Here is a 72,089-nt window from a genome sequence, read left to right on the forward strand (position 1 = left end):
TAAATAGTGCCAAAAATTTTAAGTCTTAACATTACAGACTTTGCTTAACTTGTCGAAATCAACTAAAGATCAAGTTTAAATTTGGTCAGAAATTTCTGGGTCGTCACAATTTATCTGGGATACGATCGACTCGACGGGTCCCGATGATTGTTCTACATCTCCACTAGGTGTAGTTACATTTTGTTCCTTATCAGATGCAGCCTGCTTCAAGAGTCAGTATATGAAGTAAATAAACATCACCGCCATGACCGAGTACAACAAATTAGTGTAAACAGAAAAACAAAAATAAACAATAGAAAGAAAGTTCAACTTCTTTCAGTCTACCCATAAAAATAACAACTCACAGAAGACAGAAGAGTGTAAATTTAATAGGACCTGAAGTTATTCGGTTTCGGTTTCGGTTGTTACACCATCAATAGTGACAATTATAAACCACAAATTAAGTTCAAAAGACAAAAGTCAGCATAAGAAGGGGTTCTATGATATGAACAGTTATAAACTAAAATTTATACATGTCACAATATAAATCAATAGTATGAACAATATACCATTCAAGAGTTTGTGGAACAAAATCATTTTACAAATTGTGGGTATTACAATTAAATAGAATCATTTTACAAATTGTGGGTATTACAATTAATTTCATTGAGAACTCAAGAAACCCGATTATTCAGTCGCCACCGCACAATCTACCTCGATTAATTAATTTACTTGTTATTATTAATCTACGGATGAGTTTTTTTTAAGCTTTCACTAAAGCTTCATCTTGAAGATGATGAAGATGATCTTTGTTGCAATCTTTTAAAAAACTTTAGGGACCAATCATGTATTTTTGACTAACTGAGAGTTTAACAAAGTTAAAGCAGGGACTAATTTGAGACGTTATTTGATATTTAAGGATGATTTATGCAGTTTTATTAACACATGGACGATTTGGACAAAAAACCATAAACACATGGACGATTTGAGAAATTTTTTCTTATAAAAAGCTTTGAGAAATAATGAAAAAAACAAAACATGCAGGTCACATGCAGACGGTGCAGCAAAATATAAGTCACATCATCAATGGGTCAGGTCGGCAAGACGACGATCCGCATAATTGTTGGTTTCAAACCTTCGGGCAATATTATCATTTGTTTTTTTTATCGGCGAATATATATATATATATATATATATATATATATATAGATCGTAAAGATCCGGTAGTACATACGAACGATACAATTGAAAGGTTCCGCTCTGAACATCCTACATATAATGGACGATAACATTGAAAGAGAGCGAACGCTTGAAAATGAAAAGGCGATACAAACATAAAACCACCAAACCTAAGACTAAATCTAAATAACACATAAAACCCGGCACGTATCTAACGTCGCAATCACCACTACTCAATAACCGCATAACGAACATGAACACCGGGCACTTCAGCAGCACTTAAACCGAGGCCTGCAAATCAAAGTAACATCTCGTACCCGAACAACCCCGTAACATCTCTGAGTCCAGAGAAACACAAGCTTGTCGAATAAGATCAAATCCCTGTCCGAGCAGTAAAAAGGACCCCGAGAGAACACTCCAAAAAACATCAATTTTCCGAGGTCAACTAAGTCAACACACGTCGGCAACGACATCGAGCCCACCCCAATAAATTTGACTACGGGAAAAGTATGAACATAACCGTGACGCAACAACCAAGCAGTGTAGAACCCAAAGTCAAACCAATAGGAACCAGGCCATCATCGCCGAATTGTGAAGTTATAACACTAGTTTATAACTCGCGATTTGGTGAAGTTATAACACTAGTTTATATTCAGTTGTTATAACACTAGTTTATAACTCGCGATTTCGTGAAGTTATAAAAAAATTGTAATTAATTTAATTGATGAAGCTGGTATATGTCAAGGCTGATCATTTTATTTTTTTGGGGACAGCGAATAGGATTACCCGAGGGGGTCTAAACCACCCGTTGCGATCATCTCCCGTTTCGACTATGCCGATTAAGCGATAATAACCCCGCTCCATCGCTGCCCGGGAGGAAACCTTGAAACCGATCCAAGGGCACAGCCAAGTAAAACCCCCCTCCCATTTACTCTCCCAAACGATATGGGAAAGGTGTCATGGGTGGATACTTCATGGCAGAGATGAAATTGTGTTTTCAAATATGTAGCCAATGGGGGTCGAACTCCTGACCTTCCCTAAAGGAGGCAGACCACCAACCGCTGGACAACATCACAACTTTCTCAAGGCTGATCATTTTATAAACGATTTTATTAATATATGGTATCACGTGGTTCATTATATATTTTTGTAATTTGATATAATGTATTTAGTATTAGATAGATCGAATGGTTTGTGTTAGTTTATTTTTGGATGACTATCTCTTTTGAACAAAAATTAGGAATTTTTTTTTTTTTTTTACATCAGTTTGGGATCACCTAGGGTGACTTAACTACCCACGCGTTAATTTTTCATAGTTGCATAACCTGCTCCCAACTACTTCCCTGGAGGAAACCCGGACCAATCTGAGGGCATGACCGGTAAAACCCCTTCCCCGCTGCCACCGCACTAAGCGAAAGGCGATCTGGATGAATACTTCCGACCACGGATAACATTGAGTGCAATATTTCAGCACATGGGAGTCGAACTCCCGACCTCTCGCTAAGAGAGGCAAGCCACTACCAGCTGAGCTACAGTTAATACTTTTTGCACATGATAGAGTTGATTCTAGAAGATAAACTCACCACACTCCGATAGTGCACTCAGCATTCTAGCTAGCTGTCTAGAGCTAACATGGTTACAATTGAAGGCCACCCATGTAAAATTTTACAAGACGTTACTTTCAAAATTATAACTTATAGCATTTAACTTATAGTTGTACAATTTTATAAGCATAGGCTTTTTGTGTAATCCTAACGATTGAAGGCCATCCATTGTACAAATTTATCCCAAATCAAACCCATAAGTAAATGGATCAATAAGAGTTGCATGTTGAATTTATAAGAGGCTACTTTCAAAATTACAACTTATATATAGTTAAATTAACGTTTGTATATGTAGCTACTTTCTATAACACAAACTATTGATTTTATTTACAGTTTTGTTATTCAAACAAAAGCCATGATGATACTGTAAATCATTCATACAATAAGTTCAGTCACTACACAACCCAATAAATAAATCAAACATTAACATGAAAAATTAAAATACTCCATAATAATCTAACCACCAATAAAAAACCTTGAATAAACAAATCTGGCATCAATACAAGTCACACAAACTCGAACTGCTGTCCACTAGGAGTGGTTATCAACAAAGTACATATAAAGAACAAACAGTTATTAATTAGATTCAATGTTATAGCATAAACATCACATTCCATATAAATGTAATGTAAAATATACAGAAGTCACATGGTACAAGTTCTCAAGGGCAATAATAGTTGACAAGGTTGCAAAAATAGCTAATCAGGGATTAACCGGCGTTAACCTTGGAGGGAGTAATCAGTAAATCGGGGATTAACTGAATTGGATTTTTTATACATTAAATGGTAAATTTCAAATATTATGTGTAAATATAGAAAAACCCATAGTCAGGAAAATAAACGTTAACATAATTGTCTAGAAAAAATAAATATAATCTTCATTTGTTCAAAAATCTTAAATTCTAATTCATTCATATTATACTGTTGACCAATATTGACGTTGACCAAGTTGATATATATAAATCGACTAAATCCGACTTTGACCCGTTGACTGATTTTGACCAATAAATTACACGGATTTTGGAAAATTGGATCGGTCGGTTCCAACGAAGGATTAATTTTTTTTAGACAAGCAATGTTAGAGTCAATGACGGGGGTCCACACTATGTGGAGGACCCACCACCTTTTCATCCTATAACACATGTCCAAGAGAAACTTGTTCAACTCGAATTCGGATCACGTATTTCGAGGTAAGTAAAACCCTGGGTGAGAATCGAACCCGGGTCACGTTCTTCGATTCACTCCTTGATTACCACTCAACCAAAGGCTCGGTGGTCCAACGAAGTATTAATTGGGGAGTAATCGGCATTAATCGGGTGTTTTACATTAGCGATAGTTGGCAACGGTAATTAAAAGCTACAAACTTGAATAGTGAACTGTCCTATAAACAAAAACAATCAATATAATATAGCAACTTTTAATACATATGGCAAAAGTGATTATACAAAAATTCTCTCGAAAGTCCTTTCTAATCGAATTAGGAAAGTGGTATCAAGTGTTGTGGGAGAAGGCAGAGTGAATTCACAAGAAATCGTCATATTGATGGAATCCTTGTAGTTAATGAAGCCGTGAATGATATAAGTGGTAATCGCAAGAAGTGTTCCACTTTCAAGGCGGATTTTGAAAAAAGCTTTTGATAGTATAAACTGACTTTCTCTTCGAAATAATGAGTGCAATGGGGTTCGAGAGTATATGGATAAAATGGATTCGAGCTCGTCTGCATTCGGCTACGATTTCAGGTTTGGTAAATGGTTCCCTAACAAAAGAATTTGCGTTAGGTATGGATGTTTAACAAGGCGATCCTTTGTCTCCCTATCTTTTTATAAATGCGGCCAGGGGTTCAACTGTATGATTAAAAGTATGGTGAAGCATCAGCTATATAAAGGAGTAGCGACCAGTTTGAATAAAGTTCTCCTCACTCATCTCCAATATGTCGATGACAAGGTGTTCTTTGGGGAGTGGAGCAAGAATGATCTCCGTAATCTAATTAGATTGATGAAGTGGTTTGAGATTACATCGGGCTTGAAAGTGAATGTTGGTAAGAGCTGTATCATTGGTATTGGGTAAACAAAACAAAAATAGATAGTATGGCTTCGTGGTTGGGTTGTAAAGAGGAAAAACTAACCTTTATATACCTAGGTCATCCAATTGGCGCAAAAATGAAAAGAACGAATGATTGGTCCCCGGTCCTTGAGAAATTCCGAAAACATTATCTGATTGGAAAGCAAGATCTATGTCATCTGGAGGTCGATTAACACTTGTACAATCGGTCTTGAGTAGTCTTCTATCATATTTCTTCTCTCTTTCGTGCCATGCTTTGTGAAAAAACTAGAAGGTATGAACCACATCGTTATAACTAAAGGGATATCACAAGGCGCATACTATTTATTTATGTTGTAGATTTTTATCATTATAAGGGGATATCACAATGGTACAAAAACTACAAATTGACAAAACGATCTATAGAGTGCCATTTCGTATATATATTTAGGGAGCAACGGAGCATATCACTACACCAATTTTGACTTTATTTCACAATGTTGCATTTCACAATTTTAAGGAACGGGGTAACCCTTTATCAAAAAAAATATAAGCAACGGTTGTTTAGTTTCTACTTAGCTTTTCTAACTGCTTTATTTATATATAATATATAATTAAAATAATTTCAGTAACATAAATCAAGACTGGGTGTTGAAAATGATTTACTGAAAAAATATATTAGCAGCTCTTTAAATGCTACTAGACTTTGTTAAATACTTTTACAACTAAAAGACTTGGTAAATACATACTTTAACTACTAGCATCTCTTTAAAAACTCATAGAAACATACAATTTACAATTTACAATACAATGCAATATCAGGAAAAGGTAATGATACTATGTCCCCGTGCTTTTATACCTAGTTATAATAATAATACGGAGTAAATATATACTCTGTAACTTAATAGCATACAAACGAGCTAAATGACGCTTTGACATGGTTTATAATTGTTGAATTGAAGCATAAATATTCCCTAATCTCCGTATACACTAATAAATTACTCAGAGGCGGTTTGGAACAAAGCATTTTCAAGTGCTTATAAACACCAACACACCTTTTTTTATCGTCTAATAGCCTCCATCCATCCAAAATTAAATTAAATGTCTATTTTTATTATTATTAGTCCCAATGACTTAGTTTTTTAAATATAAATCCAATAAAAAAATTGTTAGGAATTTAATGTGATGTAGAACGGAGCGAGTATTTAAGCTTTCCCAAACCTACGATAAAAACCTGGTAGCAAAAAGCACAAAAATAAAAAGAGTGCGAGTATTTGTTAAAGAGAATGTAAGCTTTTGACCCTCTGAATGGCTTGTTTAATCTGAGTAGACGGTTCATCCTTGAGATGGACTAAAAACTCTTTCTCAAATTTGTCTGCCATGCTCGGTTCCCCAATAAAACCACGAAAAGATTCTTCAATACAAAACCTTAGGGACCACCAAATCCATCCTCCTTCCAAAAAGAAGACGCATCTACCACCACATAAATCTTTTGCAAGCTCCTTAATTCCATTTGCTAGCATATAAGACGTTCTGTTTGTCATCTACAACTCACTTGTTGGATCCATATAATGCCCATCGTATCTGATCAAAAACATAATAATAATAAATATATAAATATAAATAATTAAACAATAATGTGTGTGTGTGTGTGGTTTAGATAAAGGATAGAAAGTAATTACCCTGCGGATACAAGAATTATATCCGGCTTAAATCTTTGTACACAAGGTACAATTACTTCATCAAACGCAGTTCGCATTGCAAAATCACCAGATAGTTCAGGTAATGGGAGATTAAGCGTTGTACCTTCCCCATACCCATATCCGATATCATCAAACCTGCCCGTATTAACAGGGTAGCATCCGTCCTAAATTATTAACAAATATATTGATAGATATGTATATGAATATTGAGAACATAATCATATGTATTTAATCATATAGGATGTTTTCTTCATTTGTAGTTTACTTGGTGAGTTGATAGATAGAACACGTCTGGGTCATCATAAAACACATCACTAGTTCCATTCCCATGATGCGCATCGAAATCGATAATGAAAACACGTTTTAGTCCGTGTTTGCGTTGAGCGTATCGAGCTGCAATTGATACGTTATTAAGAAAACAACCTCCCATGAAACTATCTCGACCCGCATGATGTCCAGCAGGTCGTATCAATGCGAAACCAACGGGAGGGTTCTCACTCATTCTTGATGATGTCACCTACATTTTCACATAACTAATATTCATTATTCACTTATTCTTGATGATGTCACCTACATTTTCACTAGCTAACGCAAACTTATAATTCGGGTTAGGCTTACCACAGCATCAACCAACGATAAGCCTGTTCCAGCAGCAATCAACGAATCATTAAGTGTCTGCGTGGATTGATTTCAATAATTAAAGTGAATTTCTCCAAATTCTCAAATTGTACAAGTCAACAAACGTAATAAGGTTTATTTGATCCCCATTAAAGAAGCTCAAAAAACTAAATAGTGCACAAAGAATGGTCTTACTGTGTGAGTGATATAAGTGGGCAGTTTACACTTTTCAAATTCTAACAAGCCCTGTATGGAATTGTCAACATCTTCCACGGTCTAAAAATATATAAACAGATTTACAAAAAACAAAAGATCATTAATTAATAAGTAAAATATTAGATGCAAATCCATATAAAACATGATTACCTTCTGAAGGAATAAATAGTAAGATCTAGAATGCACATGTGTTACTTCATGAAATGAAGCTTCTCTCTTATTTATAAGTTGTTTGATCTCAGATCCTCGAAACTACATGCATATAAACAAAATTTTGTTTTATCACAAGATTATCATCAGTTAAATAACTAGATAATACAAATACTACTGTCGGTAAGCAGATTGACTAATATAATAAATTAATTAAAGTAAAGTGGAATACTTAATTGTAACCTAGTGAAACAAGAATACCTCTGGAGTGAGTTTAGCTTGATCTAGGGCACTCATAATATACTTGATTCTGGTAGTCTTGTCGTTAGTATCATATTTTTGGTCATGACCCCTAGCATGAGCTAAGCTATAGATCACCTTTGGCATATCATCGTTTGTTTTAGTAGCCGATTTAGCCGAAGCTACACAACACTTTGTCCTCAAAGATAGAAAGAAACGACGACAAGCTGCAGAAACAGGAGGTACACGAATATTCAGTTGGACTGTTTACACGCAAAGAGACTCTGATTCTTCATTAATTTCAGTTTGCTTGCTTGCTTGCTTGCTTGAATTAACTGCTTCCAAAGTGAAGACTAATTTACTAAAGAGCTCTGCTTTTTTGTTTAATTAGAAAGAAAGAATATATGTACTCCTGAACTATTAGGACTTGTATTTAGTTTTTGTGTTTGAATTGGGTCCATGTAAGTATTTGGATGCTTATAATATCTAATATCATCTAGTGATTAAGATTTTAAAACCCTAAACGTAGTAAGTTACAGAATTTACTCCTCAACTTCAGCGTTGAAAGCTCAAGCTCCAAATTCAAACTAGTACAAAGAATATATATGTAATTCTTATATAATTATGAAAATGAAAGATTGGGGCTTTATTCTTTTGTTTTTAATAAAGAGCTCTGCTTCGCTATGGCTCAACTTCAGACTTGAAAGCTCGAGCTCCAAAATAAAACTAAAAAACTATTAATTAAAGTAAAATTAAAAATAACAGTAATTAGCAGAGCACAGACGAAGTATATATACCTGATCGATAATGATGATGATGACGATAAAGATTATTCATCTTCTTCTTCAGGTAAAGAAATTAGGGTTCAGATCAGATAAGTTTGGGAGGTAAATATACGGGGGGTCGTCACATAAGGTGTATAAAATTTCACAAATTATTTACATTTTTACACACACTAGTTGAAATTTTCAATTCCCATCCCTGTAACTTCAAATAATAACTCCTCAACTTTATCGTTTTCAACTTTTCATGATGTCTTCATTGTTTCAATCCATGATTGCAAGAATTGCTACTCAAGAGTACTTGGTCATGACTTTTCAGGGAGTTATCGGAAACTCGGTGATTGAATTGGACTATTATTTTTTATTTTATTTTTTGAAAGGCAAACAAATAACATTTATTAATTAAATAAACTAGAGTCTCACAAGGTTACATCACAATGAAGCCAAGATGGCTACAATATATACATTCAACAACATAATAATGAAAACAACACACCGAAACTATGAGATGAGGGAACGAGTATTGTGAAGCCAATTATGCCAATCGATAGCTTTGTCTTTGCATCGTCTCCCAACCCACTCAAAACTCTTAACTTGCACCTCACAAACCGCCATCGGCACGCTCCAAACTTTGTTTTTGAAGACCTTCTCATTACGATTCTTCCACACTAAATACACACACGTCCATAATACCGCTTGCCAAATGTTTTTTTCCACATCCGTAGAAAATTGCCCCGAGTTTAAACTTAATAAAGGGCACAAATTTAAACTTGGGGGACGAGGGATATGCCACCAATCAAAGATTTTGTTCCAAGTATCACGAACCTTATCACATAATAAGAGGGAATGGCTAATACTTTCGATATCATTGTCACAATTGGGACAACGAACCGAATGTAGGTCGACACCCCTCTAATATAATTCCACCAAGACCGGGATTCTTCCTTTATACATTTTAATTTTAATAATTTCAAATTATATGCGTAAAAATATACAAGAAATCTATTAACATAAACATAAATGTTAACATAATTGTCTAGAAATATAAACAAATCTTCATTTGCACAACAACAACAAAAAAAAAAAAAAAAAAAAAAAAATTGTTAATTTACATTAATATTAAAATGTTGACAAATATTGACTTTGACAAGTTTTGACTCAAAAAATCCATTTTTGGCCACCTAAATCTGATTGATTTTGAGCCATTGACCAATGTTGACCAATTAATTACTCAAATTTTGAAAAATCGGCTCAACCGGCTCCTAAAAAGGAGTACTCGGCATTAATCAGGGAGTTTTACAATACTATTTCAACTTTTTCAGCATTTAAAGTTGGTGAGTTGAGGTTTCTTATTCTAGTGGTTGCACCTTCAGACAGGAAACATAAATTAAGACTTGGTGTTGAAAATGATCTACTGAAAAAATATATTAGCATCTCTTTGAAAGCTACAAGACTTTGTAAATACTTTTACAACTACAAGACCTAGTAAATACTTATTTTAACTACTAGCATATCTTAAAAAACTCATAGAAACATACAATTACATTTACATTACAATTTACAATACAATGCAATACACGAAAAGGTAATGATACTATGTCCCAGTATTTTTATAACTAATCATAATAATACAGAGTAAATAAATAACTTAATAGCATACAAACGAGCTAAATGAGGCTTTGACATGGTTTATGATTGTTGAATTGAAGTATACATACATATTCCCTAGTCTCCAAAAATTTAAAGGTTGTTTGGAACAAAGCATTTTCAAGTGCTTATAAACACCAACACACCTTTTTTTTTTATCTTCTAACAGCCTCCGTCCTTCCAAAATTAATTAAATAAATGTCTATATTTTTATTATTATAGTTCCAATGACTTATTTTTTTTATATATAAATCCAATAAAAAAATTTGTTAGAAGACATTTAATGTAATGTAGAACGGAGTGAGTATTTAAGCTTTCCCAAACCCACGATACCAACCTAGTAGCTAGAAGAGGTGGAGTTAAAAAAGAGCACGATTATTTGCTATAGAGAATGCAAGTTTTTGACTCTCTGAATGGCTTGTTTAATCTGACTAGACGGTTCATCCTTGAGATACTCATCATACTCTTTCTCAAATTTGTTTGCCATGCTCGGTTCCCCAATAAAAGCACGAAAAGATTCTTCAATTGAAAAACTTAGGGTCCAATAAATCCATCCTCCTTCCAAGAAGAAAACGCATCGACCACCACATAAATCTTTTGCAAGCTGCTTAATTCCATATGCTAGCGCATAAGACGTTCTGGATGTAACTTGCCAACCGCTAGGTACGTCCATATAATGTCCATCGTATCTAATCAAAAACATAATAAATAAATACACTCATGAAGGGGGGACATATATAAATAATGTGCGGGTGTGGTTTAGGCAGAAGAAATTAAAGTAATTACCCTGCCGATACGAGAATTATATCGGGCTTAAATCTTTGTGCACAAGGTACAATCACTTCATCAAACACAGTTCGCATTGCAATATCACCAGTTAGTTCTGGTAATGGCAAATTAAGTGTTGCACCTTCGCCATTCCCACATCCGATATCATCAAACTTGCCCGTATCAACAGGGTAGCATCCGTCCTAAATAAATATAAATAGATAAATAAAATATGATTATTATTTAGAAATAGTAAAATTAAATGCTCAGTAATAAGTACTATTTATAGGAAGTTTTCTTGGTTGGTTTGTTGCTTACTTGGTGAGTTGAAAGATAGAAAACGTCTGAGTCATCATAAAACGCATCATTAGTTCCATTCCCATGATGCGCATCAAAATCGATAATGAAAACACGTTTTAGTCCGTGTTTGCGTTGAGCGTATCGAGCTGCAATGGATACATTATTAAAAAAGCAACCTCCCATGAACCCATCTCGAACCGCATGATGTCCAGGTGGTCGTACCAATGCAAAACCAACGGGAGGGTTCTCACTCATTCTTGATGCTGCCACCTACATTTTCACATAACTAAGGTTGCGTGTGATAAAATTGATGATATATAGCGTTAAATGGTTCATAACCTGAATGATTCAAAGGTAGTGAATGAAGTTGGTTCTGAATGATAATAACCTGATTGATAATCATTTTGAATGAACAATATGAATGATGTAAAATTACTTTATTAATATTTTGCATTAATAAAATAATAATATAGTTGTTTAATAAGTAATCTTGATTCGATTAAAAGAATATATAATATATAAATTTTAGGTGCTCAATGGTTAACAAAATATTTCAACGGCACAATATGTCATTATGTCATTCAGAGGTCATAAACAAACACGCTTAATATTGAATGGTTCAACATTTAATGCAAAACCATTCCATCAAGAGGTAATCAAACACACCCTAATATTCATTATTACATATGTGGCTACTAGCTAACACAAACTTATAATTCAGGTTAGGCTTACCATAGCATCAATCAACGATAAGCCTGCTCCAGCAGCAATCAACGAATCATTAAGTGTCTGCATGGATTGATTTCGATAATCAAATTGAATTTTTCTGAATTTAAATCATACAAGTCAACCAACGTCATACGGTTTATGCGATCCTCATTAATGAAACTCAAAAAACTGTGAAACAGATAAAAGAGTTTTAAATTGTGCACAAAGAATAGTCTTACTGTGCCAGTGACATAAGTGGACATCGCATATTTAGACGATTCAATTTCTAAAAAACCATCTTCTGAAGCCTTGGCATCTTCCACGGTCTATATATAAACAGATTTACAAGAAACAAAAGACCGTTAATTAATAACACGTATATATTAGATGCAAATCCATATAAAACTTGTATTAATTACCTTCTCAAGGAAAGAATAGTAAGATGTTGAATGCACACTTGTTATGTCTGCCAATGTAGCTTTTCTAATATTTATAAGTTGATTAATCTCAGATCCTCGAAACTGTATTATGCATATAAACAACATTTTGTTGTATCACAAGATTAACATCAGATGAATAAATACATAAAAATAAATACTACTATTGGTAAGCAGATTGACAAATATAAAAGTAAAGAAAGTAAAGTAAAAGACTTAATTGTAACCTACTGAAACGAGAATACCTCTGGAGTGAGTTTAGCGCGATCAAGGGCACTCAGAATATAGGTGATTCTGGTATTCTTGTCTTCAGGAACAAATATTTGGTTATGACCCATAGCAGGAGCTAAACTATACATCACCTTTGGCATATCATCATCATCATCATTTGTTTTGGTTGCAGGTTTAGAAAGAGCCACACAACACTTTGTCCTCAAAGATTGAAAGAACCGACCACAAACTGCAGAAACACAAGGAACATAATTATTCAGTTTGATTCTTCATTGTTTTCTGTTTGCTTGCTTGAATTAACTGATCCCAAAGTGAAAGACTAATTTACTAAAGAGCTCTGCTTTTTTTAATTAGAAAGTTTATATGTACTACTGAAAGATTAGGACTTATATTCTTTTGTGTTTGAATTGGGTCCATGTAAGTATTTGAATGTTTATAATATCTAATATCATCTAGCGAATTACAGTAGATTTTATTTAATAACCCTAAACGTAATAAGTTACAGAATTTCACTCCTAAACTAAGCTCCAAATTCAAACTAGTACAAAGAATATATGTACTCCTTATATACTTATGGAGATGAAAGATTAGGGCTTTTATTCTTTTGTGTTTTAATGAAGAGCTCTGCTTCGCTCATGGCTCAGCATTAACATTAGAGTTAAAAGCTCAAGCTCCAGAATAATAAAACTTAAAACTAGTAATAAAAGTAAATTAAAACTAGCAGTACTTAACAGAGCACGTACAAGGTATATATACCTGATCGATAATGATGATTATGATGACGACGATAAAGATTATTCATCTTCTCCAGGTAAAGAAATTAGGGTTCCGATCAGATAATTTTGGGAGGTAAATATACGTGGGTATAAGTTATAAAAATATTTACATTTTATACACCCTCTAGTTCAAAGTTTCAGTTCCCGTCCCTGTAACTTTAAATTTTAACTCCTCAACTTGACCGTTTTCATGTATGTGTTCGTCGTTCTAATCCATGATTGCAAGAATTGTTACTGAGAGTACCTCGTCGCGACTTTTGAGGGAATAATAAACAACTCGGGCAGTATTTTGGATTGGACTTTTTATACAATTAAATAGTTCCGAATTATTATGTAGAAAAATTATACAGAAATCTATAAACATAAACATAAACGTTAACATAATTGTCTAGAACTATAAACATAATCTGCATTTTTTCAAAAATCCAAAATCTAAAATTAAGTTCATATTAAAATGTTAACAAATATTGATTTTGACAGGTTTCGACTCAAAAAATCCGACTTTGACCACCTAAATCTTTTTTTGACCCATTGACCGATTTTGACCAATTAATTGAAAAATCGACTTGGCCGGTTCCTAAAAAGGGGTACTCGAGGAGTACTCGACATTAATCAGAGAGTTTTACAACAATGTTACAACCTTTTCAGCGGTTTAAGTTGGTGGTTTCAGGTTTCTTATTCCAACGGCCGACCCTTGGACGCAAAAAATATGTTGTTTGGTTTTGGTTTGGTGGTTATGTTTGTGTGGGCTTCAATGTAGTTTGAGTGGGTTCATAATACTGATTTTAACAATTGGTTTTTGCGGGTGGTTTTCTTTGGCTCTTTCTTGATTTCACCTTGTACAACTACTGGTTTAAAGCCTAATACATTTTATTGGTTGTTTTCATTAGTTTCAGTCTAGCACTAGTAGTTCATTGTGTGGCATATATTTTTTCATTGTGAAATTGTAATGGAGACAGAAATATGTCTGACTGAAAGGAGCATACTAGGTACTAGAATTGATGCTTACATTATTAGTTAATGTATATCTAATTCTTAGTTTAAAGACAAAATTACATGGGGTCCCTGTGGTATGTTCAAAATTACAACAGGAGTCCAAAATAATTTTTTTGACTTGAGGAGTCACTGTGGTATGCATTCGTTTCATGGGGAGTCCAATTCACAAACAGACGTTATAAATCTTGTTAAGTTCACTCACATGTTGTGCACATGAGGGTAAAAATGTCTTTTTCTCATTTTTTTTTTTCTACCCTTTTTCCTTTTCTTCATTATTCCTACCTCATCTTCAAAACCCTAATTTGAAATCCAAAAACTTGAGATTCAAAAACTTAATTTCTTCCCCTAAATCTTCATTAACTCCTTTTCTTTTTCATTACTTCAATCTTCATCATCTCTTAATTTTTCCACATATGTTATACACAACTGCTGCTTTATCGACATTATTACTCTTGAAATCATCCAAATATATTAAACCCATGTCATCCACAAATCAAAAACCCCAAATTGAGTCTGTGTTATCTTTCCATTGATGTGAAATTAAAATGTTAGAAACAAGATTAGTCACAATATCATACGGAGTAATAAATTAAAAAACCATCACCAATTCAATGCAATGCAATGCATCACTGTAACTTTTATAAACCTTTGAATCATCATCAAATTAGTTTATAAAACTATTATTAAGGATGTACGTCAGTACATATGTAAAAATATATTAACCCAAATACAATACCTTTTGTTGAAAATCAAAATTCAGTACAACCAAAATTCAGTACAACCCATCAAGATTCACGTTACCTATAGGTTGTGGACAAATCACAACTCTATCAAAATCAGCATGATAAACATAATCATCACACCAAACCAATAATTTACATACTAACTTTGTCTCCATTCGATGGGTGTTTGTATACAGATCCGGTGGAGATTCCGACCAGATCTGAGTTATCTCCACCATCTCCGCCCTCCCACCCTCTCCGAATTAAACAATGGTGATGGCGATGAACCTTCCGTGTAAAGTGCGACGGTCGCCGGTGATTGTAACGGAGGAGCTTGGACGGATTTTATTTCATTAATTTTTAAAGGTTTTGAAAAAAGAAGGATGATGAAATCGGATGCTTTCATATGAGAAAATTGAAATCAGATGCTTTCATATGGCATATTTCAGCAAATTCAATTTGTAAAGGTTTTGTTGTTTCTCGTGCTTTTCAAGATTTATTGTTTTTTTTTGACAAAATTCTCAATTTCGTCCCTGTGTTTGTTCCATTTCTGTTTTTTAGTCCCTCCCAATGAATATCTGCAAAAACCATCCTTATTTCCATTTTTAAGTCTCAATTTGGTCCTTCTGTTAACATCCGTTTATAGTTGCCGTTAGTACTTGCTAGTCACGTGACATTTCACTTGCTATATCAGCATTCTCCGGTTGACTATAAGGGATCTTGTGGGCCATACACCATTGCATTATTAAATTCCTTAAAGCCCGTACAAGTTTCCTATGCACAAGAACTTCCCAGTTTTCGGGCAATTACAATGACCTTCTTCAATCCATCTCGAGATCGAACTAAGATCAAAAGTTTGACCGATAGATATAATCACAGGACCAGTCATCAAATCTAACGCAATCGAGCAACAAAAATCTTTAGGAATCGTTATAAACGTAAGATCAACCCACCTATTTTCTTCCCTCTTTTAAATCTTTTATTACTATACTATTATTACTATTTCCTTTTAAGGTTTCAACTTCATCTTCAAGGAATCCAAATAACAAGTATCTACAGTACCTAATTATAGCTATAAACCCACCAAGTATTGAACTTGATGGTTCAAGATCACTATCATGATTCACTATTTGTTCTTCCAAATACTCGATTTCAATTCTACAAACCATAGCATCAGATACCCCCAACCTTTTTACAAATATTTCATAAAATTCATCAAAAGTTGGAATATTTCCTATCCCCAAATTGATTCAATAATTAAAATAACTTCAACCTTAACACCTCGTCATGTTTATCTATAAACACTTTATTTGTAACAAATATATCTGTTCTAAAACATCACTACTAATTAAATGATTCAAAATATCAATTGGGAAGACATCTAAAAGTGTTGTAATTTCTTGACTAAGATCATGAAAATGACCTGAAATTAAAGGGTTTTGAAGCAAAAGCCATAACTTACTAGACTGATAACAATAATCAAGTAGTATTTTAGACCTGTAAAGCAGAAGGTACAACTCCTTAAAGCATAATACAACCGTTGAGTACTTGAGTGTAAGTTTGTACACCAGTCACCAGAATCTTGAATGGAATCCAACAACACAACAAATAATTCAACTTTCCGGAGTAAAGATCTAGAATTCTTTTTTGAAACGGCATTGTTTTGTGAGAGAATGATACGATGAGTTCCGATGAAATTGTTGTTAAGGTTTCTAATAATCTAACGACGGTGATCTGCTCTGACGTAAAGATGAAAATATGGCAACCGATGCCATTTTTTTGGGTGAAATTTAAAAAGAAATGGTTAAAAAGAAATGGTTTTTATAGATGGGATTTTGGTGAATTTGAGTTATATATAAAGAAAAATTAAGGATTTTGATGATGGAAATTGGGGATTTTATTTGATGATAGTGAGAATCCACGTGAAGACTTATTAGAGATGAAACAAAATGTGAAAGAAAAGAGTAATGGCAACTTTAAACGGATGTTAACAGAAGGACTAAATTGGGACTTAAAAATAGAAATAAGGATGGTTTTTGCAGATATTCATTGGGAGGGACTAAAAAAAGAAAAGAAACAAACACAGGGACGAATTTGGGAATTTTGTCTTTTTTTTTTCTTTGAAAACTCTTTAAATAGATAATTAGATGGTGAATGCTACTAGTACAGTACACAGGTAAGTAGTAAAGGGGAATGGAAAGAGAAAAAGTTTAATGACGTTTTTACCCTCACATGCACTGCACATGGTTGGATTTAACAGAAAAATTAACGTCTGTTAATGAATTGGACTCCCCACGAAACTAATGCATACCACAGTGACCCCTCAAGTCAAAAAAATTATTTTGGACTCCGGTTGTAATTTTGGACATACCACAGGGACTCCCATGTAATTTTGTCTAGTTTAAATTACATTTCATTGATAACTACAAATGAGTCAGGTGTAGAAAACGCATATGGTGTTCTTGTCTTCAGGAACAAATTTTTGGTTATGACCCATAGCAGGAGCTAAACTATACATCACCTTTGGCATATCATCATCATCATTTGTTTTGTTTGCAGGTTTAGAAAGAGCTACACAACACTTTGTCCTCAAAGATTGAAACAACCGACCACAAACTGCAGAAACACAAGGAACATAATTATTCATTTTGATTCTTCATTGTTTTCAGTTTGCTTGCTTGAATTAGCTGATTCCAAAGTGAAGACTAATTTACTAAAGAGCTCTGTTTTTTTTAATTAGAAAGTTTATATGTACTACTGAAAGATTAGGACTTATATTCTTTTGTGTTTGAATGTTTATAATATCTAATATCATCTAGCGAATTAGAGTAGATTTTATAACCCTAAACGTAATAAGTTACAGAATTTCACTCCTAAACTAAGCTCCAAATTCAAACTAGTACAAAGAATATATGTACTCCTTATATACTTACGGAAATGAAAGATTAGGGCTTTTATTCTTTTGTGTTTTAATAAAGAGCTCTGCTTCGCTATGGCTCAACATTAGAGTTGAAAGCTCAAGCTAAACTTAATACTATATATATAACAACAATAACAACAATAACCAATCCCGCGCATGCGAGGTACGAGGGAGGTGAGATGGAGTAGTAATATATATATATATATATAGTAATATAATAATAAAAGTAAAATTAAAACTAACAGTGCTTAACAGAGCACGCACAAGGTATATATACCTGATCGATAATGATGATTATGATGACGACGATAAAGATTATTCATCTTCTCCAGGTAAAGAGATTAGGGTTCCGATCAGATAATTTTGGGAGGTAAATATACGGGGAGGAGGCGGGGGGGGGGGGGGGGGGGGGGGTGTTATATATGAAGTATAAGTTATAAAAATATTTACATTTTATACACCCTCTAGTTCAAATTTTCAGTTCCCATCCCCGTAACTTCAAATTTTAACTCCTCAACTTGACCGTTTTCATGATGTCTTGGTCGTTTTAATCCATGATTGCAAGAATTGTTATTGAGAGTACCTGGTCGTGACTTTTGAGGGAATAATCGACAACTCGGGCAGTATTTTAGATTGGACTTTTTATACACTTGAATAGTTCCGAATTATTATGCGGATAATTTATACATAATTCTATAAACATAAACATAAACGTTAACATAATTGTCTAGAACCATAAACATAATCTGCAATGTTTCAAAAATCTAAAATCTAAATTTAAATGCATATTAAAATGTTGACAAATATTGATTTTGACATGTTTCGACTCAAAAAATCCGACTTTGACCACCTAAATCTGTTTTTGACCCATTGACCGATTTTGACCAATTAATTACTCGGATTTTGGAAAATCGACTTGGCCAGTTCCTAAAAAGGGGTACTCGTGGAGTACTCGACATTAATCAGAGAGTTTTACAACAATGTTTCAACCTTTTCAGCAGTTTAAGTTGGTGGTTTCAGGTTTCTTATACCAACGGCTGACTCTTTAACACAAAAAATATGTTGTTTGGTTTTGGTTTGTATTTTAGCGTTTTCTGTGGTTATGTTTGTGTGGGCTTGTATGTAGTTTGAGTGGGTTCATAATACTGATTTTAACAATTGGTTTTTGTGGGTGGTTTTCTTTGACTCTTTCTTGATTTCACCTTGTACAACTGGCTTAAAGCCTAATACATTTTATTGGTTGTTTTCATTAGTTTCAGTCTAGCAATAGTAGTTCATTGTGTGGCATATATTTATTTCATTGTGAAATTGTAATGGAGACATAAATATGTCTGACCGAAAGGAGCATACTAGGTACTAGAATTGATGCTTACATTATTAGTTAATGTATATCTAATTGTTAGTTTAAATTACATTTCATTGATAACTACAAATGAGTCAGGTGTAGAAAACGCATAGTGTGTTCTGACCATAGTTGGCTCTGATTCAGGAGCTGGTGCAGGCGGATCTTATGAAATGTCACGTTCTTATTGATTAAAAATGTTCCATATTAATTGATTTCGTTGCGAGGTTTTGACCTCTATATGAGACGTTTTTCAAAGACTGCATTCATTTTAAAACAAACCATAACCTTTATTTCATCAATAAAGGTTTAAAAAGCTTTACGTAGATTATCAAATAATGATAATCTAAAATATCATGTTTACACACGACCATTACATAATGGTTTACAATACAAATATGTTACAACAAAATAAGTTTCTTGAATGCAGTTTTTACACAATATCATACAAGCATGGACTCCAAATCTCGTCCTTATTTAAGTATGCGACAGCGGAAGCTCTTAATAATCACCTGAGAATAAACATGCTTAAAACGTCAACAAAAATGTTGGTGAGTTATAGGTTTAACCTATATATATCAAATCATAATAATAGACCACAAGATTTCATATTTCAATATACATCCCATACATAGAGATAAAAGTCATTCATATGGTGAACACCTGGTAACCGACATTAACAAGATGCATATATAAGAATATCCCCATCATTCCGGGATACCCTTCGGATATGATATAAATTTCGAAGTACTAAAGCATCCTGTACTTTGGATGGGGTTTGTTAGGCCCAATAGATCTATCTTTAGGATTCGCGTCAATTAGGTTGTCTGTTCCCTAATTCTTAGATTACCAGACTTAATAAAAAGGGGCATATTCGATTTCGATAATTCAACCATAGAATGTAGTTTCACGTACTTGTGTCTATTTTGTAAATCATTTATAAAACCTGCATGTATTCTCATCCCAAAAATATTAGATTTTAAAAGTGGGACTATAACTCACTTTCACAGATTTTTACTTCGTCGGGAAGTAAGACTTGGCCACTGGTTGATTCACGAACCTATAACAATATATACATATATATCAAAGTATGTTCAAAATATATTTACAACACTTTTAATATATTTTGATGTTTTAAGTTTATTAAGTCAGCTGTCCTCGTTAGTAACCTACAACTAGTTGTCCACAGTTAGATGTACAGAAATAAATCGATAAATATTATCTTGAATCAATCCACGACCCAGTGTATACGTATCTCAGTATTGATCACAACTCAAACTATATATATTTTGGAATCAACCTCAACCCTGTATAGCTAACTCCAACATTCACATATAGAGTGTCTATGGTTGTTCCGAAATATATATAGATGTGTCGACATGATAGGTCGAAACATTGTATACGTGTCTATGGTATCTCAAGATTACATAATATATAATACAAGTTGATTAAGTTATGGTTGGAATAGATTTGTTACCAATTTTCACGTAGCTAAAATGAGAAAAATTATCCAATCTTGTTTTACCCATAACTTCTTCATTTTAAATCCGTTTTGAGTGAATCAAATTGCTATGGTTTCATATTGAACTCTATTTTATGAATCTAAACATAAAAAGTATAGGTTTATAGTTGGAAAAATAAGTTACAAGTCATTTTTGTAAAGGTAGTCATTTCAGTCGAAAGAACGACGTCTAGATGACCATTTTAGAAAACATACTTCCACTTTGAGTTTAACCATAATTTTTGGATATAGTTTCATGTTCATAATAAAAATCATTTTCTCAGAATAACAAATTTTAAATCAAAGTTTATCATAGTTTTTAATTAACTAACCCAAAACAGCCCGCGGTGTTACTACGACGGCGTAAATCCGGTTTTACGGTGTTTTTCGTGTTTCCAGGTTTTAAATCATTAAGTTAGCATATCATATAGATATAGAACATGTGTTTAGTTGATTTTAAAAGTCAAGTTAGAAGGATTAACTTTTGTTTGCGAACAAGTTTAGAATTAACTAAACTATGTTCTAGTGATTACAAGTTTAAACCTTCGAATAAGATAGCTTTATATGTATGAATCGAATGATGTTATGAACATCATTACTACCTTAAGTTCCTTGGATAAACCTACTGAAAAAGAGAAAAATGGATCTAGCTTCAACGGATCCTTGGATGGCTCGAAGTTCTTGAAGCAGAATCATGACACGAAAACAAGTTCAAGTAAGATCATCACTTGAAATAAGATTGTTATAGTTATAGAAATTGAACCAAAGTTTGAATATGATTATTACCTTGTATTAGAATGATAACCTACTGTAAGAAACAAAGATTTTTTGAGGTTGGATGATCACCTTACAAGATTGGAAGTGAGCTAGCAAACTTGAAAGTATTCTTGATTTTATGTAACTAGAACTTGTAGAATTTATGAAGAACACTTAGAACTTGAAGATAGAACTTGAGAGAGATCAATTAGATGAAGAAAATTGAAGAATGAAAGTGTTTGTAGGTGTTTTTGGTCGTTGGTGTATGGATTAGATATAAAGGATATGTAATTTTGTTTTCATGTAAATAAGTCATGAATGATTACTCATATTTTTGTAATTTTATGAGATATTTCATGCTAGTTGCCAAATGATGGTTCCCACATGTGTTAGGTGACTCACATGGGCTGCTAAGAGCTGATCATTGGAGTGTATATACCAATAGTACATACATCTAAAAGCTGTGTATTGTACGAGTACGAATACGGGTGCATACGAGTAGAATTGTTGATGAAACTGAACGAGGATGTAATTGTAAGCATTTTTGTTAAGTAGAAGTATTTTGATAAGTGTATTGAAGTCTTTCAAAAGTGTATAAATACATATTAAAACACTACATGTATATACATTTTAACTGAGTCGTTAAGTCATCGTTAGTCGTTACATGTAAGTGTTGTTTTGAAACCTTTAGGTTAACGATCTTGTTAAATGTTGTTAACCCAATGTTTATAATATCAAATGAGATTTTAAATTATTATATTATCATGATATTATCATGTATGAATATCTCTTAATATGATATATATACATTAAATGTCTTTACAACGATAATCGTTACATATATGTCTCGTTTAAAAATCATTAAGTTAGTAGTCTTGTTTTTACATATGTAGTTCATTGTTAATATACTTAATGATATGTTTACTTATCATAGTATCATGTTAACTATATATATATATATATATATATATATATATATATATATATATATATATATATATATATATATATATATATATATATATATATCCATATATATGTCATCATATAGTTTTTACAAGTTTTAACGTTCGTGAATCACCGGTAAACTTGGGTGGTCAATTGTCTATATGAAACATATTTCAATTAATCAAGTCTTAACAAGTTTGATTGCTTAACATGTTGGAAACATTTAATCATGTAAATATCAATCTCAATTAATATATATAAACATGGAAAAGTTCGGGTCACTACAGTACCTACCCGTTAAATAAATTTCGTCCCGAAATTTTAAGCTGTTGAAGGTGTTGACGAATCTTCTGGAAATAGATGTGGGTATTTCTTCTTCATCTGATCTTCACGCTCCCAGGTGAACTCGGGTCCTCTACGAGCATTCCATCAAACCTTAACAATTGGTATCTTGTTTTGCTTAAGTCTTTTAACCTCACGATCCATTATTTCGACGGGTTCTTCGATGAATTGAAGTTTTTCGTTGATTTGGATTTCATCTAACGGAATAGTGAGATCTTCTTTAGCAAAACATTTCTTCAAATTCGAGACGTGGAAAGTGTTATGTACAGCCGCGAGTTGTTGAGGTAACTCAAGTCGGTAAGCTACTGGTCCGACACGATCAATAATCTTGAATGGTCCAATATACCTTGGATTTAATTTCCCTCGTTTACCAAATCGAACAACGCCTTTCCAAGGTGCAACTTTAAGCATGACAATCTCTCCAATTTCAAATTCTATATCTTTTCTTTTAATGTCAGCGTAGCTCTTTTGTCGACTTTGGGCGGTTTTCAACCGTTGTTGAATTTGGATGATCTTCTAGGTAGTTTCTTGTATAATCTCCGGACCCGTAATCTGTCTATCCCCCACTTCACTCCAACAAATCGGAGACCTGCACTTTCTACCATAAAGTGCTTCAAACGGCGCCGTCTCAATGCTTGAATGGTAGCTGTTGTTGTAGGAAAATTCTGCTAACGGTAGATGTCGATCCCAACTGTTTCCGAAATCAATAACACATGCTCGTAGCATGTCTTCAAGCGTTTGTATCGTCCTTTCGCTCTGCCCATCAGTTTGTGGATGATAGGCAGTACTCATGTCTAGACGAGTTCCTAATGCTTGCTGTAATGTCTGCCAGAATCTTGAAATAAATCTACCATCCCTATCAGAGATAATAGAGATTGATATTCCATGTCTGGAGACGACTTTCTTCAAATACAGTCGTGCTAACTTCTCCATCTTGTCATCTTCTCTTATTGGCAGGAAGTATGCTGATTTGGTGAGACGATCAACTATTACCCAAATAGTATCAAAGCCACTTGCAGTCCTTGGCAATTTAGTGATGAAATCCATGGTAATGTTTTCCCATTTCCATTCCGGGATTTCGGGTTGTTGAAGTAGACCTGATGGTTTCTGATGCTCAGCTTTGACCTTAGAACACGTCAAACATTCTCCTACGTATTTAGCAACATCGGCTTTCATACCCGGCAACCAAAAATGTTTCATGAGATCCTTGTACATCTTCCCTGTTCCAGGATGTATTGAGTATCTGGTTTTATGAGCTTCTCTAAGTACCATTTCTCTCATATCTCCAAATTTTGGTACCCAAATCCTTTCAGCCCTATACCGGGTTCCGTCTTCCCGAATATTAAGATGCTTCTCCGATCCTTTGGGTATTTCATCCTTTAAATTTCCCTCTTTTAAAACTCCTTGTTGCGCCTCCTTTATTTGAGTAGTAAGGTTATTATGAATCATTATATTCATAGATTTTACTCGAATGGTGATAATGCTAAAAACGAACATATATTTCATAGCATTATTCCTCAAGAAAGACAAGCTTTTAGTTGCAATTGTTCTATTTAAAAGTGATATTCGTTTAAATAATAAAAGGTGAAGACAAAAGATAGATTCGACGAATTGAAGACGCAAACGACCAAAAAGCTCAAAAGTACAAAAGACAATCAAAGAGGTTCCAATTATTGATAAGAAACGTCTCGAAATTACAAGAGTACAAGATTCAAAACGCAAAGTACAAGATATTAAATTGTACGCAAGGACGTTCGAAAATCCGGAACCGGGACCAGAGTCAACTCTTAACGCTCGACGCAACGGACTAAAAATTACAAGTTAACTATGTATATAAATATAATATAATATATAATTAATTATATTAATTATATATATATATTATATATATAAAATAAATCGTCGGCAAGAAAGACTCCAAACATGGGTGAGCTGTAAAAGTAAACTCCGCGACTCGCGGAGTTTGAAGGCCAAAAAGGCCGCGAGTCGCGGAGCCCCAATTTCAGAAAATCCCTATAAAGCTCGCGCATTCTGATCGTAATCATCATCTTTTTCTTCTCCTCATTCATACGTAAAATATATATATATATTTATAATTTATATTTTAATTTTAATTATAATTCTAATAATAAGGGTATGTTAGCGAATGTTGTAAGGGTGTAAGTCGAAATTCTGTCCGTGTAACGCTACGCTATTTTTAATTATTGTAAGTTATGTTCAACCTTTTTATATTAATGTCTCGTAGCTAAGTTATTATTATGCTTATTTAATCCGAAGTAATCATGATGTTGGGCTAATTACTAAAATTGGGTAATTGGGCTTTGTACCATAATTGGGGTTTGGATAAAAGAACGACACTTGTGAAAATTAGACTATGGGCTATTAATGGGTTTTATATTAACTAAACAATACCTTGTTAATTTAATATACAAACTTATAATTCGACGTATTTATATATTACCATATACACTCAATCGGACACGATGGGCGGGGTATTTATATGTACGAATAATCGTTCATTTAACCGGACACGGGGATGGATTAATAGTCAATGGACTCATTAAAACAGGGGTGAATTACATTCAAGGGTAATTGGTGTAATTGTTAACAAAGTAGTAAAACCTTGGTTTACACACAGTCGATAACCTGGTGTATTCATTAAACAAAGTATTAAAACCTTGTTACAATTCGAATCCCCAATTAGTGGAATATTTAACTTCGGGTATAAGGATAATTTGACGAGGATACTCGCACTTTATATTTTTGACTGATGGACTGTTATGGACAAAAACCAGACGGACATATTAAATAATCCAGGACAAAGGACAATTAACCCATGGGCATAAAACTAAAATCAACACGTCAAACATCATGATTACGGAAGTTTAAATAAGCATAATTCTTTTATTTCATATTTAATTTCCTTTATTTTATATTTAATTGCACTTCTAATTATCGCATTTTTATTGTTATTGTATTTAATTGCACTTTTAATTATCGTACTTTTTAATTATCGCAAGTTTATTTTATCGCACTTTTATTATTCGAAATTTCATTATCGTTATTTACTTTACGCTTTAATTTAAGTCTTGTATTTATATTTATTATTTTACATTTGGTTTTAATTGCGACTAAAGTTTTAAAATCGACAAACCGGTCATTAAACGGTAAAAACCCCCCTTTATAATAATAATATTATTTATATATATATATATATTTGTATTTTTATAAAAGTAAACTAATATAGCATTAAGCTTTGTTTAAAAAGATTCCCTGTGGAACGAACCGGACTTACTAAAAACTACACTACTGTACGATTAGGTACACTGCCTATAAGTGTTGTAGCAAGGTTTAAGTATATCCATTCTCTAAATAAATAAATATCTTGTGTAAAATTGTATCGTATTTAATAGTATTTTCTGTAAAAATATAAGCTATTTTATATACTACCCCGCTGCACATCAAGTATTTTTGGCGCCACTGCCGGGGAATCTCTTAAAAGCCGGAAGCGCAACGCTACAAAAAAAAAAAAAAAATTTTATGTATTTTTAAGATTTTGTTAAATATTTAAGTTTTATAAAGTTTCTTTATTTTTATATAAGTTTTATTTAAGTATTTTGTTTTTATTTAAAAACATATAAAAAAAATATATATAAATCTAGTTTTAAGATTTTTATTTATAAAATTATAAAGTAATTCTATTTTTATTTAAGTTTTAAATATAAGTTTTTATTATACACATATTTTTTTTATATAAACAGAAAAAATTAAAAACAGAAAATAAAAAAAATAAATAAATAAAAAAAAAACGCGTAAAATTTAAACTGTTCCAGGGTTGAAATTTGGAACCCCGCGACTCGCGGGGTTTGTTGCTTTGAATACCGCGACTCGCGGAGAAATTCTGACACCGACAGAAACCCTAAACATCATTAATTACGGAGTTATTATTATTATTATTTATTAATTAAAACTCTAATTATGTTTTTAGTTTTTAATTAGTTTTTAGTTTTTATTATTATTTTGTATATTTTGTTTAAATTAGTTTAATTAAATTATAAAATTAATAGTTTTATAAAATAAATAATATAAAAATAATATTTTTATAAAAATTGTACTTTTTACAACTTTTTGTATATTTTTATATTTTGTCCCTTTTCAATCGTTTTAGCGTAATATTTGTATTTTTAGCTCATATTTAGTTTTAAACTTAGATTTTGCCATAGTTGTTTTTACTTCTAGATTTTTTAGGCTTTGCCGTAGAATTCCTTAAGTTTTTTTTTTTTTTAGACTAAGATTTAAGTGCTTTAGAATTTTGCGACGCCTTTTTAAGTTTTAGTTTCTTTTTAATTCCATTTGGGATTTAGTTTTTCCTGTAAGCTTTAATATTTTTAGACACCTTTTACTATGTATCAATTATCATTCCAATTAGTAATCTCAATTTGCGATTATAATTTTAAGTTAGTTGTAGTAATAAGGTTAGGTTAGTCAAGTACTTTTAATTTTTATAAGTTTCTTTTAATTTTTTCGTCACCTTTTATTTTTCAACCATTTTTATTTTTCGACCTTTTTCGACGAACTCTTTTTCTTTCTTATTTCTCGCTATTCTAGTTTTTAGGACATAGATTTTTTCTACTTCTTATCTAAATTTCTTAAAATTACGAAAATTTATTTTAAGTGGTTAAATTGATAGACATCAAAATTTTCTGGTTCGTAGTAATAGTTGGATTTGTACGTGGACCGGGTTATTGGAGCCAAACAGTCCTCAATTATATTGAGACCAAACGAATCCTGCCCCTCTGCTGCATCTTTTGGCTATTCGAAACGTAGGCAAAATCAGAAAAGTCTATTGATTGAATAACTTATTATAATTTTTCTTTCCTTTTAAAAACTAATAGGATATTCAGTGAATGCACCGAGCAAGACGATCACCACCTTTTGTACGTTCACCACCTGTAACTAGATCAAGACATTTAGCAAATATAACCGCCGTTGATTTTTCTTTAGAATCGTCATCCAGTCGACCAAGTACTTCAGTTCAAATTTCCGATAATCCATTTTTTGAACCCGACCTCACAATTGAGAATCCGGAAAATATTCAGGAACGGTTCGTAGATCCTGAACCACTAAACTTTCCTCCGGAACCACCAATCATTCAAACAGAGATTGTTGAGGAACGAACCATTAAATCAGAATCCTCTAGTGATTCCGATTCAACAAATTCAATTATGGAGAATCTGGAACCTTTAAGTATGGAAGACCGAATGAGAGCTAAGCGCACTGGCCAAGGTCACGCAATTACTCATCCAGACATTAATGCGCCAGATTATGAAATCAAAGGACAAATTCTACACATGGTGACTAATCAATGCCAATTTAGTGGTGCGCCGAAGGAAGATCCAAATGAACATCTACGTACCTTTAATAGGATCTGCACACTATTTAAAATCCGAGAAGTAGAGGATGAACAGATATATCTCATGTTATTTCCCTGGACTTTAAAGGGAGAAGCCAAAGATTGGTTGGAATCGTTACCTGAAGGGGCGATTGATACATGGGATGTTTTAGTTGACAAATTTCTTAAACAATTCTTTCCTGCATCTAAAGCCGTAAGACTTCAAGCAGAAATTGTTACGTTTACACAGAAGCCAAATGAAACTCTATATGAGGCATGGACAAGATATGGAAAGTTGTTAAGAGGATGTCCACAACATGGTTTAGACACCTGTCAAATAGTACAAATATTCTACCAAGGATGCGACATCACTACAAGAAAAGACATAGATATAGCAGCTGGTGGTTCTATTATGAAGAAAACCGAAACTGATGCTTACAAAATTATTGATAACACTGCTTCCCACTCACATGAGTGGCACCAAGAAAAAGATATCGTTAGATCATCTAAAGCAGCTAGAGCCTATTCTAGCCATGACTTAGATTCCATTTCCGCAAAGATAGATGCTGTGGAGAGACGAATGGAAAAGATGACTAAAGATATTCACTCAATACGAATTAGTTGTGAGCAGTGTGGAGGACCACATTTGACAAAAGATTGTCTCAGTATTGAATTAACAATGGAACAAAGAGAGAATATTTCATACATAAACCAAAGGCCTGGAAATAATTATCAGAATAATTATCAACAGCCAAGACCGATTTACAATCAAAACCAGAATTATAACCGAAATATTCCATACAACAACCAACAAGGTCCTAGCAATCAACAAGTATCCAATAATACTTACAACCAGCAAAGACCTAATTTTCAAAACAAACCACCACAACAAACCGATGATAAAAAGCCGAATTTAGAAGATATGATGACGAAGCTAGTTGAAACTCAAACGCAGTTTTTCACATCTCAGAAACAAACTAATGAACAAAATGCTTAAGCATTTAGAAATCAACAAGCTTCTATTCAAAATCTGGAACAAGAAGTAAGTAACCTAGCAAGGTTAATAGGTGAAAGAAAATCGGGAAGTCTACCTAGTGATACAAATGCTAACCCCCGGAATGAAACAGCTAAAGCCATTACCACAAGAAGTGGTACAACACTTAAACCACCTGAAATACCTGTAACTTCTGATGAAGCTATTCCTACTCCACAAGAACCACAACCTGATCAAGATAAGGAAAAAGAACCGGTAGTTGAAAAGGTTAATGAAGATAACACAGTTAAGGCTAAACCTTATGTTAAACCATACCAACCACCACTTCCTTACCCGAGTAAAATGAAGAAAGAGAAACTTGAAGCCGAGCAATCCAAATTTTTGGATATGTTTAAACAGATAAATGTAAATCTTCCTTTCATTGATGTGATTTCAGGAATGCCTAGATATGCTAAATTCTTGAAAGATCTAATTTCAAATAGAAAGAAAATGGAAGAACTCTCGGCTGTTACTATGAATGCTAATTGTTCAGCAGTGCTGTTGAATAAGATACCAGAAAAACTATCTGATCCAGGAAATTTCACAATTCCATGTTTTCTGGGAAGTCTTAGTTCAATAGAAGCATTGGCAGACTTAGGTGCCAGTATAAATTTAATGCCGTATTCACTATACACTAAACTAGACCTTGGAGAATTGAAACCAACAAGAATAAGCATACAACTAGCCGATAGATCAATAAAATATCCTAGAGGGATAATGGAGAACATGCTAGTTAAAGTTGGTACTTTAGTATTTCCAGTAGATTTTGTTGTTCTGGACATGGAAGAAGATTCTCAAGTTCCTCTCATATTAGGAAGACCATTCTTAAACACGGCTAAAGCAATGATAGACGTGTTCGGTAAGAAACTGACCCTAAGTATAGAGGATGAGAGTGTTACCTTTTCAGTTGATAGAGCAATGCAACAACCACAATCTGCAGATGATACATGTTATTATATTCAAACTATAGATGCACATGCAGAATTATTAGAAGAATTTCCAGAATTACAAGGAACAGGAGAATGTTCATTAGGAGAAGGTAATGAACCAATTGATGAAGCTGAAATGTTAGCTACACTTATAGCTAATGGATATGAACCAACAACAGAAGAAATTCAAATGCTAAAAGAAGAAGACATATATCGATACAAATCATCGATAGAAGAACCTCCGAAATTAGAGTTAAAGCCACTTCCAAACCATTTGGAATACGCTTATTTACATGGTGAATCTGAATTACCTGTAATAATATCGTCTTCTCTTACTGAAAATGAGAAATCACAACTCATTTCTGTGTTGAAAGCTCATAAACCAGCCATTGCATGGAAGATTCATGATATTAAAGGAATAAGTCCTTCGTATTACACACATAAAATCCTTATGGAAGAAGGTCATAAAACGTATGTGCAACGCCAACGAAGACTAAATCCTAATATGCAAGATGTAGTAAAAAAAGAGATTATTAAACTGCTAGATGCAGGTCTAATTTATCCAATCTCTGATAGTCCATGGGTAAGCCCAGTTCAATGCGTGCCTAAGAAGGGTGGCATGACTGTCATTACAAATGAGAAAAATGAGCTTATTCCTACTAGGACTGTAACAGGATGGCGTGTGTGTATTGATTATAGAAAATTAAATGATGCCACCAGAAAAGATCACTTTCCCTTACCTTTCATAGATGAAATGTTGGAAAGATTAGCCGAAAATAGTTATTATTGTTTTCTAGATGGATTTTCCGGATATTTTCAAATTCCAATAGCACCCGAAGATCAAGAGAAAACCACATTCACGTGCCCTTATGGTACTTTTGCTTACAAACGCATGCCATTTGGACTTTGTAACGCCCCTGCAACCTTTCAAAGGTGTATGATGGCGATTTTTCACGACATGATAGAAGAATGCATGGAAGTTTTCATGGATGATTTTTCAGTCTTCGGTGATACATTTGAATCATGTCTAGTTAATCTGGAACGAATGCTTATTAGATGCGAACGATCAAATCTAGTACTTAATTGGGAGAAATGCCATTTCATGGTTAAAGAAGGCATCGTTCTTGGTCATAAAATTTCAAAAGAAGGAATTGAAGTGGATAGAACTAAAGTAGATGTAATTGCTAAACTTCCACATCCCACCAATGTTAGAGGAGTTAGGAGTTTTCTAGGGCATGCCGGTTTTTACCGACGTTTCATAAAAGATTTTTCTAAAATTGCCACTTCTATGAATAAACTCCTAGAAAAGGATGCGCCATTCATCTTTTCAGATGAGTGTATCAAATCTTTTAATATTCTTAAAGAGAAACTCACTAATGCGCCGATCATGATAACACCAAATTGGAATCTACCATTTGAACTAATGTGCGATGCAAGTGATTTTGCAATGGGAGCCGTTTTAGGACAAATGATTGAAAAACGATTTCAACCTATATATTATGCTAGTAAGACGTTACAAGGAGCACAAACAAACTATACAACTACTGAAAAAGAACTCCTTGCTATTGTCTTTGCTTTTGACAAATTTCGATCATATCTCGTTCTAGCAAAAACGGTGGTCTATACCGACCATTCTGCTCTTAGATACCTATTTTCAAAACAAGATGCTAAACCAAGATTAATCCGTTGGATCTTACTCTTACAAGAGTTTGATATTGAAATCCGAGATAAAAGAGGAGCAGAAAATCTCGCCGCTGATCATCTTTCTCGTCTTGAAAATCCTGAGTTAGAAGTTCTAAATGAATCGGCCATACAAGACAACTTTCCTGATGAATATCTATTGAAGATAGATTATAATGAAATACCATGGTTTGCAGACTATGCAAACTATTTAGTATGTGGATTCCTTGAAAAAGGATTATCGTACCAAAGACGAAAGAAATTCTTCAGTGATATAAAACACTATTTCTGGGAAGATCCACATCTGTTTAAAAGTTGTCCCGATGGAATAATACGCCGATGTGTATTTGGAGATGAAGCTAGTAAAATATTAAACCATTGTCACACAGGACCAACAGGAGGGCATTATGGGCCTCAACTAACAGCAAGAAAAGTTTATGAAGCTGGATTCTATTGGCCTACAATTTACAAAGACGCACACCTTCTTTGCAAATCCTGCGATGCTTGTCAAAGGGCCGGAAAAATAAGTCAACGTGATGAAATGCCACAAAATGTCATCCAAGTATGTGAAGTATTTGACATTTGGGGTATTGACTTTATGGGTCCATTTCCAAAATCTCATAATAATCTATATATACTCGTAGCCATTGATTATGTATCTAAATATGCGGAAGCACAAGCTCTCCCAACTAACGATGCACGAGTTGTAGTCAACTTTTTAAAACGTCTTTTTGCAAGGTTTGGAAGACCGAAAGCTTTAATAAGTGATCGGGGTACTCATTTCTGTAATAATCAACTTGAGAAAGTTCTTAAAAGATATGGAGTAACTCATAAAATCTCCACCGCATATCATCCACAAACAAGTGGACAAGTTGAAAATACCAACCGAGCTTTAAAACGTATTCTAGAGAAAACCGTAGGATCAAATCCGAAGGAATGGTCCATTAAATTGGAGGATGCACTCTGGGCTTTTAGAACAGCCTACAAAACTCCAATTGGAACCACACCTTTTAGACTTGTTTATGGAAAAGCATGTCATCTTCCAGTAAAAATTGAACACAAAGCATTTTGGGCTTTGAAGACATGTAATCTTGATTTACATGAAGCCGAACGTCTACGATTAAGTCAGCTAAACGAATTAGAAGAACTAAGACATGAAGCATACGAAAATTCATTAATCTATAAGGAAAGAACGAAGAAATGGCATGATAAAAGAATCAGAAGTTCAAAAGAATTTAAAGAAGGAGACAGAGTTCTTCTTTTCAATTCACGATTCAAGCTATTTCCTGGAAAATTGAAATCAAGATGGTCTGGACCATTCATAGTCAAAAGAGTTTTTCCATACGGAATGATAGAATTAATAAATTCAAATGGGATTGAATTTAAAGTTAATGGTCACAGAGTTAAACATTACATACATGGTCCGATGGAAGTCGACAACGAAGTTAATCACAATTTCGACACCACAGCTAACTAAGTGTGGGGAGAATCAAGTCTTTAAAGGATAATATGTATTTCTGTTAGAGTTAGATTGTCTGTTTTCGTGTAGTTCTCGAAAATGGAACCCGAATGGTCTTTCCCTAGCAGACCCTAAAGAACTAGTCTTCTCCCCCCATTCTGAATTTTTATTTTTTTTAGGTTTTTACAAAATGAAGACTGCCTGTGAACTAAACCATGGTCTAATGCTACACGCTTTGATCACTAAACGAAATAATGACATACTACCGAGTGAATTAGTATCAGTAATCAGAGAAAGAATGGACGGAGTTAGAAAAGAATTCAGATGCGAAGATAATAAGTTACAATTTGGTAAAGGAAAATCAAAATCCGCAGCGAAAAGAAGAGCACGACACCTAGAAAGATGTCACAAATGCGGAAAATGGTCACATGGAGGTAAATGTTCAAATAATCAAACCTATTCAAATACCGAATTTGTTACTTTATGCAGAGACGGACCGTTCATATGTTTAGAAGAAAAGACACTGAATGCTCGAGGTTACGCCTATGTAGCCATGGAAAACCAATTAAACCGACTATCTTATGAATGGGATAGATCATATAACTAAGAAATCTATCTCACAGGTAAGTCTGTACAATTTTTATTTTTTTTTATTTTTTTTAACCTTTTGATAATAAACGCTAATTTTTTCGCTAAAAAGTATTAAATTGGTATTGAATAAAATTAGGTTTGGCGACCGAAATTATTGATATCATTCAAAAATTTATTACATCACTGCGAAATTTAACGTTTATTCTTAAGGTATAAATATCTTTAATCAATCAACCCAAAATATTTCAAAAATTCGTCATGAGTTAAATTAGGTTTTGGAACCGAAATTACTTTACCGAAAAGAGGGGCGCATATTTTTGATAATATTTGATTGATTAAAGTGGGATAAAAAGCCAAAAAGATTTTTAATTTTATTTTTACCACGTTTTTAAAATTAATATTTAAATCTTAAATTAATATTGTAAACTTTGTAAAAACAATATTTTTAAAACTGTAAATATTTGAAAAATTAATATAAGTTTGGTGTGAATTTATAATATGAATTTTTAAATTAAGTTTGGTGTGAATTTTTAAAATATGAATTTTTAATTCTATGCATTTTAAATTTTAAGTTTGGTGTGAATTTTTAATATTAATTTTGAATTTCATATTTAAGTTGTGTGAATTTAAAAACAAAAATTTACTTTATCTCATTAAGTTAAAAATATGATTTTTAAAATTCGTCGTAAGTTGAAGACTAGGTCTTTGAACCGAAATTACTTTACCCGAGGGAGGGACGAGAACTTTTATTATCATTATTTTTAATCTTATTAAAGTATGCCAAAAACATTAAAAAACCCCAAAAATCTTAGCTTTTAAAACAATCGCTACAAAAAGACAAATTTTAAAATTTTGTCGAGGGACGGACTAGGACATCGATCCGAAACGACCTCGTCCTAAATAACAAGGGAAACAAAATTTTAAAATTAATTACTTAATTGTTTTATAAGTTAATGATTATAAAAAAAAAAAAAAAAAAGCAAACTCCGCGACTCGCGGAGTTTGAAGCTCTAAACACCGCGACTCGCGGAGATATCGGATATCAGAAAAAAAAATAAAGAGCTGAAACTGATCAGTTCACACACCACAAACCAAAAAACACTGCGAAAACCCTCGAAAAAACCCGAAAAATACACCCCAAAATCACAATTTTTAACCGTTAATCACCAAATTTTTTACTAAAATCATGTTGAGAAGGATGCTATCTAGGAATTACTCAAGAAAAACGGTAAATTTCTACACCTAAACACCATTTAATCCGAAATTAGTGTTCTTGAGCCATTTTTTCCCCAATTTAATTTTGATGCTTTTTAGTGTAATTAGGCTTAAATTGTTTATGTATTATGCTTGTATAACCTAGATTGATGCTGTTTAACATGATTAGAAGCCTTAAACTTCAAATTTTGAGTAATCTAGGGTTTGTGTTCTTGAGCAAATTTGGGGCTTTTTGATATAAACAGGTTATGACCGATTTTTGTCATGAATTATTGCTAAATTAAGTAGTGTAACATGTCTAGGTAGTTAAATGATCCAAACTTTGAGCCTAAACATGATTTTGAGAATTAAAGTGGACTTTTTCAAGTCTAAAATTCATGAACTTGATTTTTGAGAGATAATGCCATTTGAGACTTGTTTAATTGCTAGTAATGATTATTTTGACATGTTATTTGAGTTGAATGCTTATGAACTTGGCGAACATTTTCGTATATGCTTATTTGAAAAAGTGTAGATTTGATAAAAATGTGAAAATGAGCTTAAGTTTGATATAAATTGATCATGTCATTGTAATTATTTTGATTGATGATTTTGCTGACACTAATGCATATTTGGATGCACAAAAATTGTGTTTGATGTGTTTTGCAGACTGAAAGGGGTGAATCTTCATCCCAAGCCCGCAATGCTCCTGCTGAGAATGCGGAACAACAGGAGGTGTATAACTACTACAAGCAGGATATACCTCATCCAGTCATGACCTTTTCTGATATGCACTTGGAAGAGTTGCACCCGAACCTGAGATTTGACAGACTTTGGATAGATTATCCAAAATACCAAAGGGGTTTGCATACTCTTCATTCTAAGGTTGTTGAGGTACCAAGGGTCATAGAATGGGGACCCTTAGAAGCTGTAGAATTGGCCGGGCCAATTAGGGAATTACTTGTACAGAGGTATGGTAATTCTACTTTTAATGACTGGGTACGTTTATTCACCATGCGTAGACCTGTATATAAAGTATGGTGTGAAGAATTGTTGTATAGTATAGAGTTGAATGATCGGGTAGCTAGTTTAACCGATCGTTCTTTTATTAGATTTTTGTTAGGCGGTTCGATGCGCCACATGTCTTTACTAGACATGGCTCAGGCTTTACGTATATATACGCCTGAGGAGTTAGCATCTGCTGATTGTAGAGGGTTGATACTAAACGGTAGAAAGATAGATGAAAATTTTGATACACACGGTGTGTGGAGTCAAATGACAAGCCATAACCGTTTCAAAGGGGGAAATTACTCTTATTTGGATATAGATAGAGCCGAATTAAGAGTGATTCATAGGTTTTTAGCTAATTCGATTACACAAAGGGGTAAGAACAAGGAAAAAGTAAATGAACAGGATTTGTTTTACCATATGTGTATTCGAGACCCACAAAGCGCTGTAAGTATACCGTATTGTGTGGGTTATTATTTATCAGCTATGGTTCGGGGGATGCGACCGCATAGCATAATAGGAGGTGGTATTTTTATTACTTTGATTGGTGAATATCTCGGTGTGGATATAAGTCGGGGGGATTATTAGTAGAAGAACCAGAACCCCGCGATACTATAGGTTTAAATGTATACCATGGTGCGAAAGTTTTGAAGAGGCGAAATAACACCGCAGTACAATACCATGGTAGACATCCACATGTTGAGAGAAACCAACAGCAAGGTAATGTAGGAGGGGGCAATGAGATGCAAGAAATGCAAAGGTTTATAGCTTCTCAGGAGTACGAAAATGCTAGACAAAGAGCATTTGAAGATTGGCAAGTTCATCAGAACCAAATCATAGCTCATTGCCAACATATAGGTAGAAACTATATTTCTACACCGAAACCCATCTTCCCTCCCTGGTCTATAGAGATGCAACCACCGTATCCTACGTATAACCCTGCCGAAACATTCTATAGCACCTATGGTTATGCCTGGAACCCCTATTGGTACCAGTATCATCCCTAGTATACTTAGTTTTTTTTTATTTTGTAATTTGTAATGATTGATACGTTTAATACTTTTGTTAATATTGTAATAGTTTTTATAATTGTCTAACTTTTATTCTTAGATTTTAATAATTTTTGAATGTGGGGTAATATACCAAACTTCAAAAATATGTATATATGTTTGCAGTTTATCTTATGTACATAACAGGGTAAAACAACGCATTTTCAAAGACGGGCATTAAGTTCAGCAAAAGCAACTAATTTTGACGACAAGATGCAAAATATATGTGAAATAACAACAAGACGGAATGAACAAATGATGTGCACCATTTATCATTCAGCAAACAAACGCCAATATATTTGGAAACTTTGGTAAAATTTAATCATTTTCACACAAATCACCCTCAATAATTTAAATTGTTACTGATTTCTTGCAAATGAGGGCATTGCAAGATCTTAAGTGTGGGAAGAGGTTAAATTCTTTCGAATTTTAAAATTTTTACTTTATACACTTGGTTACCATTAAAAATACTAGTAAAGCAGTAGTTGTATTAGAATCTAGTGCTCTCTGATAATAAAGAACAGCCCTAGTCTTATATACTGACTACCCAATTCTAGTAAAATTTTTCAAAATTTTCAATTAAATGAACTCAAAATCATGTTTATACATATTTATGAACGATAAAACTAGGTTTTAACACCGAAATTATTGTAACCTCGGAAAGGACATAAATTGAGAAACAAACCAAAATGTTAAAATTCATTTAAAATGGAATAGAGGACGATAAAAAGGAAAATAAAAGCCAAGTGTGGGAAAATTCTCCAAGTTATTCAAAACATATATCACATATTTCTGTAACAAATAACTGAAAATACTTTTGCTTTGGACTAAACTAAACTGTTTTACCCGATGAAAGAAAAGAAAAGATGGATCTACACGATGAATCAATTCCATCATTAAAAGGAAGTAAAGTCTTCCGAAAAAGACACGCGCTTCTTGATTTAGGTCATGAAGTTGTCGTCCAGACCAGCTGTAGGTTGACGAAAAATCTAGAAAAGTCATCACTAAAATCAGCAGGAAATCCACGGACCTCAGCATTAAACAGGGTCGCCAAGTGGTCAGATTTATCCTAACTATGAGAAGGATTTATCTCGTAAAATGGGGGGGCACCATGCAAATTAGCTGGATAAGACTAATGAATCAGATCCCCAGAAAGGATAATCTCCTTAAAGATTAAAAATCAGCTTTTAAGCCTGATATTACTCAATCCTAGAGATTGACCTTAAAGATTGAGAATTACAAACTCATGGAATTCAATGATATCTAAACTCGAGCTTGAACGAGAAAATATTTTGATCAAATTATAAACCGATTTGTTTTCTGAAAACCCTATTTTCAATGCGTTCATTACCATTGAACGTAAAATCCTAGGAATTCACCTAGAATTCATTAGGTCACCTGAACCAAATCGGGTGTCAACCGTAAGAACGGTGGTTGCATAGTGGTCAAAGACAGGACCTTGTGCCATACCGAAAAATTATAAGGGTAAGCTTTACTATTGCTCCTACCAAGGATAGTAATTGCGTCCGACACGTTATAGACCATAATTAAAAGCATGTCAGGGGACATTGCCTTAACAGTTGCTTGTTCAACGCTTTCCTTTACAACCGGACGGTAGTTTACCGAAAGGTAATATACGGGACAAGTAAACTGGACGTGTTGCTTTCCAAATACAAGGTTAGCAAGTGGGTGACACAAAACCATAAGTTTTGAGCTAAAATTTTCAAATCTGAAACCCACCAAACCCACAAAAATATTTTGCAAACACCGGTAAAGGGTTATCCCGGAAAACTTATCTAGGGTAAAAACTAGATTTAATTTTCAAAAGATCAAATGTTTTCATAAAGATCCAATTTCCTTAATGGATCTAAATTTTTATAGTCATGTGGGACTGTAAACCATATCGTTACTACCATTGTTTATACCGCCGTATAGAAAATCACTGATGTACAAAGTGTAAAGAATAAAGAAGTGATTCTAGTATTTCAAGACGATATTGCTTGAGGACAAGCAACGCTCAAGTGTGGGAATATTTGATAATGCTAAAAACGAACATATATTTCATAGCATTATTCCTCAAGAAAGACAAGCTTTTAGTTGCAATTGTTCTATTTAAAAGTGATATTCTTTTAAATAATAAAAGGTGAAGACAAAAGATAGATTCGACGAATTGAAGACGCAAACGACCAAAAAGCTCAAAAGTACAAAAGACAATCAAAGAGGTTCCAATTATTGATAAGAAACGTCTCGAAATTACAAGAGTACAAGATTCAAAACGCAAAGTACAAGATATTAAATTGTACGCAAGGACGTTCGAAAATCCGGAACCGGGACCAGAGTCAACTCTTAACGCTCGACGCAACGGACTAAAAATTACAAGTTAACTATGTATATAAATATAATATAATATACAATTAATTATATTAATTATATGTATATTATATATATAAAATAAATCGTCGGCAAGAAAGACTCCAAACATGGGTGAGCTGTAAAAGTAAACTCCGCGACTCGCGGAGTTTGAAGGCCAAAAAGGCCGCGAGTCGAGGAGCCCCAATTTCAGAAAATCCCTATAAAGCTCGCGCATTCTGATCGTAATCATCATCTTTTTCTTCTCCTCATTCATACGTAAAATATATATATATATATATTTATAATTTATATTTTAATTTTAATTATAATTCTAATAATAAGGGTATGTTAGCGAATGTTGTAAGGGTGTAAGTCGAAATTCTGTCCGTGTAACGCTACGCTATTTTTAATCATTGTAAGTTATGTTCAACCTTTTTATATTAATGTCTCGTAGCTAAGTTATTATTATGCTTATTTAATCCGAAGTAATCATGATGTTGGGCTAATTACTAAAATTGGGTAATTGGGCTTTGTACCATAATTGGGGTTTGGATAAAAGAACGACACTTGTGAAAATTAGACTATGGGCTATTAATGGGTTTTATATTAACTAAACAATACCTTGTTAATTTAATATACAAACTTATAATTCGACGTATTTATATATTACCATATACACTCAATCGGACACGATGGGCGGGGTATTTATATGTACGAATAATCGTTCATTTAACCGGACACGGGGATGGATTAATAGTCAATGGACTCATTAAAACAGGGGTGAATTACATTCAAGGGTAATTGGTGTAATTGTTAACAAAGTAGTAAAACCTTGGTTTACACACAGTCGATAACCTGGTGTATTCATTAAACAAAGTATTAAAACCTTGTTACAATTCGAATCCCCAATTAGTGGAATATTTAACTTCTGGTATAAGGATAATTTGACGAGGATACTCGCACTTTATATTTGTGACTGATGGACTGTTATGGACAAAAACCAGACGGACATATTAAATAATCCAGGACAAAGGACAATTAACCCATGGGCATAAAACTAAAATCAAAACGTCAAACATCATGATTACGAAAGTTTAAATAAGCATAATTCTTTTATTTCATATTTAATTTCCTTTATTTTATATTTAATTGCACTTCTAATTATCGCATTTTTATTGTTATTGTATTTAATTGCACTTTTAATTATCGTACTTTTTAATTATCGCAAGTTTATTTTATCGCACTTTTATTATTCGAAATTTCATTATCGTTATTTACTTTTCGCTTTAATTTAAGTCTTGTATTTATATTTATTATTTTACATTTGGTTTTAACTGCGACTAAAGTTTTAAAATCGACAAACCGGTCATTAAACGGTAAAAACCCCCCTTTATAATAATAATATTATTTATATATATATTTGTATTTTTATAAAAGTAAACTAATATAGCGTTAAGCTTTGTTTAAAAAGATTCCCTGTGGAACGAACCGGACTTACTAAAAACTACACTACTGTATGATTAGGTACACTGCCTATAAGTGTTGTAGCAAGGTTTAAGTATATCCATTCTCTAAATAAATAAATATCTTGTGTAAAATTGTATCGTATTTAATAGTATTTTCTGTAAAAATATAAGCTATTTTATATACTACCCCGCTGCACATCAAGTATATAAAATAGCTTATATTTTTACAGAAAATACTATTAAATACGATACAATTTTACACAAGATATTTATTTATTTAGAGAATGGATATACTTAAACCTTGCTACAACACTTATAGGCAGTGTACCTAATCGTACAGTAGTGTAGTTTTTAGTAAGTCCGGTTCGTTCCACAGGGAATCTTTTTAAACAAAGCTTAACGCTATATTAGTTTACTTTTATAAAAATACAAATATATATATAAATAATATTATTATTATAAAGGGGGTTTTTACTGTTTAATGACCGGTTTGTCGATTTTAAAACTTTAGTCGCAGTTAAAACCAAATGTAAAATAATAAATATAAATACAAGACTTAAATTAAAGCGTAAAGTAAATAACGATAATGAAATTTCGAATAATAAAAGTGCGATAAAATAAACTTGCGATAATTAAAAAGTACGATAATTAAAAGTGCAATTAAATACAATAACAATAAAAATGCGATAATTAGAAGTGCAATTAAATATAAAATAAAGGAAATTAAATATGAAATAAAAGAATTATGCTTATTTAAACTTCCGTAATCATGATGTTTGACGTGTTGATTTTAGTTTTATGCCCATGGGTTAATTGTCCTTTGTCCTGGATTATTTAATATGTCCGTCTGGTTTTTGTCCATAACAGTCCATCAGTCACAAATATAAAGTGCGAGTATCCTCGTCAAATTATCCTTATACCCGAAGTTAAATATTCCACTAATTGGGGATTCGAATTGTAACAAGGTTTTAATACATTGTTTAATGAATACACCAGGTTATCGACTGTGTGTAAACCAAGGTTTTACTACTTTGTTAACAATTACACCAATTACCCTTGAATGTAATTCACCCCTGTTTTAATGAGTCCATTGACTATTAATCTATCCCCGTGTCCGGTTAAATGAACGATTATTCGTACATATAAATACCCCGCCCATCGTGTCCGATTGAGTGTATATGGTAATATATAAATACGTCGAATTATAAGTTTGTATATTAAATTAACAAGGTATTGTTTAGTTAATATAAAACCCATTAATAGCCCATAGTCTAATTTTCACAAGTGTCGTTCTTTTATCCAAACCCCAATTATGGTACAAAGCCCAATTACCCAATTTTAGTAATTAGCCCAACATCATGATTACTTATCATTAAATAAGCATAATAATAACTTAGCTACGAGACATTAATATAAAAAGGTTGAACATAACTTACAATGATTAAAAATAGCGTAGCATTACACGGATAGAATTTCGACTTACACCCTTACAACATTCGCTAACATACCCTTATTATTAGAATTATAATTAAAATTAAAATATAAATTATAAATATATATATATATATATATATATATTTTACGTATGAATGAGGAGAAGAAAAAGATGATGATTACGATCAGAATGCGCGAGCTTTATAGGGATTTTCTGAAATTGGGGCTCCGCGACTCGCGGCCTTTTTGGCCTTCAAACTCCGCGAGTCGCGGAGTTTACTTTTACAGCTCACCCATGTTTGGAGTCTTTCTTGCCGACGATTTATTTTATATATATAATATATATATAATTAATATAATTAATTATATATTATATTATATTTATATACATAGTTAACTTGTAATTTTTAGTCCGTTGCGTCGAGCGTTAAGAGTTGACTCTGGTCCCGGTTCCGGATTTTCGAACGTCCTTGCGTACAATTTAATATCTTGTACTCTTGTAATTTCGAGACGTTTCTTATCAATAATTGGAACCTCTTTGATTGTCTTTTGTACTTTTGAGCTTTTTGGTCGTTTGCGTCTTCAATTCGTCGAATCTATCTTTTGTCTTCACCTTTTATTATTTAAACGAATATCACTTTTAAATAGAACAATTGCAACTAAAAGCTTGTCTTTCTTGAGGAATAATGCTATGAAATATATGTTCGTTTTTAGCATTATCAAATGGGTTCTCTGTCCTTCCTGCTCAAGGCATCGGCTACCACATTTGCCTTCCCCGGGTGGTAACGAATCTCAAAGTCGTAATCATTCAATAATTCAATCCACCTACGCTGCCTCATATTCAGTTGTTTCTGATTAAATATGTGTTGAAGACTTTTGTGGTTGGAATATATAATACTTTTGACCCCATATAAGTAGTGCCTCCAAGTCTTTAATGCAAAAACAACCGCGCCTAATTCCAAATCATGCGTCGTATAATTTTGTTCGTGAATCTTCAATTGTCTAGACGCATAAGCAATCACCTTCGTTCGTTGCATTAATACACAACCGAGACCTTGCTTTGATGCATCACAATAAATCACAAAATCATCATTCCCTTCAGGCAATGACAATATAGGTGCCGTAGTTAGCTTTTTCTTCAATAACTGAAACGCTTTCTCTTGTTCATCATTCCATTCAAATTTCTTCCCTTTATGCGTTAATGCAGTCAAGGGTTTTGCTATTCTGGAAAAGTCTTGGATAAACCTTATGTAGTAACCAGCTAGTCCTAAAAACTGGCGTATGTGTTTCGGAGTTTTCGGGGTTTCCCACTTTTCAACAGTTTCTATCTTTGCCGGATCCACCTTAATACCTTCTTTGTTCACTATGTGACCGAGGAATTGAACTTCTTCCAATCAAAATGCACACTTTGAAAACTTAGCGTACAATTCTTCCTTCCTCAATACTTCTAACACCTTTCTCAAATGTTCACCGTGTTCTTGGTCATTCTTTGAGTAAATAAGTATGTCATCAATGAAAACAATGACAAACTTGTCAAGGTATGGTCCACACACTCGGTTCATAAGGTCCATGAACACAGCTGGTGCATTAGTTAAACCAAACGGCATGACCATAAACTCGTAATGACCGTAACGTGTTCTGAAAGCAGTCTTTGGAATATCATCTTCTTTCACCCGCATTTGATGATACCCGGAACGTAAGTCAATCTTTGAATAAACAGACGAGCCTTGTAGTTGATCAAATAAGTCGTCGATTCTCGGTAGTGGGTAGCGGTTCTTGATGGTAAGTTTGTTCAACTCTCGGTAGTCGATACACAACCTGAATGTACCATCTTTCTTCTTGACAAACAAAACAGGAGCTCCCCACGGTGATGTGCTTGGTCGAATGAAACTACGCTCTAAAAGTTCTTGTAATTGGCTTTGCAGTTCTTTCATCTCGCTGAGTGCGAGTCTGTAAGGAGCACGAGCTATTGGTGCAGCTCCTGGTATAAGATCTATTTGAAATTCAACGGATCGATGTGGGGGTAATCCCGGTAATTCTTTCGGAAATACATCGGGAAATTCTTTTGCAATGGGAACATCATTGATGCTCTTTTCTTCAGTTTGTACTTTCTCGACGTATGCTAGAATAGCATAGCAACCTTTTCTTATTAGTTTTTGTGCCTTCAAATTACTAATAAGATGTAGCTTCGTGTTGCCCTTTTCTCCGTACACCATTAAGGGTTTTCCTTTTTCTCGTATAATGCGAATTGCATTTTTGTAACAAACGATCTCTGCTTTCACTTCTTTCAACCAGTCCATACCGATTATCACATCAAAACTCCCTAACTCTACTAGTATCAAATCAATCTTAAAAGTTTCGCTAACCAGTTTAATTTCTCGATTCCGACATATATTATCTGCTGAAATTAATTTACCATTTGCTAATTCGAGTAAAAATTTACTATCCAAAGGCGTCAATGGACAACTTAATTTAGCACAAAAATCTCTACTCATATAGCTTCTATCCGCACCCGAATCAAATAAAACGTAAGCAGATTTATTGTCAATAAGAAACGTACCCGTAACAAGCTCCGGGTCTTCCTGTGCCTCTGTCGCATTAATATTGAAAACTCTTCCGCGGCCTTGTCCATTCGTGTTCTCTTGGTTCGGGCAATTTCTAATAATGTGGCCCGGTTTTCCACATTTATAAAAAACTACATTGGCATAACTTGCTCCGACACTACTTGCTCCGCCATTACTCGTTCTGACACCATTTGTTCCTTTCGTTCTATTAACCCCTAGTCCGTAGACCTCACACTTCGCCGCGCTATGACCATTTCTTTTACACTTGTTGCAAAATTTGGTGCAGAACCCCGAGTGATACTTTTCACACCTTTGGCATAGCTGCTTCTGATTGTTGTTGTTGTTGTTGTTGTTGTTGTTGTGGTTATTATTGTTGTTGGGATGACTGTTGTAGTTGCTGTTGTTGTTGTTGTTGTTGTTGTTGTTGTTGGGCCGTTTGTTGTAGTTGCGATTGATGTTGCGATTATTGGGATAATTGTTGGGATTATTGTTGTAATTGCTGTTGTTGTATTGGTGATTCTTATCACCGTTTTCCTCACACTTTCTTTTGACTTACTTCACATTGGCCTCTTCAGCAGTCTGTTCTTTAATTCTTTCTTCAATCTGGTTCACTAGTTTGTGAGCCATTCTACATGCCTGTTGTATGGAGGCGGGCTCGTGTGAACTTATATCTTCTTGGATTCTTTCCGGTAATCCTTTCACAAACGCGTCGATCTTCTCTTCCTCATCTTCGAATGCTCCCGGACACAATAGGCACAATTCTGTGAATCGTCTTTCGTACGTGGTAATATCAAATCCTTGGGTTCGTAACCCTCTAAGTTCTGTCTTGAGCTTATTGACCTCGGTTCTGGGACGGTATTTCTCGTTCATCAAGTGCTTGAATGCTGACCACGGTAGTGCATACGCATCATCTTGTCCCACTTGCTCTAGATAGGTATTCCACCATGTTAACGCAGAACCTGTGAAGGTATGCGTAGCGTACTTCACCTTGTCCTCTTCAGTACACTTACTTATGGCAATCACCGATTCAACCTTATCGGTCCACCGTTTCAATCCGATCGGTCCTTCGGTTCCATCAAATTCCAAAGGTTTGCAGGCAGTGAATTCTTTGTAGGTGCATCCTACACAATTTTCTATACTGCTAGATCCAAGGTTATTGTTGGTATGTAGCGTAGCCTGTACTGCGGCTATGTTTGAAGCTAGAAAAGTACGGAATTCCTCTTCATTCATATTCACGGTGTGTCGAGTAGTCGGTGCCATTTCCTTCAAAATAGTCAAATGGAACAAGTTAATCATACAGAATATTAAGAGTAGTTAATAGTATTTCGTAGCATAATATGAACTCATTTATAAAAGCTTTTTCTTCATATTAGCGTTTTATAAGTTTAAATTCGGGTAGTACCTACCCGTTAAGTTCATACTTAGTAGCTAATATACAATTCAACTACTACAATTCTATATGAAAAACTGATTATAATAATATTTCGCGTTCAAACTTTTACACAATATTTTACAAACTTACAATACCGCTTATTTTACATATAGCATGAAATATAGCACACAATAAATTTGATACAAGATGGTTGTGAAGATAATTCTAGCTAGTACACAAGTCGTTCAGCAAAGGCAATAAAGACACGTAATTCATACGTCCAGAAACAAGTCATGCATTCTGGTTTTACTAGGATTACATCCCATCCTTGGTCTTGTGGAACATAACCGTTATGGCCATTGATAAGACATCGTGTTGTAACGTCGTCAAAGGGACGAGGGTTACGTAATGTCCAACAGTCCCGTAACAATCTAAAAACCTCATTTCTTACCCCAATTACCGACTCCGTCACTTGTGGGAACGTTTTGTTTAATAGTTGTAGCCCGATGTTCTTGTTCTCACTTTGGTGAGAAGCGAACATTACTAATCCGTAAGCATAACATGCTTCTTTATGTTGCATGTTAGCCGCTTTTTCTAAATCACGAAGTCTAATATTCGGATATATTGAGTCAAAATAATTTCTTAACCCATTGCGTAAAATAGCATTTGGGTTCCCCGCAATATATGCGTCAAAGTAAACACATCGTAACTTATGGATTTCCCAATGTGATATCCCCCATCTTTCGAACGAAAGCCTTTTATAAACCAAGGCATTCTTGGAACGTTCTTCGAATGTCTTACAAACTGATCTAGCCTTAAATAGTTGTGCCGAAGAATTCTGACCGACTCTAGAGAAGATTTCATCAATCATGTCTCCGGGTAGGTCTCTTAAAATATTGGGTTGTCTATCCATTTTGTGTTTTTATACTGTAAAATAGACAAGAGTTAGATTCATAAAAAAAATACTTATTAATACAAGCAATTTTTACATATATCATAAAGCATAAGCACACTATATTACATATATTACACCACACGAATACAACTATCTTATTCCGACTCGCTTGTTTCTTCTTCTTCGGTTTTGGTTCATTTTGCCAAGTTTCTAGGGATATATGATGTTCCCCTAATACGAGCCGTCATTTTCCACACTGGTTTAGAAAAAGCTGGTGGTTTAGAGGTTCCCGGGTCATTGTTACAACTTAAGGACTTCGGGGGTTGACGATACATATAAAGTTCATCGGGGTTGGAATTAGATTTCTCTATTTTTATGCCCTTTCCCTTATTATTTTCTTTTGCCTTTTTAAATTCAGTTGGGGTAATTTCTATAACATCATCAGAATTCTCGTCGGAATCCGATTCATCGGAGAATTGGTAATCCTCCCAATATTTTGCTTCCTTGGCGGAAACACCATTGACCATAATTAACCTTGGTAGGTTGGTTGAGGATTTTATTTTACTTAACCGTTTTATTATTTCCCCCACCGGTTCTATTTCTTCATCCGGTTCCGATTCTTCTTCCGGTTCCGATTCTTCTTCCGGTTCCTCTTCGGGAACTTGTGAATCAGTCCACGAATCATTCTAATTTACATTTGACTCTTCATTATTATTAGGTGAGTCAATGGGACTTGTTCTAGAGGTAGACATCTATCACATAATATCAAATGCGTTAAGAGATTAATATATCACACAATATTCACATGTTAAAAATATATAGTTTCCAACAAAATTTGTTAAGCAATCATTTTTCAAGTAAACACGGTCGAAGTCCAGACTCACTAATGCCTCCTAACAAACTCGATAAGACACACTAATGCAAAATTCTGGTTCTCTAAGACCAATGCTCGGATACCAACTGAAATGTCCCGTTCTTATTGATTAAAAACGTTCCATATTAATTAATTTCGTTGCGAGGTTTTGACCTCTATATGAGACGTTTTTCAAAGACTACATTCATTTTAAAACAAACATAACCTTTATTTCATCAATAAAGGTTTAAAAAGCTTTACGTAGATTATCAAATAATGATAATCTAAAATATCCTGTTTACACACGACCATTACATAATGGTTTACAATACAAATATGTTACAACAAAATAAGTTTCTTGAATGCAGTTTTTACACAATATCATACAAGCATGGACTCCAAATCTCGTCCTTATTTAAGTATGCGACAGCGGAAGCTCTTAATAATCACATGAGAATAAACATGCTTAAAACGTCAACAAAAATATTGGTGAGTTATAGGTTTAACCTCTATATATCAAATCATAATAATAGACCACAAGATTTCATATTTCAATACACATCCCATACATAGAAATAAAAGTCATTCATATGGTGAACACCTGGTAACCGACATTAACAAGATGCATATATAAGAATATCCCCATCATTCCGGGACACCCTTCGGATATGATATAAATTTCGAAGTACTAAAGCATCCGGTACTTTGGATGGGGTTTGTTAGGCCCAATAGATCTATCTTTAGGATTCGCGTCAATTAGGGTGTCTGTTCCATAATTTTTAGATTACCAGACTTAATAAAAAGGGGCATATTCGATTTTGATAATTCAACCATAGAATGTAGTTTCACGTACTTGTGTCTATTTTGTAAATCATTTATAAAACCTGCATGTATTCTCATCCCAAAAATATTAGATTTTAAAAGTGGGACTATAACTCACTTTCACAGATTTTTACTTCGTCGGGAAGTAAGACTTGGCCACTGGTTGATTCACGAACCTATAACAATATAATACATATATATCAAAGTATGTTCAAAACATATTTACAACACTTTTAATATATTTTGATGTTTTAAGTTTATTAAGTCAGCTGTCCTCGTTAGTAACCTACAACTAGTTGTTCACAGTTGGATGTACAGAAATAAATCGATAAATATTATCTTGAATCAATCCACGACCCAGTGTATACGTATCTCAGTATTGATCACAACTCAAACTATATATATTTTGGAATCAACCTCAACCCTGTATAGCTAACTCCAACATTCACATATAGAGTGTCTATGGTTGTTCCGAAATATATATAGATGTGTCGACATGATAGGTCGAAACATTGTATACGTGTCTATGGTATCTCAAGATTACATAATATACAATACAAGTTGATTAAGTTATGGTTGGAATAGATTTGTTACCAATTTTTCACGTAGCTAAAATGAGAAAAATTATCCAATCTTGTTTTACCCATAACTTCTTCATTTTAAATCCGTTTTGAGTGAATCAAATTGCTATGGTTTCATATTGAACTCTATTTTATGAATCTAAACAGAAAAAGTATAGGTTTATAGTCGAAAAAATAAGTTACAAGTCTTTTTTTGTAAAGGTAGTCATTTCGGTCGAAAGAACGACGTCTAGATGACCATTTTAGAAAACATACTTCCACTTTGAGTTTAACCATAATTTTTGGATATAGTTTCATGTTCATAATAAAAATCATTTTCTCAGAATAACAACTTTTAAATCAAAGTTTATCATAGTTTTTAATTAACTAACCCAAAACAGCCCGCGGTGTTACTACGACGGCGTAAATCCGGTTTTATGGTGTTTTTCGTGTTTCCAGGTTTTAAATCATTAAGTTAGCATATCATATAGATATAGAACATGTGTTTAGTTGATTTTAAAAGTCAATTTAGAAGGATTAACTTTTGTTTGCGAACAAGTTTAGAATTAACTAAACTATGTTCTAGTGATTACAAGTTTAAACCTTCGAATAAGATAGCTTTATATGTATGAATCGAATGATGTTATGAACATCATTACTACCTTAAGTTCCTTGGATAAACCTACTGGAAAAGAGAAAAATGGATCTAGCTTCAACAGATCCTTGGATGGCTCGAAGTTCTTGAAGCAGAATCATGACACGAAAACAAGTTCAAGTAAGATCATCACTTGAAATAAGATTGTTATAGTTATAGAAATTGAACCAAAGTTTGAATATGATTATTACCTTGTATTATAATGATAACCTACTGTAAAAAACAAAGATTTCTTGAGGTTGGATGATCACCTTACAAGATTGGAAGTGAGCTAGCAAACTTGAAAGTATTCTTGATTTTATGTAACTAGAACTTGTAGAATTTATGAAGAACACTTAGAACTTGAAGATAGAACTTGAGAGAGATCAATTAGATGAAGAAAATTGAAGAATGAAAGTGTTTGTAGGTGTTTTTGGTCGTTGGTGTATGGATTAGATATAAAGGATATGTAATTTTGTTTTCATGTAAATAAGTCATGAATGATTACTCATATTTTTGTAATTTTATGAGATATTTCATGCTAGTTGCCAAATGATGGTTCCCACATGTGTTAGGTGACTCACATGGGCTGCTAAGAGCTGATCATTGGAGTGTATATACCAATAGTACATACATCTAAAAGCTGTGTATTGTACGAGTACGAATACGGGTGCATACGAGTAGAATTGTTGATGAAACTGAACGAGGATGTAATTGTAAGCATTTTTGTTAAGTAGAAGTATTTTGATAAGTGTATTGAAGTCTTTCAAAAGTGTATAAATACATATTAAAACACTACATGTATATACATTTTAACTGAGTCGTTAAGTCATCGTTAGTCGTTACATGTAAGTGTTGTTTTGAAACCTTTAGGTTAACGATCTTGTTAAATGTTGTTAACCCAATGTTTATAATATCAAATGAGATTTTAAATTATTATATTATCATGATATTATCATGTATGAATATCTCTTAATATGATATATATACATTAAATGTCTTTACAACGATAATCGTTACATATATGTCTCGTTTAAAAATCATTAAGTTAGTAGTCTTGTTTTTACATATGTAGTTCATTGTTAATATACTTAATGATATGTTTACTTATCATAGTATCATGTTAACTATATATATATCCATATATATGTCATCATATAGTTTTTACAAGTTTTAACGTTCGTGAATCACCGGTCAACTTGGGTGGTCAACTGTCTATATGAAACATATTTCAATTAATCAAGTCTTAACAAGTTTGATTGCTTAACATGTTGGAAACATTTAATCATGTAAATATCAATCTCAATTAATATATATAAACATGAAAAAGTTCGGGTCACTACATCTTAAAGCATGTGTTGCACGTGGAGTATACTGTTCCACTACAGAATACGCTTGGCGCCAGTGGCGGATCCAGAATATTTTGTCACTGGTAGCACAAATTTTTTTTACGAACGTCGACTTGTTCATAATTTTTTATTTATCAAAAATCAAAATGCTAATCATTATAAATCAATATACACACAAACATTTACATAAATGTAAAAAAAAAATCTGTTGAAGTTATTTAAGTTTTTTTTTGTTTTTTTTTGTAATTTCTTATATGTTAACAAAATTAGGTTTAGTTTAATCTAGCATTGGGATATATAATGAAGAAAACTTATGAGAACAAAAACGTGAAAAAAAACTAGAAAGAAAAATCAACATTCCTAAAATCAACATTCCTAAAATCAGTTGTATTAACAATTTATAAAGTCAAGATTGTGGGTCCATGCCCATTTGGAGTTATACTTATTACGGAGTAATGTTTTAAAGAAAATATCCATAAACTGTGGGCCCCCATGTGGGTTCATCTTCCCCAAATTGACTGCAACTAAAAATCAACCACAAATTCTAGTTTACTCAACAGAAACTCGTAACCCAAACCTCAATTTAACGACATCCCATAAAAATTCATTTAACTTTCAAATTCGTAAAGGAGATTGACGCACCTGCACCTAAATAGATCTGACTAGTGGTTGCACTTTCATAATAATAAAGAAAACCCTAAAAAATTTGCACTTGGTCGACTAGATTGAGTGGTAGCACGTGCTACCACTCAAGACAAGGTAGATCCGCCCCTGCTTGGCGACCACGTTTAACAGCATATTACTTTTTGTTAGTTTTGTAAAATAGGAGAAATGTAAGTAACATGCATTATAGTTGACTTCATGAACACCCTCTTGAAACTTTGATTAGAAGTGTTACCATTATAGTCCATATGAAGTTAGGCATACTGTGTTGAAAGATCATAGTAGTTATGAGGAATTATAAAGTAGTATTGTTTTGTTGTTTTTGTTGTTCAAATTTAGTTTTGAGCAACAAGTACCAACAAAATGTTTACATTAATTTTAATACATTAGCTGTGTTATGCATAAGCTGATCTAACTGAATTTTAATTCAGTATTAATGATATTAATGAATTAATGAATGATTAATGAGAGTCAACGCTAAAGTAGTCAACTCATTCAGTCCAAAGTTTCTCCAGGCTATTCAAATACCAGTTATACTCACTTATACATTAGGACTCTGTTAAGTATACCATTTATACATTACCCGATATGCGAACAAAAAAAAAAAACAATTTATAAACTTATTTGAATTTATAAGCATACAAAAATAAAATAAAATAAAAAAATCCTAAACGGTGTCTAGACACTTTACTAAAACATGTTGATATACCACTATATATCCCAAACAAAGTTCCATCAAAAAACTCTCCAAGTAAAATCACCGGCCCTTGTGAACCGGTTATAACTTACTACAATAGTAACGATGTAAAGAACGTGAGTTATAATCATTAAATAGAATGTAAGTGCTTGGTCCTTTGAATGGCTTCTTTAATCTTATTAATTGGTTCATCGTACAAGAAGACTTCATACTTTTTCTCGAACTCGGGTGCCATGCTTGGTTCCCCAACAAAAGCACGGAAAGTTTCTGCAACGGAAAATGACAAAATGCTCTCGATATGTCCTCCTTCCAAAAAGAACACACATCGCCCACCACACAAATCTTTTGCAAGCTGCTTAATGCCTGACGCGAGCGTAAAATAACTTCCGGTTGTCAATTGAAAGGTGCCCGTTGGATCTGCTGCATGTCCATCATATCTAACGAACAAAACGAAATTATGTACAAACAAATGCATAGGATAATATATGTATATATAACCAAAAGTTTAAGCGAGAACCACAAAAATAGCGAGAACTGCGAGAACTTTTAATTTACAAAGATTTTTCACCTGTGAGTAGATTGAATCACCCACAAATATTGATGGAGAGTAAGAATGAACATAAAAAATTCTGAAAAACCTTATATTTTACCTATATAATCAAATATATAGTTTCTCGTTCACATCTGAGGGAAGCACTTTTTTGGGAGGAAGTAACTTTTTTTGTTTTTGTTTTTGCATTTTTTTTCAAACATTAAGATCACATGAAAATACGAACATTTAAAAAAGACACTTTGTGACGAATGTTATTATTTTTATATTATTATTTATTAATAGTATTAATTTTTAAATTAATAAAACTAATTAAAACTTAAAATACAAATTTAATTAAAATTAAAACTAAATATTATTAAATTAAAACCTAATTAATAATAATAATTTAATTAAAAACCCTAACGTGTAATTAATGTCCTAGGTTGGTCCTGTCAGGTCAGCCATGCGACCGCATGGTTTTACAACACCCGGCTCATGCGATCGCATGGGTCTGGGTTCCAGTTTTTTTTTTTTTTATATTGTTTTTCTAAAAATGATACATAAATATATTTATACAAATATATATTAAAAATATAGCGTTTCGCCGATTCCCCGGCAGCGGCGCCAAAAACTTGATGTTAAAGCGAATGGGTACGAAATAGTTATATTTTTACTAGGAAATACTATTAAATAACACAAGTTTTAATTATTTATTTACAGATGGGATATACCTAAGCTTTGCTACAACACTATAGGCAGTGTACCTAATCGTAGAGTAGTATAGTTTTTAGTAAGTCCGGTTCGTTCCACAGGGAGACGACTTATTTTACACTATATTTTTAAACAATTATATTTGTACAAAATATATTATATATAGTAATAATATATAAAAGGGGGTTTACCGTTTAATGACCGGTTTGTCGATTTTATACTTTAAGTCACAATTAAAACCTAATGCAAAATATAAATGACGATAATTAAAGTAGCGAAAATTAAAATGCGATAAGAAATAAAATAAAAGTATTATGCTTATTTAAACTTCCGTAATCATGATGTTTGACGTTTTGATTTTTAATTTATTACTTTGGGTTAATTGTCATTTGTCCTGGTTTATTTGATATGTCTATCTGGTTTTTGTCCATAACAGTCCATCGGCCATAATTATAAAGTGTGAGTATCCTCGTCAAATTACCCTTATACCCAAAGTCAAATATTTCAACTAATTGAGGACTTAAACTGTAACAAGGTCTTAATACTTTGTTTAATAATTACACCAGGATATCGACTGCGTGTAACCCAAGGTTTTAATACTTTGTTAACAATTACGCCAAGTGTCCTTGTACATAATTCACCCCTGTTTTAATAAGTCCATTAACTATTAATCCATTCCCGTGTCCGGTTAAATGAACGATTATTCGTACTTATAAATATCCCGCCCATCGTGTCCGATCGAGTGTATATAGTTATTTATAGGTACGTTTAATTGTAAATCTTTATATTAAATTAACAAACTATCATTTAATTAAACAAATATAAAGCTCATTAATAGCCCATAGTCCAGTTTCTACCAGTGTCGTTCTTTTGTCCAAACCCCAATTATGGTACAAAACCCAATTACCCAATTTTAATATATTTTAGTCCAACATCATGATTACTTCGGCTTAAATAAGCATAATAATAACTTAACTACGAGACATTAATTTAAAAAGGAGAACATAACTTACATTGAGTATTTATCGCGTAGCTTTACACAAACAGAACTTCGACTTTAAAACCCGTAAAATAACATTTACATTACCCAAACTAATATATATATATATATATATATATATATATATATATATATATATATATATATATATATATATATGTATATATATATATATATATATATATATTATACTTAAACAGAGGGAGTAATATATATTTTTTTGTTGTCTTAAACTCGTCGATCAGGGCCTGCTTTTATAGATATGTTGCCAGCTACAGGCCTCCATGCGATCGCATGGATTTTGGTCATGATGGCCATGCGATCGCATGGCCCAGGAATCCAGCTCACACTTGATTGTTTGCTAGCTTGTCGACGTTATTTAATATAATATATAATATATAAATAATTTATATAATTATTTTAATATTATATTATATTCTTGTGCATAATAGACTTGTAATTTTTGATCCATTGCGTCGCGCGTTGATAGTTGGCTCAGCTCCCGGTTTCGGATTTTCGAATGTCCTTTTGTACTATTTAATATCTTGTACTTTGCGTTTTGCAATTTGTAATTTGCACAAAAAATTATTTTCCTTAACTCCCAAAATCCGCGCAAGTCTTTAACTCACTTTTAGTGGCACTTTTGAGTGCACTATGACTTTAGTGGCACTTTTCAGGCTTTAGTGGCACTTTTTCTTCAATTCTTTAATCTTCGTGCTTTGTCTTCATATTTATTTATTTAAACGATTACAACTTAAAAATAGAATAATTACAACTAAAAACTTTACATATTGGGATGATATTGCGACTAAATATATGTTCGTTTGGAGCACTATCAAATATCCCCACACTTGAGCGTTGCATGTCCTCAAGCAATACAGAACTTGAAATTAAATCACACGAATCACTTCTTTATTCTTCACACTTTATACATTAGTGATTTTGATACGGCGGTATAAACAATGATAGTAACGATGTGGTTTACAGTCCCACATGACTATAAAAATTTAGATCCTTAAGGAAATTGGATCTTTATGAAAACATTTGATCTTTTGAAAATTCATTCTAGCTTTTACCCTAGATAAGTTTTCCGGAATAACCCTTCACCGGTATTTGCAAAATGTTTTTGTGGGTTTGGTGGGTTTCAGATTTTAAAATTTTAGCTCAAAACTTGCGGTTTTGTGTCACCCACTTGCTAACCTTGTATTAGGAAAGCACACATCCAGTATACTTGCTCCGTATATTACCTTTCGGTAAACTACCATCCAGTTGTAAAGGAAAGCATTGAACAAGCAACTGTTAAGGCGATGTCTAATGACATGCAGATGTTCATGGTCTAAAACGTGTCGGATACAGTTACTATCCTTTGTAGGAGCAATAGTAAAGATCACCCTATAGTTTTTCTGTCTGGCACAAGGTCCTGTCTTCGACCATGCTATGCAACCACCGTTCTTACGGTTGACACCCGATTTGGTTCAGGTGACCTAATGAATTCCAGGTGAATTCTCAGGATTTTACGTTCAATGGTAATGAACGCATTGAAAATAGGTTTTCAGAAAACCAATCGGTTTTAATTTGATCAAAATATTTTCTCGTTCAAGCTCGAGTTTAGATTTCATCGAATTCCATGAGTTTGTAATTCTCAATCTTTAAAGTCAATCTCAAGGATTGAGTAATATCAGTCTTAAAAGCTGATTTTTAATCTTTAAGGAGATTATCCTTTCTGGGGATCTGATTCATTAGTCTTATCAAGCTAATTTGCACGGCGCCCTCCCAATTTTACGAGACAGATCCTCTCATGGTTAGGATAAGTCTGACCACTTGGTGACCCTGTTTGATGCTGAGGTCCGTGGATTTCCTACTGATTTTAGAGATGACTTTTCTAGATTTTTCGTCAACCTACAGCTGATCTGGACTTCAACTTCTTGACCTAAATCAAGAAGCGCGTGTCTTTTTCGAAAGTCTTTTGTAACAACCCGACTTCATAAACTCAAAACGCGTACCAAAATTTTTTTTTTTTGTATGTCAGTGCATCTGGACGACGTCCAGAATCCTGGACGGCGTCCAGCTCAGAAAGGTGGGACGGCGTCCAAACATTTGGGACGGCGTCCAGCTCAAATAACTGGGACGGCGTCCAAGCAATTGGGACGGCGTCCCAATGGTCTTCCAGCTACTGATCACGGGTCCAACTCACACGAGCGGAAAACCCGCTTCCCGACACTTTCAAACGAAAACCTTTTTACCACAAGTCAATATAAGTGAAACTAAGAGATTTTCATCATCAAATCAAGTTTTACATCATCGGGCCCACATCGCCCATTTTACGAGTTTCGTGCAAAAATAAAAGTTTCGACCCAATATAAGTTTAAGTTCCAAACGACACTAGAGCATGGTGTTTGGGGTTAAACTACCCAATCTCGGTCGAACTCCAAAAGCTAACACCCAAAAGCATCCCCTAACAAAACAAGCGGGAGATCACTAATCCAATTGAACGCTCTTACCCTTGTCAACGCCCGAGCCTATATAAAAAAAAGTAAACAACGAGAGGGTAAGCAAAGCATAGTGAATGCAATAATTATACGAATACATATATAATTATACCTACTTGCATACACTTACACAACCGCAAACATGCTAGCAAACGACATTAGCTTATCGTCGCAATAACAAGCTATAATTCACCAATACCCCCAAGCTAGCATAACAACCGCATATAAATATAACTCTAATAATATAATATGCTTACAACACAAATAACCATGGTTAACCAATAGTACAAGGGAACGGCGCTCGCGAAAACGCCATCGGTGTTCATAACATCCGTTAGGGCACTTAACACCTCGCACCACTAACCCCTAGGGTGGCACCTTAACACCTCGGCACATCACCCCGAGTGGCATCTTATGTAACATCCCGCATTTTTCCGTTAAATTATTTTAACGCCGTCTTTTTATTTATTTATTTAATATCCTCAGCATCTCGATTCGTATCCTCTATTAGCTACATTCTTAAAATATTTTCGTTATTGGATTATAACGTCCCCCGTACTCTCATGAAGTTAAAATATTCGTTCGGTTAATTCCCGCACCCGACTACAAACTAGAGGGACTAGTTTTGCCAAAAAGACAAAGAGGTGACTAGCTTTTGACTAGTCAACCCCACCTCCCATCTTTTTCATTTTCATTTTTCCTTTTCTTTCACTACTTCCATAATTTCTCTCAATTCTCCATTTTGAAGATTCATCATCTAAATCAAATCGGTCAAGCTTCAATCCAAACAAATTACATATTTGGAATCCTTGCAACTTTCTCTTCGATTCCATACCAATTTCATCTCATTTGGGTAACTTTCTAAAATCACTAGATTTCTTTAAATTCGTGTTCTTGACTTATAAAGTTGTTAATTAGTGTCTATGGCTCATTGTGATATCGTGTATGTAATTTGTATGCTCGATTTGTTGTTTTTGGTGTAACTAGCTTGAATATGAAAAGTGCTTGCTTAATCTTTGATTTTGGAAGATTAAATGTTGTTAATTTGTTAAAGTTCATGTATTAAATGTGTTACTAGCATCATTAGCTTCAATTTGGTATGTAGGTTGGCATGGATTAGTTTCATAAACATAATTGCTAAATTTGTGATTTTGAGTTAGGGTTTGATGAAAGTAAAATGAACTTTTGATGCATTGAATGCTTGCCATGTTGTTTTGTAAGTGTTTAGTTGTATTGTATGTCTAATTATCTTCGAAACGGCATATCATACATGTAAATGGGATGCCCGAATCATGAAATGCAAATTTGTGAACTTGAAACTTAGAAAATGGACCTTTAATGATCATTTGAGGAGATTTCGGCTATTGTAAATGATGTTGTTGTTTGATGATAAGTGCTTAGTTGTATTACTCGTCAAAATACTTTTCCAACGATGTATGATAGGCGTTATAAGTGTTTGCGGGTCACGAGTTGTGTTGGAAATGGTTTTGGCTCGTGCATAATTTTGAAAAACAGAAAAATGGCTGAACAGCATGGTGCGCGGCGCGCACCTCACCCCGCGCGGCGCGCAATCTGGCCTGGCCAGATTCTGCCCACTTTGTCCCTTTTCACGTAAAATGTTTGACTAGCTATCGACCTCCGATTCACATGAAACTTGTTCTAACATGCTTATATATGATTAAAAACCTCAGAAAATTAGTTCGGGACCCGACCCGAACGCGTTGACTTTTTGTTGACTTTGACCCGACCAAAGTTTGACTTTTTGTCAAACCTAACCAAACAATCATGCCATCATTCTAACATGTTTCTTTACTTGTATCTTGCATGAAACTTGACAAATTGATTCACATGCTAATATAATCGAGTCGTAACGAGCCATATGACTAATTGAACATCTTTGACCGTTTGTGTTTACCGTTATTGATATAACCTATATGTTTAGGTAAAGACTAGCTTTGTCTTTGCACGCGTTTACTTGTTGAAGTACTTTATTAACTCTTGCACTCAAGGTGAGATCATAGTCCCACTTTTTACTCTTTTGAACTTACTTTTGGGATGAGAAAACATAAACGATCCTTTTGAACTAAGTGAACACAAGAACGGGAAAACAAACATTCTACATACGAGTTTAGAACAAAATCCTCAATTCAATTATCATTAGTTACATTTGCAGGGTGTAAGTGTAGGCGTGAACTTATGTTGTATGGCCATATGGGTTTGACAACCCTCATCTTTGACGGTTCGCTACCGTCTACGGATGAAATATATTTTCGAGAAACAGTGTTGTTCTAGCACTAATTAATGGGGTATTCAACGGACGGAATGTTAAGCTTTGATAATTGGGTGCTCGTGAATATTAACTTTAGAATGTATTACTATTATTTCAACTTTACAAATCTTGTGGTTCGGCTTACTTTACTTTTACTCACATACTTACTTAAACCTATGATTTCACCAACATTTTCGTTGACAGATTTCTATGTTTTTCTCAGGTCTTGCACGATATGTGATACATGCTTCCGCTCATTATTTGATACTTGCATTGGATGTCGAGTATACATGCATTTCATGGAGCGTCTTATGACTTTACTTTAAACCGTGTCGCCTAGATTTCATTTGTACTTATAACCTTGTAACTTAACTTTTGGTTGAACAATTCTTTTAAACTTTGGAAACAATCTTTATGTTGAAATGAAGGCGACATATTTTGGTCAAACGTTGTCATAAAGACTTATGACCAGGTAATGGGACCCATGTAGACGACGCCGTCACTTGACGATTTGTCGGGGTCGCTACAAGTGGTATCAGAGCCTTGGTTGTAGGGATTTAGAGTTCATTTGTGTCCACCCCGAGTCATAGGGTACATAGGTGAATCTAGACTACAACCGGCATATAGACTGAAGTAGGAATTACTTGACTATTTGTGCATTATACTCGAACTTTTCTATCATATCTAACTCGTATTCGATCTTCATCTTACGTTGATAAATTTTGTTGGCACGCCACCTTGACTTTATGAGGTAATGTTAAATGCACATGAGAATCAGGGTAATATAATTTCCGGGATTATATTACGGTGATTCACATGGACGTTCCGACATTATGACATAAAGAATTTAAGGCGAGTCAAGGAAAAATTTTCTCTCTATCCTTATTCCATATCACGGTTAGTATTGTTAAGAATACTAATCAATGATATTCTTGTGTCATGAAGGAACAATGGCTCACCAAGGTCAACACAATACCCCTCTCGAAACTCTAGAACAAGCTATTCAACGAATGATAACCACCGCCGTGGGTACGGCCGTGGCCGATCACTTTTCCAACAACACCAATCGTGGAGCCGGTAATTCAAGCGAAGGTTGCTCCTACAAGAACTTCATGAAGTACAACCCTCCCACTTTCGATGGAACTGGAGGACCGGTTGTTCTCACCCGATGGTTTGAACAAATGGAGACCGTTTTTAACACAAGCGGTTGTCGAGACCAAGATAAGGTCAAGTTTTCCACCCTCACTTTCACCGGCATTGCTCTCTCGTGGTGGAACAAGTACGTACAATCGGTGGATATCGATGGAGCCCACACACTCTCATGGACCGAATTAAGAGAAAGAATGATCACCGAATATTTTCTGCGCGACGAGACTCGAAGGCTCGAACAGGGTCTAAGGAATTTAAAAACGGTCGGGAATGACCTCGAAGCTTATAATCAACGGTTTACCGAACTAGCCTCAATGTGTCCCAATCTCATGACTCCCGAATCCCTAAGAGTCGAACTTTACATGGATGGCCTCCCTAAGAGCATTCAACACGGGGTAATGACATCCCAACCCACTAACCTACAAGAGGCTTTAGCAAAGGCCCACCAAACTTTGGAAACGGTGAACGAAATGGAAGCACCGGCACCAATGGTCGAGAACCACCCGAGTAACAACAAAAGAACATGGGGATCCTCTCAATTTAGCAACCACAACAATAACAACAACCCCGCCAAGAAGCCTTTCACCTCCAACGACAAGAAAGGCTATGCCGGAAAACTACCTTTTTGTAACGAATGCCACAAGCATCACTTTGAAGGATGTGGCAGGTTTCGCCACCGGTGCCAAGGAAGTGGTCACGTCGCCAAACGTTGTGGAAGTACCACCCCCGTCGCTCGAATGATGCCCAACGCACACAGGACGGGTGCTTGCTTCGAATGTGGTCAACTGGGTCATTTTAGGAATGTGTGCCCAAAGAAGAAATCAACCCCAACGCACGCCGTTGAACTTTCAACATCAACGCCTAGGATGCCCGAGACGACGATGGACTAGTCACGGGTACGTTTCTTCACAACAAACTGTATATTTCATACTTATTCGATTCGATTACCGCTAGACGTTTTACAACCGAGACCTTGACTTGTACTCTTTACATTCCACCTTTTTCCCCTAGATACTACTTAGGCAATGTAAGCGACTAACGGAAAGATATTGTGTGTCTATAAATTTTTATCGGAGGATATGCGTTAAGAAATTTGACTCGACACCTATAGAACTAAGGAGCTCAGAACCTATTCGTTAGGGAGAAATTGTTTCCCTACAACTAGGTATAGATTATTGTGAACCGAGTAATTTTCGGTTGGAAACCGATACCCTCTTCCTCGTATCCATTACCTCATGATTATTTGCGTGGATCCCGTGTATTCCAAATCGACCTCCGTTCCGGTTATCATCAATTGGGGGTTAAGGGAGACGATGTCTCCTAAGCCATTTTTCCGAACTCGCAACGTTAGTTGTAAATCTCTCTTAGTACCGTTTGATTTATTTAGGACTCCGTCCGTATTCATGAACCTCCTAAACCACGTATGCAACTTATCTAGACAAATCTGTTATCGTATTTATGGATGACATCTTAACTTATTTAAGTAAAGAAGGAAAACGAACAACATCACCATCTTACGCTCGAACTTTTGAGAAAAGAGCAACTCTATACCAAATTCTCCGAGTGAGAATTTCTGTTGAACGAAGTCCAATTTTCTAGACCATGATGTTAATGGTCAAGGCATTACAATCAATCTCGAAATCAAGCCACATGTAATCAGGAAACTCTACCAACTCGGACTTGTATTCGTAAAAATCTTAGATCTCGTCTGTTATTACCGAAGATTCATTTCTGAATTTTCTCGTGTTACACGACTTTTAAACTCGTTAACTCACTAAGTAAAACTTTAAACCTCTCCGTGTTCGCACCTTGAGCGTGATTCTTCACACCAAAATTTCTAGTTAAAAATCGTATAGCAACAGATGGAACTCAAACATGGAAATATTTCTACTTGAACGACGAAAGGCATACTCTCTCGACTCAAAAATCAACATAACTAAAATTTGTTATTTTGCACGAAGAATTCGAATACTAAATTGTGGTTCCGATCAATTTTCTCGTCATCCCGTACCACACTACCTACCTCTGTTATTTCACCATCACCGTCTGATATTACTGGAATTTAAGATAACACACAATCCAACGATACTTCACTCTTCTTTGACTTAACGCCCTTGTGTTTCTGATAATCGGTCAACTATTGTTCAACCCCGAACTATACAACTACGTGTACTACCTCGTTTCTCTTTCAGACTTCAACTTTTGACAACTAGAGGCACGTTATGGCAACCTCGAGATGTAAGCTCATCCTATTCTAGGTCCTCATTTCACTCCTATCTTTATCGCTCGCATTTCCGTTTAAGGAAACTCCTTGTAACATTTCTCCATGGATAGAGAAACTCCTTATATTACATTAGTATTCACCACGAGGGTGAATAGTCCTAACGAACATTTTTTTTCGAACCCTAACTGACTTGTTCAAACATATCTTAAGAGATTCTACACCAACACGGTGTATCTTCGTCATTTATCCTGTATCGAAATACTCGTTTCACTTCTAGTGTTACAAGAAACCTTGGGAACCCGCTTAGACACATGTACCGCGTATCTCCCACAACCGACGAACCGAGCAAACGTATGATTCAATCTTGGAAAGACATGTTACAGACTGGTATTGTCACCTTCAGTAGTTCCTCTTACAACGACAGCTATCACTCGTATATTAACGCAGCACTTTCCGAAACCCTATATGACCGCTAATGTCATACCCCTGTTCATTTAACCAAAGCATCAACCACGAAATCTGAACTCCATCAAGAAACAACAATTGAGATCGTTCAAGTCCGAGAAGGGCTCGAGACAACCCATTGTCGTCAGAAGAGTTATGCCGAACTTAGATGAAAACCTCACCAAACCCAGTGTGTAACCGCGTAATATTGAGAAACCGCACCTTGGAAGGGTGTAATCCATTTTGAGAAATCGAGAAAGGCTATATCCGCAATATTGAACCTTTTGAAACCTTGGGGCGTATTGGAACCGTTTCCTACCGTTTAGAACTTCCGACTCAATTAAGTTTCCGTTTACCCTACATTTCGTGTAACAAACTTAGAAACGTGACCTGCGGAACAGGAACGTGCAATCCTGCTAGATACATCAACTATCGATGACAAACTACTCTTCATAGGAAAACCAGTTGAAACCGGGGATCGTAAAAAAAAAAAAAACCAAACCTTAATACAACGTGAAACCCTAACTATCCAATTCATGAGAACACTCAAGGACGTACCTTCACTTATTCATAGCATTGACATCTCCGGTCTCGAGTGAGAGGCATCGATTATTACTTCCAACTAAATTTCGGGACTAAATTTCTTTTGAGGTGTGGATAATGTAACATCCCGCATTTTTTCGTTAAATTATTTTAACGCCGTCTTTTTATTTATTTATTTAATATCCTCAGCATCTCGATTCGTATCCTCTATTAGCTACATTCTTAAAATATTTTCGTTATTGGATTATAACGTCCCCCGTACTCTCGTGAAGTTAAAATATTCGTTCGGTTAATTCCCGCACCCGACTACAAACTAGAGGGACTAGTTTTGCCAAAAAGACAAAGAGGTGACTAGCTTTTGACTAGTCAACCCCACCTCCCATCTTTTTCATTTTCATTTTTCCTTTTCTTTCACTACTTCCATAATTTCTCTCAATTCTCCATTTTGAAGATTCATCATCTAAATCAAATCGGTCAAGCTTCAATCCAAACAAATTACATATTTGGAATCCTTGCAACTTTCTCTTCGATTCCATACCAATTTCATCTCATTTGGGTAACTTTCTAAAATCACTAGATTTCTTTAAATTCGTGTTCTTGACTTATAAAGTTGTTAATTAGTGTCTATGGCTCATTGTGATGTCGTGTATGTAATTTGTATGCTCGATTTGTTGTTTTTGGTGTAACTAGCTTGAATATGAAAAGTGCTTGCTTAATCTTTGATTTTGGAAGATTAAATGTTGTTAATTTGTTAAAGTTCATGTATTAAATGTGTTACTAGCATCATTAGTTCAATTTGGTATGTAGGTTGGCATGGATTAGTTTCATAAACATAATTGCTAAATTTGTGATTTTGAGTTAGGGTTTGATGAAAGTAAAATGAACTTTTGATGCATTGAATGCTTGCCATGTTGTTTTGTAAGTGTTTAGTTGTATTGTATGTCTAATTATCTTCGAAACGGCATATCATTCATGTAAATCGGATGCCCGAATCATGAAATGCAAATTTGTGAACTTGAAACTTAGAAAATGGACCTTTAATGATCATTTGATGAGATTTCGGCTATTGTAAATGATGTTGTTGTTTGATGATAAGTGCTTAGTTGTATTACTCGTCAAAATACTTTTCCAACGATGTATGATAGGCGTTATAAGTGTTTGCGGGTCACGAGTTGTGTTGGAAATGGTTTTGGCTCGTGCATAATTTTGAAAAACAGAAAAATGGCTGAACAGCATGGTGCGCGGCGCGCACCTCACCCCGCGCGGCGCGCAATCTGGCCTGGCCAGATTCTGCCCACTTTGTCCCTTTTCACGTAAAATGTTTGACTAGCTATCGACCTCCGATTCACATGAAACTTGTTCTAACATGCTTATATATGATTAAAAACCTCAGAAAATTAGTTCGGGACCCGACCCGAACGCGTTGACTTTTTGTTGACTTTGACCCGACCAAAGTTTGACTTTTTGTCAAACCTAACCAAACAATCATGCCATCATTCTAACATGTTTCTTTACTTGTATCTTGCATGAAACTTGACAAATTGATTCACATGCTAATATAATCGAGTCGTAACGAGCCATAGGACTAATTGAACATCTTTGACCGTTTGTGTTTACCGTTATTGATATAACCTATATGTTTAGGTCAAGACTAGCTTTGTCTTTGCACGCGTTTACTTGTTGAAGTACTTTATTAACTCTTGCACTCAAGGTGAGATCATAGTCCCACTTTTTACTCTTTTGAACTTACTTTTGGGATGAGAAAACATAAACGATCCTTTTGAACTAAGTGAACACAAGAACGGGAAAACAAACATTCTACATACGAGTTTAGAACAAAATCCTCAATTCAATTATCATTAGTTACATTTGCAGGGTGTAAGTGTAGGCGTGAACTTATGTTGTATGGCCATATGGGTTTGACAACCCTCATCTTTGACGGTTCGCTATCGTCTACGAATGAAATATATTTTCGAGAAACAATGTTGTTCTAGCACTAATTAATGGGGTATTCAATGGACGGAATGTTAAGCTTTGATAATTGGGTGCTCGTGAATATTAACTTTAGAATGTATTACTATTATTTCAACTTTACAAATCTTGTGGTTCGGCTTACTTTACTTTTACTCACATACTTACTTAAACCTATGATTTCACCAACGTTTTCGTTGACAGATTTCTATATTTTTCTCAGGTCTTGCACGATATGTGATACATGCTTCCGCTCATTATTTGATACTTGCATTGGATGTCGAGTATACATGCATTTCATGGAGCGTCTTATGACTTTACTTTAAACCGTGTCGCCTAGATTTCATTTGTACTTATAACCTTGTAACTTAACTTTTGGTTGAACAATTCTTTTAAACTTTGGAAACAATCTTTATGTTGAAATGAAGGCGACATATTTTGGTCAAACGTTGTCATAAAGACTTATGACCAGGTAATGGGACCCATGTAGACGACGCCGTCACTTGACGATTTGTCGGGGTCGCTACATCTTAACACCTTGATGCAACACTCATTATTTTACGGAGTGGTGTCTTAACACCTCGACACTACACTCCTAGGTGGCATCTTAACACCTCGATGCTACACCCGAGTGGCATCTTAACACCTCGATGCTACACTCTTCACGTGAAACGTGGTGTCTTAACACCTCGACACTACACATTTCACGCTACAACAAATAGATACATTATATACCTACACATATAATTATTCCACTCACCTCAAAGTCTTCGTGTAAGATAACCGAACTTGCAACGTCAATGTAACGTACCTATTACATTTTAGCACAATAATCAATTCACAACTCAAGTCGGTCAAGCAACTCACTCAACAATCTAGAGTCTTTTGACCCTAAGTGCAATCCCGACCCATTTTGCACCTTTAACCCTAATAATGGGTTAACTTCACCAAAAACCCTAACTTTAGCCAATTAAGGTATTAACACACTTTTAACCACAAAGTTAACTCGTTTTCATACATGCAAGACAACCTAGGTCATCAAAGACCCATTTGACCCATTTCTAGGTCAACACACCCATTTGGGTCACCCACAACCCAAATCACACCCACTAACATTAACTATAAGTGTATTAGTATTTACTTAGGTCTTTAAGACCCATTTACACCATTTACCCTTTCAAAACCCTAGGTTAGTCACCATTTGGGTCTTCATAGCCCAAACTTACCCAAAACCCAAATTACTCACAAATGGGTTTTATGTGCAATACTAACCCAAACCCTAACCCTTAAACACATCAAACTAAGGTAATCAAGTTTAGGGCTTACCACAACAATCAAAATGAAGCTAACGAGGAGATGAACAACTTTAATGCTCGAGCTAAAACCCGAAACAAGCTTTTTCTTCTCCGATTTGAGCTTTCTCACACTTGAATCACACTCTCTCACTAGGATTTAAGTGGATGAAGTTTGGTGGTTAGGAATGGAGTAATGAGGCTCAACCAAACTGATCTAGGGCCTTTAATTCGTTCAACCAAACTGATCTAGGGCCTTTAATTCGTCCACCAAGTGAAATTACCAATTTACCCATCTAAGATATTTAAAAGCAAAAAGACATGCCTGCCAGCCATTCTGGACGGCGTCCCAAAATGTTGGACGGCGTCCAGGTCTTCGATCTGGGACGGCGTCCCAAATTGTTGGACGGCGTCCAGGTATTCAAACTGGGACGGCGTCCCAAATGTTTGGACGGCGTCCAAACCCAAAAGAAAATAGGATATTACAACTCTCCCCCACTTGAACCAGATTGCGACCTCGCAATCCAAGCCGCATGACACGAGGGAAGATAAACTAACACGAACTCTTCGTGCTCCCATGTGAACTCGGAACCTTTACTTCGCCGCCATTGAACCTTGAAAGTTCTCACCTCTTTATTCCTCAACATTTTCACCTTCTCGTCAAGGATAGCAATCGGTTCCTCGACATATTCTAACTTGTTGTTTAGCTCGATCTCGTCTAAAGGCATCCATGAGGAATCATCCGCAAGACACTTACGGAGGTGGGAAACATGAAATGTATTATGGATCCCCGCAAGTTCTTCGGGTAATTCCAAACGATAAGCAACTTCACCAACACGAGCTAAAACTTTGAATGGCCCAATAAACCGAGGAGCTAACTTTCCCCGTTTTCGAAATCGAATAATACCCTTCCATGGCGAAACCTTAAGCATCACCATATCACCTTCTTGGAACTCAATCAATCGCCTACGTCTATCGACATACGACTTTTGCCTATCCTGAGCCTTCTTCACATGTTCCCGAATCAAATCGATCTTGCTATTTGTCTCTAAAACCAAATCGGTACTCCCGATCTCTCTTTGACCCACTTTTCCCCAACAAACGGGAGTTCGACACCTACGCCCATAAAGCATCTCATATGGCGGCATCCCGATACTAGTATGATAACTATTATTGTACAAGAATTCTACCAAAGGCAAATGCTCATCCCAACTACCACCAAAGTCAATGATGCACGCCCGTAACATATCTTCCAAAGTTTGATTCGTACGTTCAGTTTGACCGTCCGTTTGAGGATGAAACTTCAATTGCGTGCCCATATCTTCATGAAACTTTTCCCAAAACCGATATGTAAAACGGGTATCTCGATCCGAAATAATAGATATAGGAACCCCATGTCGCGAGACCACTTCCTTGATAAACAACTTAGCCAAAGTCTCCGACGATATCGCTTCTCTAATGGGAAGAAACAAAGGGCTTTTTGTCAATCGGTCAACTATAACTCAAATCGAATCGAATTGGGTTCTCGCCGTTTTAGGTAACTTTGTAATGAAATCCATGGTAATGTGCTCTCATTTCCATTTCGGAATTTCTAACGGTTGCAATTTACCATACGGCTTTTGGTGTTCGGCTTTTACTTGCAAACACGTGACGCATTGCTCAACAACTTCACAACATCACGCTTCATGCCCGGCCACCAATAATCTTTCTTCAAGTCAAGATACATTTTCGTCGCGCCCGGATGAATGGAGTATTTTGACTTATGTGCTTCATCAAGTAGCACTCGTCGGTAATCACCCATCTTAGGCACCCACACCCTTCCTTGAAAAGACAACAAACCACGCGGACCCATAGTAATAAACTCCGATTGGCCCACGATTCGCTCCGTATGCTTGTTGTGAACATAAGCCTCTATTTGAATCTCACCAAGCTTTTCAAGAAAATCGTTGGTAATAATCAAACGTAACGACCCCACTTTTATCGCCGGATGTTGACTCTTTCGACTCAACGCATCCGCGACCACATTCGCCTTACCCGGATGATAAAGTATTTCACAATCGTAGTCTTTCACCACATCCATCCACCTACGTTGGCGATAATTCAAATCTCGTTGATTAAAGAGATGTTTCAAACTCTTATGATCCGAATAAATCGTACACTTGACACCATACAAGTAATGGAGCCAAATTTTCAACGCATGCACAACCGCCGGCAACTCAAGATCATGAGTCGGATACCTCGTTTCATGTTCCTTTAATTGTCGAGAGGCATAAGCGATGACTTTACCTCTTTGCATTAGAACACACCCGAGACCATTTAAGGAAGCATCACAATAAACCACCATGTCTTCAACACCTTCCGGTAACACTAACACCGGAGCTTGGCACAACTTCTCTTTTAACAATTGAAAAGCAATTTCTTGCTCGTTCTCCCAAACAAATCTCACATTCTTCTTTGTCAATTTCGTCAACGAAGAAGCGATCTTAGAAAAATCTTGGATAAACCGACGATAATAACCGGCCAATCCGAGAAAATTTCGGATTTTCGTAGGCGTAGTCGGTCGTCCCCAACTCTTCACCGTCTCGATCTTTCCCGGATCTACTTGAATACCGCTTTCGTTCACAATATGACCAAGGAATTGAACTTCCCTTAGCCAAAATTCACATTTGGAGAACTTTGCATACAACTTCTCCTTTCGTAGCGTCTTCAATACTTCACGCAAATGACGTTCATGTTCGTTCATACTTTTCGAGTAGACTAGTATGTCGTCAATGAACACTATTACCGACTTGTCCAACATAGGTTGGCACACCCGGTTCATAAGATCCATAAATGCCGCCGATGCATTCGTAAGACCAAAGGGCATAAATACAAACTCATAATGCCCGTAACGCGTTCGAAAAGCCATTTTCTCTATGTCTTCCTCACGGACCCGCATTTGGTGATAGCCGGACCGTAGGTCGATCTTAGAGAAATACGTTGCACCTTGAAGTTGATCAAATAAATAGTCAATCCTAGGTAATGGATAACGATTCTTGATCGTCACTTTATTCAACTCACGGTAATCAATGCACATACGCATACTACCATCTTTCTTCTTCACAAATAACACCGGAGCGCCCCATGGCGAAGCACTCGGTCGAATAAAACCCTTCTCGAGCAACTCTTGGGTTTGATTTAACAACTCTTGCATTTCCGTTGGTGCTAAACGATAAGGAGTTTTAGCAATGGGAGTAGCTCCCGGAACCAACTCAATACGAAACTCAACTTGTCTTTCCGCCGGAACACCCGGTAATTCATCCGGAAAAACGTCTTCGAATTCACTAACAACCGGAATTTCACGAATAGGTGGTGGCTCATTACGAGTATCAACAACATGAGCAAGGAAAGCCATGCCACCACTAACAACAAAATGACGTGCCCGTGCAAAAGTGCATATCGGCACCGGTCTCCTTCGCTTATCACCATGAATAATTAACTCTCCCCCACTTAGGGTCTTCACACGAATAAACTTATCATGGCATGCAATATCGGCTCTATAACGATCGAGCCAATCCATACCAACGACAATATCAAAGTCGCCCAAGGTCATTGGAATAAGATCAATTTTAAAGGTTTCGGCACCAAAAACAACATCACAATTTTCACACACATCAACCACTAGCACCGTCTTGCCGTCCGCTATTTCGACTTCTATCGGACGACTTAACTTAGCTAACGGTCTATTAAGTTTAGGCACAAATTTAGGAGACACAAACGACAAATTTGCACCGCTATCGAAAAGAATCCTTGCCGGATTAGAATTAACCATGTAAGTACCTGAGACAACTTCGTGCGATTGTTTGGCTTCATCATTGGTCATCAAATAGTTGCGACCCCTAGCCGTACCTGCCGCCTTCTCTAACCGTTTCACATTGTCATTTCGCAAATCGGGACACTCCGGCTTCTTATGCCCCTCTTTGCCGCAATTAAAACAAGTGATTTTGTTTCCGGAACGTGGTTTCGGACACTCACGAGCCATATGACCCGATTGCCCACAATTGTAGCACGTATAAGAAAACCCACCGGTAGTGCCCTTCTTTGCACTATTGACACTTTCGGCCCCCCTCTTGCTCTTGCTCTTCTTGCTTGAGGCATTAGAGTAACTAAAACCTTCAAACTTTCTTTTGGAAAACATGAAATCACTCTTTCTTGGAACCTCCGGCTCAAAACCCCGAGCCAACTCAAACAATTCATCAAAAGTCTTAGCCATACCCCGACTAATCTTCCCCTTGTACTCATCATTCAAAGTACGGTAGAAATCCTTCATGAGCTTATGATCATCACCCACATATTCCGGGAAAAAACGAGTCTTTGCCAAGAATGTAGACTTGAGGGTAACCAAATCCATGGAACCTTGTTGTAAATGGTGCAACTCGTCCCGGATTCTATCGAGATCGGATGAAGTTCGGTATTCTCTGAAAAATTCTTTCTTGAACTCCTCCCATGTCAAGCCCATACATTGTTCTTCACCAAACAAGTTGATTTTATCGTCCCATCATAACTTAGCTTCTTCGCGTAACATG

The 72,089-nt window shown here is 34.7% G+C and overlaps 1 protein-coding gene and 2 pseudogenes across 1 annotated transcript; all 3 read right to left on the bottom strand.

Moving 5' to 3' along the window:
* Positions 1 to 5,874: 5,874 nt before the first annotated feature.
* LOC139866968 (histone deacetylase 14, chloroplastic-like) lies at positions 5,875 to 8,851 on the bottom strand (annotated as a pseudogene).
* A 1,263-nt stretch (positions 8,852 to 10,114) lies between these two features.
* On the bottom strand, positions 10,115 to 13,492 carry LOC139867147 (histone deacetylase 14, chloroplastic-like). The gene is made up of 8 exons (XM_071855479.1): positions 13,358 to 13,492; positions 12,616 to 12,830; positions 12,353 to 12,454; positions 12,173 to 12,259; positions 11,958 to 12,014; positions 11,244 to 11,495; positions 10,944 to 11,128; positions 10,115 to 10,846 (listed from the first exon to the last, which is right to left on the bottom strand). Exons 1-8 carry the CDS (start codon positions 13,401 to 13,403, stop codon positions 10,540 to 10,542), a joined length of 1,251 nt encoding a protein of 416 aa, XP_071711580.1. The 5' UTR covers positions 13,404 to 13,492; the 3' UTR covers positions 10,115 to 10,539.
* Positions 13,493 to 15,011: 1,519 nt separating this feature from the next.
* On the bottom strand, positions 15,012 to 16,870 carry LOC139867619 (U-box domain-containing protein 17-like; annotated as a pseudogene).
* Positions 16,871 to 72,089: the final 55,219 nt, after the last annotated feature.

The sequence above is a fragment of the Rutidosis leptorrhynchoides genome, chromosome 9 (genome assembly GCF_046630445.1).
Source record: "Rutidosis leptorrhynchoides isolate AG116_Rl617_1_P2 chromosome 9, CSIRO_AGI_Rlap_v1, whole genome shotgun sequence".
NCBI lineage: Eukaryota > Viridiplantae > Streptophyta > Magnoliopsida > Asterales > Asteraceae > Rutidosis > Rutidosis leptorrhynchoides.

Bases quoted from the DNA above. Each gene is read 5' to 3' on its own strand.
- LOC139867147 (XM_071855479.1), bottom strand. From the start codon at position 13,403: ATGAATAATCTTTATCGTCGTCATCATAATCATCATTATCGATCAG. The intron at 12,455-12,615 runs GTATTCTCGTTT...TGCATAATACAG, and splicing joins GCGCTAAACTCACTCCAGAG to TTTCGAGGATCTGAGATTAA. The intron at 12,015-12,172 runs GTAAGACTATTC...CAATCCATGCAG, and splicing joins CCACTTATGTCACTGGCACA to ACACTTAATGATTCGTTGAT.